The 72,089-nt window shown below is 40.8% G+C and overlaps 1 protein-coding gene and 1 pseudogene across 2 annotated transcripts in view; both read left to right on the top strand.

Moving 5' to 3' along the window:
* The first annotated feature begins 35,426 nt into the window (after positions 1–35,426).
* Positions 35,427–38,175, top strand: LOC147620964 (uncharacterized; annotated as a pseudogene).
* A 32,059-nt stretch (positions 38,176–70,234) lies between these two features.
* Positions 70,235–72,089, top strand: part of LOC147620963 (E3 ubiquitin-protein ligase DIS1-like) — a 3,150-nt gene continuing 1,295 nt past the window's right edge. The window contains exons 1-3 of one of the 2 annotated variants that reach the window (XM_086825254.1): positions 70,235–70,530; positions 71,541–71,934; positions 72,064–72,089. The exon at positions 72,064–72,089 is cut by the window's right edge and continues 361 nt beyond it. In XM_086825254.1, the coding sequence (XP_086681380.1) occupies positions 71,710–71,934; positions 72,064–72,089 (251 nt within the window). In that variant the 5' untranslated portion in view covers positions 70,235–70,530; positions 71,541–71,709. The other variant, XM_086825255.1, reaches the window with a different exon arrangement.

The raw sequence follows: 72,089 nt of genomic DNA, 5'->3' as shown, positions 1-72,089 counted from the left end.
ACGAATCCCTTCGGCCGACACTATATGACCTAAGTATTCAATCTCTTCTTGAAAGAAAGAACTCTTTTCAGGATTGACATACAATTCATTTTCTCTCAAAAGATTGAACACTTGTTCCAAGTGTTGTTCATGCTCTTGTCGATCCTTGCTAAAAACAAGAATGTCATCAAAGAACACTATAACAAAACTTTGAAACTTAAGGAATATACGATTCATCATACGGCTGAAAGTAGCTGGAGCATTGGTCAAACCAAATGGCATAACCAAAAACTCATAATGACCAGTTTGGGTTCTAAAAGCTGTCTTGAAAATGTCAGATTGAGTCATACGGATTTGATGATACCCAGACTTTAGGTCAATCTTGCTAAAGACCTTTGATCCTCTAAGCTTATCAAGAAGATCATCTACCCTAGGAATAGGATATCTGTTCTTGACAGTAATCTTATTCAATGCATGATAGTCTACACACATTCGGTAAGTTCCGTTCTTCTTCTTAACAAGAAGTACTGGAGCTCCAAAAGGTGAACTACTAGGTCGAATAAGGCCTCTCTTTAGCAAGTCTTCTATTTGGCTTTGGATTTCTCTTTGCTCTAAATTGTTGACTCTATAGGGAGCTTTACAAGGCGGGGAATTTCTAGGCAATAAGTCAATACTATGATCCTCTGGCCTAGACTTAGGTAATCCTGGAGGCAGATCTTCCATGAAACAGTCACTAAATTTGGAGATAAAAGAGTCAAACTTTGGTCTTTTGGATGTGTCCAACTCAGCATCAAGCTGGTTAACCCATACCATATAAGTCTTGTCTCTTTTTCTTAGAGCTCTCTTTGCTTGAGTGTGACTCAACAAAGGACTCATTTCTCCTTTGACTTGACACTGGAGGATAATATTTTCATTGTCCTTCCTTAGAGAAATGCTATGAGTGTCATAGTCCATAATAGGATTGTATTTGTGTCTCCAAGGCATACCCAAAATTATATCTACCCCTTGTAAAGGTGCAACTAAGAAATCCCTCTTTTCTGTTAAAGGTTTGATGCATAAATCCAAATCTTTCACTACTTGCATGCAATTATACTTTATTCCAGTAAATGCTACTTTGACTTTATAGTGCGTAGGTAAAAAAATGAAGATTTAATGCTCTAAGTACCTTTTCAGAAATGAAATCATGTGTACTACCATCATCATGAAAAATAAGAACTTCATGTCCATTTATCGTTCCTTTTATTTTAAGCAAAGAATGAACATGAGGTTTACCTTCCTGTTCTGAGTAATCTGGATCGGAATTACCCTCTTGCTTGAATGATTCTTCTTCATTGTCGTCTTCTTCAATCATGTTGACTCGAGCTGCTCTGCTGGTGTCGAATTCTTGGTACGCTCCGGACAATTCGGTGCTATGTGACCTTCTTTGTGGCACTTGAAACATTTGATAGGAGATGTCTTCGGTTTGCCACCATTAACTTTCTTATTGGTACTCATGTTGCCCTTAGCCTCGTTCTTGCCTTTGTCATAACCTGGTTTATACATCTTCTTTGAAGCATAAAAAGATTTAGTAAATGGTTTAGAAGAAGTACCCTCATGTGCTTTAATCTCTTTAGGAAAACCATTTTTACGTTCTGAATTAGTTGCCAAAGATATTGCAGAAGATAGTGAATGAGGTCGAAACATATTCACATCGGCCCTAATGGTAGATCTAAGGCCCGATATGAACTTCCTTTTTTGATCCTTCTCGCTAACTCTATCCACAACCTGCACCTGTAATAAAGTATTCCAGAACTTTTCTACATACTGTGACATAGTTTCCTTTTCCAATTGATGCAAAGTGTCCCATTGGTGCCTAACTTTGGACTTGAATTGTGAGGGTAAAAAGTGCTTTTTAACCAGCCGTTGAAATCTTTTCCAAGAATCTGGCTTGTTACGACCTTGCTTAACTACACTCCACCATAAAGCTGCACTGTCTACCATATGATTGACTACACATTTAATCTTATCTTTCTCTGAAAATTTTTCTCCAGAAAAATAGTCATCTAGTTGACTAAGCCAAGCTAAAATGACCCTAGCATCCTTCTTTCCATCATAATTTTGAAATGTGAAAGCTTTCCGACTAATCTTGGATTCTTTTTGCGACCTTTGTGCTTGCAATGTAGCATTTACAGCCCTTTGAATAGTGTCATCTTCGTCATCAAAAGATAGCGAAGAGTCACGCTTGCGTCTACGATTTGAGAGCTGTCTCTCCAATTCAATACGCTTCTCTCTTTCTTCTACAATTTGATGTTGTAAAGAAAGAAGTTGCTCTTGAATTGATGGCGAGATAGGCAAATCTGCCATAGTGCTTGTGCAAATGATGTAGATAAATAAAATTTTACTTTATTTGATGTAAATAAATAAAGCAAAAATTGAGTACTTATCTTATTTTTCTCCCGCAATTCGATCTTGGTTGAAGCTGAACAAGACGTTGTTCAATGGCTGAATTGAATTCTCGTCGCCTCAAACAAATCTCGAACGATTCCGCGTGATTCAAGAGTCTTGGGCTAGTCGAATTGCTGATGAAATAATTTTTTTGCACTTTGAAACCTACTGAAACAGTCCTGTAAACCTTGCCCAAACTCTGTAATATTTTTCTGAAATTTTCAGAAGTGATTTCGGAATTTTCTAGCCTTTTCTAGGCAATTTTGAAGCTTTTTAAAACCTGTAAATCACTTTTCTGCACCCAGAAATTTTCAGAATTGAAAAACCTTTGAATTTCTCCTCAAATTTGGAAATTGGAAAAAGTAGAGGTTGAAAAAAGTGATGTGACTTGCATGGGGATTGGGAAAAGTGAACTTGATTAGGATTAAGAAAAAATTAGATTATGGAGTAATTAGCTTTGAGCTAATCTTTTTTTTTCTTCTCCACTCCACGCTTTTGCGCCGGCAGGCTGCCGCCGTGCGCCCCTTGCTCCAAAAGTTTATTGAGAATTATAAGATGGCTTTTGCATGGATTTATCTGCTCCATCCATTATGGGTTTGCTCAACCTTGAAGCTTTCTGATTTCTGAGAGTTACCCGTGAGGTTTTTGGCTATGAGGATTTCATCCATACGGTCAGATTTTGATTTCACAGAGTATTTGGAAAAACCGCTTTTTGATAAAGAGGGATGGTTTTGCAGGGTGGTGAGTGGGTTTGAGAGTAGATCTAGTTTTGAATCTTTGACCTTTGGGTAAAGACCTGCAAAACACCCTTCTGTCCACTGGATAAATTCCTGCACTTTCTTGATTTTTGAGAAGTTGAAGCCCTTTCCTACCTTCTCCATAAATCTCCTAGCCCAAGCTCTGATACCACTGCAACCGGAATCTTATTCTAGGAATTGATTGTGGAAAGATAGAGAATTGATTTAATCATAAAAACCATTGCTTGTAAGCTTCAACTAAATCAAAGCAATTGAAAAATTAAACACTTAAACAAAAATACTTAGATCCAAAAAGACCATATTGGGTGCAATCTTCCCCCCTCTTGTGCGTGGCCTCTTCCCACACAAGAGTATTTCTTTATTAGCTTTCCTTTTCACCAAAATTAGGCCATAGCCCCCAAAATACAAGATGTGCTTTTTAGAGAGCACGGCACTCTTCTTTAACAAAAATAGAGTGTCAAATTGGGACTAGGGTAAAGCCATAGGCTTTAATAAATTCCACGAAAATAAATGTATCTTTCCTAAAGTTCAAAATGGAAAAATCATTTAATAAGGTTACAAGCTACTATGCTTGCCAAAAATGAAATTTGATGATCCAAGACATTTCTTCCAAAGTAAACTCTTCAATTCCCATAGTCTTCATCACCTGAAAATATAAGCCCAATTAATTATTAAATTAATCCCACAAATATTAAACAGGCACAAATCATCACCAACTCATGACTACCAGGCGTAAGTACCCCAGGAATCACCTTGCCATACAAACCTAACTGAAATAATCATAGGTGGCCTCAAACATACGTCATATACCGCACGTATTAATATTTATAGTGGTGTCACCCACGATATTAACCTAGCCGGCATGACGCAAGAGTAATCTAGGCGTCCCCAAATTACTCAAGAGGGGATGAATAATATTTTTCTAGAGGACTTAAAATATATTCTCATGACACTTACCACATGCATTACAATTCCCATTGAATTTGACTCTGAATTTGGGACATTCACTCGTGCTATGTGGTCCTAAGCACACCGAACACCATTGTTGCTCTCTCCTTGGGTACATATGGCTATTCTGGGGAGCTCGATTACCCCTAAAGTATTCTTGGAGAGCCTTAGTAAGGTCGGTCACAGACATTTCAGATATCTTGGGCTCCTTGGCAATAGGTTTCACCGTCACATTGGCTCATGCCCAGATACTTGCGAACTAACGGATTTTGTCTCCGAAGACACCTTTTTACCTGCAATCATCAAGTTGTCTTCTAATTGGATTGCATTGGCAGTGACTGCTTCCCACGTTGTAAGACCTCTAATGACTAGGCCATTGTATATATCCTCGTGGTGCAATCCTCGGATGAATCTATCGAGTAGTTGGTTATTATTGAAGCGCTCATCTCGGGAGTGCAGCGAGAATTTAGATGCTTCAATCGACTTATAAAGTCTCTCACTGACTCCCCTTCCTCGCGTTCAGCTTTTTGGAGTTGAGATGCTACTCCCCAAAGCACACCCTCACGTATGTATTCTTTCAAGAACAATCTCTTGAGAGTGGGGTAGTGAGTGCGCTCTTCAACCCTTAAGGTTCGATACCAATCTCCGGCCTTCCCACTCAATGTTAAGCCTAGGGCTTTACACTTATGTAGCTCATTGTGCTCTTCCAAGGAATCACACACGTGTTCAAAGACTTCAATGTGCTTCCTAATATCCTCGTTACCACTGAAGTTTTGAGTGAGCTTAGCCACTTGTACTGCCTTGCTTCTAGGTTCTCTCTCAGGCATGCCTCGCATGTTTTTCGCAATAGATCGTCCGATCGTCTGAGCAAACGCTGCGAGATCACCTAGGTGAGTAGGCATAGCTGGTGGAGGCACTTCTGGGATAGCTTGGCTGATAGGAGTTGGCGTTGGTCTGAGTATGTTGGCAAATAACGTAGGATATGATATGTGGCTAGGCCTAGCTCCTCTTGGATAAGGGTTGTGATAAGGCATTCATGGAGCATATGCCATTGGCATACTAAGAGGCGTAGGAGCTACATGAGCATGAGTAGCGATAGGTACATAGGGTCGATAGGCACTGGCACGCACTGTTGTAGGTACTGTTCCACTAGGTAGCGGTGTCGTACTAACTACAGTGGTAACAGGTGCGCTTTCTTTCATGCTTATCATTGGGGTAGGCATTGTGGATTCCTTAATGGAAAGTTGAGCCAAGGTTGGAAAACTAAAGTTATTGCTCGTGGGCTCAACTTGCATTGAGACTCCAGGCGAAACAACATATGAAGGGTCTATGGGACTCACCGAGGGAGTCTCCAATTGTGATAGGGTTGGTTGTTTGACCTTGCCCGTATCCAAAAATCTCATAGGGCCAGTGGAAACTGTTGAAATTTGAGCATAATGATGAGCTATGGTGGATCATACACTAGAATCAACATGATTAACAAAGTGATTAAGAAATGATTAAGACGTAATTAGTGAATAATTAGCAGATAGATTAATGTAGGCATGGATACTCAAAAACCAGCAAATTCTCATTAGGGCTATGCCTCAATTTATAGTGTTTACATCAAGCATCAAATCCCCTTGATTTCTCCATGATTCACTCCCTGAATATCTCCACCTCTTGCCTGATTCTCTCCACCTCTTCTCTTTTCCCTGAATATCTCCCAGAATATCTCCACACTCCTAAATTCTCTCATGCTACCCTTTATTCTCTCCAAGTAGATTCTTCTCACCTTTTCACAAGTTCTTTCACAATTACATCTCCTCTTTTACAGCCTCTATCCAAGAGCTTGTTCCCACACACACCCTATTCACTTGTATTTTCAACACCTCCCCTCAAGTGAATAATCCTAGAACACCTAGACCCTATACCAAGTTTGCCTCCCTTTACTTGGAAGTCCGCGACCAGTGTCTACTCCTCCCCTCAAGTTATCTCAGCACACCTGGACCCTATATCAAGTTTCTCTCTTACTTGACAGTCCGCAACCAGTGCCTCAAGTCCCTAAACTCCATAGTCCTTGACACTTTCTCTCTCTATGTGTCCAAGGCTACTATAAGTGCCCGCGACCTTGACTAAAGTGCTCACACATACATCTACCACGTGGCCTACATCATCGGTGGCTCAGAGGTGGTTTTACTTTATTGGGGCAGGTTACATTGGGTTGTGGGGTCTCTCTCTCTCTCTCTCTCTCTCAGAGATTTTCACATGGCTCCTCACTCTTTGGAGCCTCACATCTTCTCTTGTCTTCAGTCTTCTTCTCGTGGCAGCATCTCTCTACGCGTCCGTCTCTTCTTCCAGTCTTCTCGGGGCAGCTTCTCTTCTCGGGGCAGCTTCTCTTCTTGTGGCAGCTTCTCTTCTCGTGTCCATGTCTTCCTTCAGGTCTTCTTCTCGGTGTGGATCCTCTTCTTGGGAAGAGATATTCTTCTTCTTTCATGGCTGGAGCCATGAGCTCGTCCGTCAGGTCATTTTGCTCCATGTGAGCAACATGTTTCAATGTTTTGCTGACAGTTCCTTTGGGCTTTTTATGTTTATTTTGTATCATTATGCAATGCAAACCCAATTTTATGCGGGAGGTCTTACCTCTTGCCTTAATCTGGACAAGGGCAGTGTCTGTTCCCATTTTTACACTGATAAAATGTGCCCAATACATAATGCGTATAGCATTCATTCTCATGCACATTCCAAATGCAACTCTGGCTGTGAATAATCTTGTATTTGAGTGAGATTTACAGGCATTAACCAAGGGTTAAATGCAAAATGATGATTTTCACAATTTTTATCAGCACAATTTTACCAGAAATTACATTAAATTAAGGGTAACCAATTTGTACGGGATGGTTGGAGTATCAAACCAACTCCGATTTGAAATCTGAAGTTATAGGGATCTGTATCAGATACCTAATGGTTAATTTGAACCCTCAATTGCACCAAAGTACAGTGATTAGCACTGATTAATCACTGATTAGTAAATTAATGCTCTAGTTTGTGTGCAAAAAACAGAGTATGCGGGGAGCTCAGATCTGGTGCCTTCCACTTCAAATGAGCTCAAATGCTTTCAAAGGCATCAATAGCAATGAGTCTAGTAGAGGATTAAGCCAAGAAACACAAGATTTGACCAAATAATGAAAGCTTAATCTCTGTTTTACCAAAGTCACCTGCAGATTTGATGAAGAGCTTGGATCTCACTGTAGACTTGATGAAACTCAATTTTGACTTCACCAGCTTGTAGAGCATGCTTGATTACCCCTTGGGCTAAGAGGAATTAGAGAGCTTTGACCTGTGGAAGTTGCAATGTCACAAACATCTCAGAAAATAAGCACCGGCAAAAATCGCGATTTCTCCTAATTCCTTTGGCGGTTTGCTGCGCCGTTTCGATGGGCTGGTAGCCAGAGGTGTTGGCTAGCTTAAGCTAGAAGCTCATGACCTAATTTGAAGTGTGCTAAGTGCTAGAGACCCTCCACTGGCTGGGGGTGAAGGGGAAGATGAAAAACTCACTAAAAACTGATTTTTTTGCTAATTACCTACTAATCTTGATTAATTCACTAATGGGCTCATAAATCTGGTTGATTCTAGGCATGGCTCTGATACCATGTTGAAATTTGAGCATAATGATGAGCTATGGTGGATCATACACTAGAATCAACATGATTAACAAAGTGATTAAGAAATGATTAAGACGTAATTAGTGAATAATTAGCAGATAGATTAATGTAGGCATGGATACTCAAAAACCAGCAAATTCTCATTAGGGCTATGCCTCAATTTATAGTGTTTACATCAAGCATCAAATCCCCTTGATTTCTCCATGATTCACTCCCTGAATATCTCCACCTCTTGCCTGATTCTCTCCACCTCTTCTCTTTTCCCTGAATATCTCCCAGAATATCTCCACACTCCTAAATTCTCTCATGCTACCCTTTATTCTCTCCAAGTAGATTCTTCTCACCTTTTCACAGGTTCTTTCACAATTACATCTCCTCTTTTACAGCCTCTATCCAAGAGCTTGTTCCCACACACACCCTATTCACTTGTATTTTCAACAGAAACTAAGTTCACTCCCCTATTTTGCCTCTCAATTTGGATAATTCTATGAATAACCCCACATATCATTTGTTGTTGCTCCTCTAGATTAGTGGCGCTAGATGTAGATTGTAGGACTTCTAACCAACCTACATGGTATGTGTAACCCGTGTATAGGTCAGTTAGAGTCTCTGTGTGTAGATCATATTCCCAATTTTCATTGAGAAATATCCCATCCAAACTTGGTGTGCCAAACGGCTCTCTTGAAGTGGACGCAATGTCACTTCTTATGGATTGGCTTCTAGGGACCTCTACTTTAGGAAGAGCATCGGAAGGTGGTAGCTCAGTAGGGCCCTCATTAAACGACGTGGGTAGAATATCCACATGGACACTCTTTGGGAGGGTAGGGTCTATATAAGATGTGAATGGTGAATCCACTACCCCTCCTTCTTCATTTACTTCGCTTGTCGCATGTTCAGAGCATGTAGCTCTACTAAAGGTCTCTATTAGACGACTAAACATGCTAGATCCGGGTTGTGGGGCCCAAATTGGCATGTTTTGGCTTGTCTCCTTAGGGTTCTTGGTAGGGTGCCCTTCCATGGCTTCTGAGTTAGAGGGCGAGTCACTATCCACTATTCGTGGATCTTGGGTTGCACTCCCTTGGGTTCCAGCGGCCAAGATGCCAACGTGGAGGGATGGTGTGAGCCTGCGTAAACTAAAATGCTTTCTAGTGGTTCAGGCTCTAGCACCCGACCAGAACGTAGATGCATGTGACGTGGGTACCCTACGTGCGTTGGTAACTACCCTTGAAACTCACACAAGTGGTTTCTTAGGTGTTTCGCACCCCGTTTTTACTTGTTTTTAGATTGTTTTTAACTCGTTTTTGACCCCCTTACTTACGGTCAAACTTGGACTAGGACGTGTGATAGCTCGAAACGAGCGTATCGTTTAAAGGATCCTAGCATGATTTACAGCACCGTGTTCGCCTGTCCAGAGCTCCTGTGGCCCTCAAAACAGTCCGTTTCCCTATGGGGGAAGAGGCAAAAGCCTATTTGCTTGTGGAGGAAAGGGTGAGGGCTTTATCCCACATGCTCACTTTACTCCTTGGGGAGTGGTCTACATATAGGACACAACTTCCCATAAGCTCTCACTTGAAAGAAAGCTATGGAGGCTCACTCTCCTGTATATATATATCAAAGACCGAGACCGAGGCCGAGGCCGTGGGGTTTTTTCTTTTCAAAAATTTTTTCTCCAATTAAAAAATCTTTCCTCTCCACACGTTTGGTTTTTTTCTTTAAAAATAAAATAAATTTTTTTATTTTTTTATTTTTTTATTTTTTAAAATTTTTATTTTTTATTTTTTTTGAGAAGTTTTCTAGGGTTTCTTTCTATGTTTCAGCCTTGGCCGTGGCGCGGTTCGCACATAGCACAGGTCTGGGGATTCAGAAATCCTCCTCGCACGCAGAACACCCGATAACAAAACACACGCCCACACGCGGAGCGGAAAAATAACAAAAGAAACTGAAATGCAGAAGACAAATTGCAGAAACAGATTGCAAAAAACGGAAACACCTCAACAACAAACACACAGTCGCTTTCCTACAGTGTAAATTAAACTTCACGCAGCAGCCCGAGCTGCAAACTGGAGCTTGGTGCAGGGCAACTCCCCGATAGCGGCGCCAAAAATGTGCGCTTTTGTCGCACAGGTCGTAGCTGGGGACTTGCCGAACACTGTATGTGAGCCACGAATGGCTGCAAGCATACAACCACCAGGGAAGGAAGCTCAAACAGAATGCAAAGGGTGTGTCACTCACTGCTCAACCGCCGCCTTGAAGGATTCCCGCGTCGCAGTGAAGAAGGAGCCGCCGTCTCGCCGCCCTATCGCCTCTCCGCCGGCCGCCGTGCCGCTACACAGTGCTCGATCTCTCTCTCTCACTCTCTCTCTCTCTCTCACACACACACACGCAGGAGAAGGAAACCAAGGAGATAAGGCAAGAGCACTCTTGTATTCACAACACATGAGAATGAGGATTTTAGGGTTACATTTGACTCTTATAGGTGACTTGGCCGTTCACACTTGGGCGCCCATACATGGCCGACCGATCCTAACCCTTACCCTGCTGATATTCAAGGTGCGCCTCTCATCGGCGATCACCCAATCCCTTTATCCTTAACATATGGTGCCAACAAGCCCGGCCCATGACTCAGAATATTTAAATTAATGACGTAAAACATAGTACGTCTCAATGTCCGTCATGGGTTAACATGACTATAGGAGATAGAAAAGCAAGCTTGGTAGTTGGGTCCCTTTGGATTCTGAAGAGGATTGTCCATAGTTTGAATTTAACATCATAGTTCATCCATTCATAGATCCCAGGAAACTCATAGTAACATTAAACTGGAAACTACAACATGTAAGAGAGTCGCTTGAGTTTCTGGACGAAACATCACCTGAATATAGATTCAAAGTAGATGATATTGTTGTCAGCACAAGGATGGAACCTCATGCATCACATGTCTCCCCCCAAAAAAAGGTTATATTTGAGCCACTTGCAAGGGCAAGTTTGTATGGCTGAAAAGGATTTCTCCAATAATGTAATCAATATATTCTCTTGAGCTGGTGAAGAGCTCTTCTCTTTGGCAGGAGGGCTAGGGGTCTTCTCTTTGATAGGAGTCTTCTCTTGAGCTAGTGAAGAGCTCATCTCTTTGGCAGGAGGGCTAGGGGTCTTCTCTTTAGCAAGAGGGCTAGGGCTCTTCTCTTTGGCAGGAGGGCTAGGGCTCTTCTCTTTAGCAGGAGGGCTCTTTGGTAGGAGGGCTAGGGCTCTTTTCTTTAGCAGGAGGGGTAGGGCTCTTCTCTGTAGCCTGAGGGATCTTTCCTTTAGAATGTGTCTTCTCTTTAGAATGGCTCTTTTTCCCCTTGGAAGATCTGCTCTTAGAAGGGCTCTTCTTTCTTTTCTTCTTCTCTTTGGTAGAGGTCTTTTTCTTTTTGGATGAGCCATCCTTGACATTGCTTTCCTTCTCCTCCCTTTTCCTTTTCTTTGAAGTTGTATCCTTGGTCCCTTTATTAGGTGGAAAGGGAGAATCAGGATCAATTGGATTGATAGATTTGTTCAAAACCATAGACACTGCCTTCTCCCTTACCCAACTTACCCAAGAATCTGGATATTCATGCAACTTAGACAAAAGAAAATAAGAAAATAAGAAAATAAGAAAATAAGAAAATAAGAAAATAGGTCACTAAATGTATTCACTAAATCAATCAATGGTTTTCATTCATGAACTTACAGTAAGTGATGTCATTCTAAATCTTGACTCAATATATCTCCAAGCATTAGCAAGCACCATCCATCCACAAGATGTTGAGTCTTTCTGCAAAGGAACTTCCTGATTGTAGTACCTAAAATCTTCAAGTTTGTAGTCTACATAAGTAGAACCTAGAAAACTCAAGATAAGTTTGGCAGCACTGCAAGCATAAAATATTGAGGGTCAACCAAATAATTGAAGACATACAAAATATTGTTCTAGAACATAAACCATGGAAAAGTTGATTCTTACATTTTACTTCTCCCGTGAATGGATGCTAAAGAATTCATAAAGATTACATCTCTATCCAATAGATTGAAGATAATAAGACTCCAATGTCCTCTGTGATAAGATTAATACTGCAATTAGATGTGAAAAATTGTAATGTCTATTATAGATAAAAGATAATTGAGTGTGAGTCTTACACTTCAACATAAGGGTATAGAATGTAATTGCAGGTCAGCATATCAAAGTTTTTGAGAAAACTTGCAAGATCCCCTTGCCTATTGAAAAGGCACTATGTAACAAGGGGATCAAGAATGGTCACTTGCACAGCCATTGACTCATGAAGATCCCTCATAAGACATCTGGAGACATAAACAAAACATGTCAACAAAATATGGAATCTAAGAAATTCATCAAAAAAACAAATGCAAATCCACATAAACCTTAGACAGATGAAGAGGACTGTGTCAGATATCTCAATATTGTGATTCACAAGCATACTTGTGTCTTCAGGGACAATGTCACAATAAACCTCATCCTCTCCATGCATGGACACATCAACTATCATTTGACCTGTTACATTCTGATAAAGCTCTGAATTGGATGCATGGAGAATTTCAGCTTGCTGAGAAAGAATGGCATCCTCTGTAATCTTCTCCTGCTCTCTCTCTTTCTCCACTTCTTCTTTGAGATCCTGAGCTTTTCTTGCACCATAAGTATGAGAAATATCTTCAATAACAACTGATTGTTTGGGTTGTCTTGCTGGGCGGATATTAAGAATTTTAAAAGCCCTCATATCTTGACTTGGAATAGGCTCCAAAGCTTTGTCAAACTTATATCTAAGTCTGGACACAAGCACAAAATCTTTGCTCATAAGAGTGATCCTATGAGCAAATGGAGCAGCAATGTATCCATCATTCATAAAGTCGATTAAAAAATCTTCAGCAGCCTCTTGAAGACACATAAGGGCCTGTGACTCCCATCGGACTTTATCAAGATTTGTGTTTCTCATTCTGGCAACTAACCTTTCTGATATGTCCCTGACCACCCGAGTAAATGGCAGTCGAGGGATGAGAAGTAGATTTCTGTGCTGCTTTGATCTCCCTTAAGGACTTCACCTGATATTTTAATCTCTTTCTTGCTGTCGCCCTCGCACGAGACTTTGGAAGAGGTTTTTCTTGTTTTTCAAAGCTGACTGGTTTTTTTGAAGATCCTGGTTTGTCCTCAGCTTTTTCAGTCTCCAAAGGGGGGTAGACTTTCCTTGCAGTCTGTTTTGTCCTCGCCATTGAAGTTTAAAAAAAGAGACCCGATCGAGGTGAATTGTGTAATGAGATAAAAAAACTAAAGTGGCCAGAACGAAGCGATAAAGCGGATCCAAAGTGGTCGGATAGGCATAATCGCGTGATTCGGGAAATAACAAATGAAGGCCAAATGTTCAGGAAATTAGCAATTGCTTAGCCAAGTGATAAAGGAGGCCCGAATGAAGCGATGAGGTAATTCCAAAAATGTCGGATGAGCTTAATCGCATAATTCGGGCAATTAAGATAGAGACGGAACGAAGCGATTGATGGCTTCCAAATGTATTGAAAATGTGCAATCACTTGGTTTAGGCCTGATTCGGCATGGCCATGTGATAGGGGATGAGATCTACCGCTTGATATGGGTGAGAGATGTAAAAGCAGTTTTCGGGAAATAAGGTGGAGTGATCTCGCTTGATATCGTGTCGGTGAAAAATAGAAATATTTTCAACAAAATTAACTTTTTATACTTTGAATCTGTTGTACAAAGGACCATTGGATACACGTGTCATGTAATCATTTTTGTCACGTGTCATGAACGGTTACTATTTAAGGTGTTTTTGCCACGCTCCATGTGCTCTATCAAATATTCTTAAAATCTCTCCAATTTTTTTCTCCGTTTTTGGACCACTTATTTTTGTCTAGTCAAGCTATGCATTTTAGTGTCTTCCAAGCCCTATTTTGTAAAAATCTGAGTTTTTTTTTCGAACCTTGAAATTGCCAAAGCCCGCACCAAGCGATAGAGGCATTCCAAAACTTTTGGACCATTTATTTTCGCTTCGTTCGGGCTCTTCAGAATTATTCTAGCGTTTTTTTCAAATATCACAATGAGTAAAAGTGTTGAGGGTCGACATGAACTTATTGAAGAAAGCCCAAGTGAAAGACTCTTGAATGGTATTTTGCAAGATGGTCATGACATGAAGATATACATAGATGCAATGGAGATATTCAATCCAAGGTTTGCTCTATCAGATGTTTTGTTGAGGCTTAAGGACATTCTTGAAGAGGAGTACAAACAATTTGAAATGTCAATTAAAGATCATTGTTTTCATATCGGAGACAATGATTTTTGTCACCTTACTGATTTTACACAGCATTCAGTGGAGAAAGCCAAAGTTACAAAGAGGTTCAGTAGATTTTCAAATAGAATCTCTTTCACATGCCCTTCATCCATTTCTTGCCCAATCCATAAAAAGGTTTGCAACCTTGTCCCCAAGGATGTCTCCTTTCTTTTCTTCCTATTTTTGAAAGCAGAAATACAAGATAAAGAGCAACAATCAGAAGTTGATTCAGAGAATGAGGAAGAAAACTTAAATGTCACCACAGTCTCTAAGCTAGAGAAAAGTGAGATTTTAGAAGAGGAAGAAATTGATGTTCAAGCTGAGGAGAAAGAAAGTGCTAATCTTGATGTTGCAGAATTTAGGGCTTTCACTATTACTGAAGAGCCCTCAGAGGAAGCAAGCATATTTGAATCCTCTGTTACTGTTCCAAACCTTCCTTTCTTCTATATCAATGAGAAAGATTTTATTCCTCTGTCCTATCTTCAATATCAGGGAAGACTACTGTATTGCAGCAATTTCAGAAGCTTGTGAGGTGACCAAAGACTTTATTGATATAGAAGTAGAGTCAAAGGAAGAGTTTTTGGCACTTGATTTGCAAACATCTGACCACTCATTTATCCCTGCTCTACTGATGCACTTGCCTTGTGCCTTAAAAGAGTGGATGAGGAGAAACCTTCCCTTAGAGATGAGGATTTTGAGAACAGGCTTATTGAGTTAGGTATAGAGTCTTTTGGCAGAGATTTCAAGCTTCAGGCAGATTCTGATAAAGTGAAAAGGGTTGGCTCATGCAACTTGATGAAAGACAAAGTAGTAATTGAGGATGAGTTACAGAAGGTAGCTTCCATTTAATCTTTTGTAAAATGTTATTGTGATTGTAATTTTTTTAAAGTGAGGTTTTTGTCTTGCAGATTGAATTGCTTGATAAGGATGATTTTCTAGGAAGAGCTAAAGGCAGCAGAGTGAAAGCTACAGACACTAGGTCAAGAAGGCCTTTATCTACTCTCATGCACTACTTACCTACATTGGATAAGGCTGTGTTCTGTGCATTCCACATGAACTTCTCTGAAGATGCTAAGTTGCCAATATTTGCCTTGAAGGTGTTGTCAAGGTTCATGGGATACACTCCTCTTCAAATAAATGCTAACAAGGTTTTGCTTCTAGAGAGAGCTGCTGCTCTTAGAATCTTTGGATATGCTGCAGGTTTCAATGCCTCAAGAGCAGGATACTTTCTTTGCTACTCTAGCTATGCAGCTGCAACAGCTGAGGAGTCGGATATCAATCTTCTTGGAGGTTTAGAAGGAGAAAATTTTTGAGATACAGAGGTGACATGCCAAATAGTCCCAAGAGAATCAAAAACTAATGTACACACAATATTTTGCAAAGACTGATTATATTTCAGCAAATATTTTGTAAGAGATACAAATGTGTTAGTAAATCATTAGTCTCTATCTTGAGGTGTTTGTGTAGTTTCAGATTGCTGGTTCTTTGATCTCATCCTTTGTAATTGCCTCCTGTAGAACGAATTGAATAGTTCTTTAAGTGCATTGCTTCTTCTTTGACCACTTCCTCTTCTGGTACATCTAAAAAAGGAAGTCCTCACTTGATAGTGAGACTTTTCCATTCCTTGTGTGTTCCATGTTGCAAGGGGTCCTTCTGTAGCAAAATATGGTCCATGCAAGTAAAGAATATGCTACAAAGACAATTTTTTGTTAGTAAATTTAAGAAATTACACTTTAATTTTAACTATTTTGATAAGTTTGAACACTCACCAAGTAATAAGTTATGTCTTTTTCTCCCCAGGCATCTATGATAGCTTTGATTAAAAGCTTTATTGCTTTTTTGAAATCATCTGCATAAGTATTTGAACCAACTTGTTGTCTAAGGACTTTGAAAAAATTGTCGAGTTTTTTCCAAACTTCCATACGTTTGTTGGCTACATCTGGTCTACTTTTGACATTTGTGGTGATGACACATAGATGTTTCCAGCAGTTCCACATTGCATTGACTTGTTTGGTGTCATGGTTGCTCAAAAATCTTCTCGCTTTTGCTCCTCCCATTGAAACATCTTGCAGAACATCACCTGTACCTCCAAAAAGAACAGGATCTTTTTTAAGATGCACTTCCCCACCATGGAAACCCATTTGAGAGAGCAAGGCCTCGCATTTTTCTATGCACTCATCTGCAAGTTTAGTCGGCTTAATAGAATATGCATAATCCAGATGAAGTCTGAGCAATTTATCCAAGATTCTTATCTCTGCATGCAATGTACATATATGCACATTTTTTAAATGTATTGGTAGAATTGGATCCCATATTTTAATAGAAGTTGGATAATCGACAACATTCACATTATTTCTGGATGGTGGTTTTCCAATCTCATTTTCTGCAAGCCATTCTCTTGTCCCTGTGCTTGCCATGCAATAAAGACATGGATATTTGGTATTTGCTCCTCCACATACACCAAACATACACTTCAACGCCTTGAGGTCGGCACTCAAATGCCATTCCATAATGAAATCACCTTTGTCGTCTACATGAAGGTGTTCACCTGTATTTTGGCTCTGAATAACTGAAGGAATGTCTGTTTGTGAGAAGAGCCACTTTAATGTTTCATGACTCTCTACTGGTACATGAGCTGATTTCTGATTGAGTTTTGTGGTATGGAGAATCAAGCTTACCTTGACTATAGTCCAATGCTTTATTCATTAGGGATATAGATATTCTTTCCATTTTTTGATATTTTTGGATTTGAGCTTCATCTAATTTTAAACAAATACAAGTTTTCCTTCACAATCTATTTCTCTTATGTTGTAATATCTCACCATAAAAGATTGGACTTTTCTAATGTTCATCCAAATATTATTATAAACGTTGTATTCAAAAGACAATTTTTTTTTTTGTCTCTCATATGGCATTGTTCCCTCAATATGGAAATACTCTCCAAAATGTTTAGAAATTTCCTCATTTAACAGAGTTCTATATTTTCCAACATTGTGAGGTCTAGGCAACCCAAAAGCTTTGATTTTGTAATACTTAAGGACCCTGAACCAGGTTTTAGAGATGGCTCTGTATCCCTTTCTACTCACTCCCACTGTGTCACAAACTTCTTGCATTTGGGAAGGCTGGATTAATAAGTCCATATCTTTTAGTAGATGTTGAAAGACTAGTTTTTTTTAGTTTGATTTTCAGGAAGTTTCAAAAGTTTCAAGATATTCGACCTATTCATAAGCTCATTCAAAAATCTTACCCTTTCCTGAGCATTAGACATGTCAAATCCTAGAAGGGTAGTAACATGATCTCTTACAAGTTTTAACCTTTTTTTCCTTTGTCCAGATCTCTCTGTCAAGTTAACTACATCCCGCATTCGTTTTACTCGTGCTCTTAACCCTATTGGAGTTTCTTTTAAGGTTTTCAATTGATCATTTTCTTGTTTCAAAGACACTATTTTGTTTTCAAGTTCTATAATTTTTGTTGCATTCAAAGATAAAGTATTTTTAAGATATGTAATATATTCTGCATGTAATTGAGATAGTCTTGAACTATAACCAAGTAAGCCATCCACCCCATCACCAACAAATCTAATCAAATCATGTGGTGTGTGAAAAGAAGGATACCGTCCTGTTCTGGGATCCGGTGGATATAGACTTCCATCTGTCCATAGGTCAATATGCTTCTTTCCTTCCTTGCGAAGATGTTGAGCTTCATTCGCACATGAAAGTAGTCTTTGGTAGACACTCCGGGTAGTTGCATACTCTCGGTTGAGCTTGATATTCAAATGAAACTTACGATTAGATGTATCACTCATTACTAACAGAGCTAAAAATATTAGCAGAGCTATTAGAACATGAGACGCAGAAGAATGAGAATGAGATGTAGCTTGTGAAATTCTTAGAGAAGAAGAGTGAATTTTTTTTGGAGAATGGATGAGAGCGCGTTTGGAGGGAATAGTCATTTTGCCGCGAAGTCACTAAAAGAGGACAAATTTTGAGACGAGCCATTAAAGAGTAGCATGAAAACGATATATTTTTTTAGATTTTAAAATATGTACTTAGATACGTATTCAATCACATAGATACGCATTAAATATCCAAAACGGCTAAATTTGAAGCCATTTTGACCATCAACATTCTACTAATTAGCAAGTTAGCGAAATTCCTTACACAGCCTATTTTGAGACGTTTTTGGCCCTAATGCTCTAATTGCCCAAATTCTCTATCATAGCATGTAGGCCACAAAGAGGTTGCCCCCACCATTGCAGCCTCCATCAAGGCATAGAGAGCTTTCCCTTCACCCCATTGACAAAGGAGTATTCTAGTATAGCAACAAAGTAAGGACACGATAGAGGAATGTTGTAGTTTGAAGCTCTAAGAAAAAACCCAATAACACATTCTTTGGCAAGGCTAGGTAAGCCCTTGACTTGAACACCTGTTGTCACTTTTTAATGTTTTTTGATGGATTTGATATCTTCATCATCCTCCCCCGCGATACCTCAATACGTCAGCCTAATCTCTCCCTCTTCCTCTTTCTCTCATGTATCTCACCCCACCACGTACTCAAGTTTCTTACATGGCACCGCACTATGTCCCACATGGAAAGGGATTATACACCATGTGTAGGCTTAGACCACAATGACTTATTATTTATCACAGTGTTTCCACTTTAATGATGCATGCTGGTATATGTTGATGGTTGTGGCAACATGGACCATGCATGGTTTTTCCACTTTAATGTGGCACACTTTGCTATATGGTGTGGACGACCATGGCAACATGGACCGCTCATGGTAATGTGTACGTATTGCTATATGGTGGACAATTGTGGCAACATCGACTGACTAGGGTGTGTGATTTTTTGGTGAGCTTCCTTGGCAAACTTTCTTTGTGAGATTTTAAAAATGGTGAGCTTTTGGTCCTTCCTCTCTTTTAGTGCACTTAAAAGTTTACCGCACCCATTCCATTGTATGCTCATCAAGGAATCTATGATCAATGCATTTCAATAGATGATAAAAAAATATCAATGCATATCAACTTACACAGGGTTAATTGGCAACATTATATTTTTCTTTGTTGCCTTCTCTTCCTCTTGGGAGAGAAGGAACAAGTGGCTACATACTCATGTCTTTATGGCACTATACCTAGTTTAAAGGCTAGATGGCCAAGGATAAAATTTTATTTATTGCCCATTGTGTTGCACATAAAAATGCAAGATAAATTCTCAACACTCAAGTCAACAATAAATCATAAACATATCTTATATTTGCAATAATATAAAATATAACATGATAAACACATTTAAAATTAATCCATTTCAATAGACATTGACTGTCAACATAATGGTGGTCAAGTCAACCATAGCACCTATAAAGAATGCAACATAAACCAAAGAAACTATCCACATGCAAGATACATGAACATAAACTGAAAAATGGCTCTATTCCCATTAGGAATTTTTTGGACCCAAAGAGGGCCTCTTGGATTAACTTTTGATTAGGAATGTAGGAAGAGGGCTGGGTGCACATTTTTGACTTCTTTGACCCTAGGGGACCTAAGCTTTGGTTTGCTAATGGGGCCTAATTAATACTCTTGTCTCCCTACCTCTTGGGCCCAAACTTAGAGGTCCCCCCACCCAGAATCGCACAGATTAAAAACCCTAAAAATTAAAAAAAATTTAATTTTTTTCCCAAAAGTGTGTTTTCCCTCTCAAACTTCCCCCCAACATACTCTAGGTTTGGAAAGCTCATTTTGAACCTCTTTCTTCCTCTTCTAAGCTCTCCATTGCTGAAGAAACTCCATACCTCTCAAGCTCTCCCTCCTTGTCAAGCTCCCTCAGTCTCAAGCTCCCTCTCCCTCTTTCTTCCTTTACTAAGCTCTCCATTGTTGCAGAAACTCCTTCCCTCTCAAGCTCTCCCTCCTTCTCAAGCTCCCTCCCTCTCAATCTCTCTCTCTCTCTCTCTCAAGCTCCCTCCCTCTCCATTGCTGTAGAAACTCTATCCCTCTTTAGTCTACTCTTGGTTCAGGAAGCCTATTCTCAAACTATAACCCTCTTTTAAGCTTTCCATTGTTGCACTGAAAACCCTGAACTTTCTCTCCTCTCCACTCCTCTGATGTAAAACAAGCTTTTCTTTTCCCTTCTCTTTTCTTACCACCATGGCCTCTTCCAGTAATGTGAAAAGACCTAGGGAGAAGGTGGAAGAGCTTGTGCTGCATAACACAAGAGATGAGAATGGAGTTTGGGCTCCAACAAGATTCAGGGTTAGGGCTTGGGTCTACATGCAGCCAAGCTCTAAGGGACCACATCGAGTGCGTCAACTGGGGAATATGCTACATCATTGGAAGGGGCGGCTACAAGGCTTCAAGCATACTAAGAAGGAAGGATTGGTTGCCATAGTGCAACATGTGTATACCCTTGGAGACCTGTACATTCAAGGCCAACGACCAAGGTTTCCTTCAAATTGTCAGTGTAACATAAACACAACTTTAACAACATGCTAATATTGGAATTTTTGTTTCAAATTTTCTTATGATTCTCCATTTTCTTATATCTCTCTGTAGCTATTTTTCCCTCTAATTATGTTGAGAAACAACCACTCTAAAGCCTCACTGGAGTTTTCTATGCTATGCATGCACCCATTGGAGAGGCAATGTTTGTATCTCAAAGCCCAAGTGATCTTGTACAGAACAATATCTTTTTCTTTTCTCACTCATTTTGTAGATAAAAAACCAGGTTTATTTGGCAAGCTAGAAGAGATCCTTGGGCCAAACCTGATGCTTGGACCATCTTATGCTTAAAGTTTAAGATGGTAAGTGATATCAAGACATCACTCAAGTTTTCAAAGACATCTAGGTCAGTAGGGCTAAATTGGTTTTGTCCTTTACATGTGTTTGTGCACATGTTCAATTCCATGTCAATGCACCAAACAAAAACAATGTATATTTGTAAGGAGGTACGGTCTGACCTCATTCAAGGATTACTAGGAGAAGGTTGGGAGGTTAATGAGGGGTCACATCAAGGTGATGTGTATAAGTGCAATGTTAGTAGATTCTATAGTGTCTTTCAGATTCTTGAAGGCACGCTCTATTTTGTACATGCGTATGCACTACCAAAGATGGATGCAAAAGCACAGGACATGGATCCCACTTCAAGCCTCAGAAGAAGAAATTATGCCTATTGAGGTAGCTGTGATGATGCAAAATGGATGCATTGAGCGAGTGGCAGAGCAAGCAAGCATTGGAGCCTAGCAGACCTGTGTCAACACTTTAGCATCATGGGCTTTGACAATGTGGAAGAGTCAAGTTTCAAGTTGATGAGAAGAAAGGTATATCTGATTCCACTACATGTCTAGAATTAACCCTTACACTTTCTAGTTATTGTGCCACTTTCTATATTTTTACAGATTGGGAAGCGTAAGGACGGGACAACCATGGTCTCATAATCATGGCAAATGGGGGACCTTGAATTTTCAGCAGTAAGGTGCATAGCCCTACCAGCACATAGTAGGCATGTGGAAGAGCTTGAAGATGAACTGGGTATATGGGAAAATAGCCTCTGTTTTGATGCACGTGAGGGGCAAGAGTTTCAGGATCGAGGTGAAGGCAATGACAAGCTTTCAAGTCAACAAGGAGATGGAGATCAACATGAAGTAAATGTCACAAGAGGGACAAAAAATGACGACATTATAACAATTTTAGATTAGATGACATGCTTGTAATTTTGTAGCAGTCTTAATATTTTTGCAAACTGTAATTTTTTTGTCTAGCAGTCTAGTGTGAAAAGGCCAAACTATAAATTTTAACTATAAATAGCCAAAGGTGCCTTCTTTCTCATTTTCACGGGATAGAAACCAATTACGAACTCACACTATCTCTTTGCATTCACATGGCTACCCACTTTGACAACTTCTGTGAGTTCCTCTCCACCCACCACCCCGTGGGTGGGCAAGAGCGAGCTCTTTGTCGTGTTCTCTCGTGAAGTCGACTTTGAAAAGTCACTCGCTCTTGCGTCCCAACATTATGAGACGCAGATTACATACATGGAGAAATACTTGGCTCCCCACTCCATCTCCTTTCCCCATTGCCCCAATGATCGATGGGTGCCTGTTTGGGCTGCTTAAGTACATTCAACAATATGCCCGCCCCTACATCCAGCGCCTTGAACGCTTCATCGACATCTGCATCCCTCCAGGATCTTACTGTACCTTCAAAAAGTAGGAGGTGACGAGGTTGGGGAAGAGCAATTTAGGAACTAGGTTCCTCTCATGGCTCGCCACTTTTGCATTCCTCATTCAGTGAGTGATGAGGGTTCTGATGAGGAGGTAGAGATGCCTCCATTGTAGTTAGCAGGGTATTTAAGGGATGACAAGGAAGTGAAGGCAGTAGGAACGAGTGCTGGTGTGGAAGAGCAGCTTGCATCAGAGCACTTTCTAGAGGGTGCACAATCTGCAAACTGAATAGCCCACTATAGTAGATGCGGGGCCATCTTCCCCACACGAGGAGAGCAAGGTGCTGCCAGAGCTTGAGATCAATCTCTTGAGCACCATTGTGGTGGAAGGTGAAGAATACTTATTTTTTTATGACCTTGAAAAGGCAGCTGGCTTGAGAATGGATGAATGCTTGGGCATTATATGCATGTGATATGAGGTGGACCTTGATACATCGTCCAACCTCGGTCCTCACCTATATTACCCCTTGGAGAATCTATCACAAAGACAGTTGCTTTGGTCAAGGAAACTGTGGTTGAGACTGCGGAGCAAGCCCTAGTTTCCAGAGGAGGAATTCACAGCCTTACAAGACAAGCTAGAGGCTGAAAAGGATACCCTTGCTGTTGAAGTGTGATGGAGGAGACCAAAGCACCAAAAAAGGATGAGGCTAAGTCCTCGATTGACCTCTCTGCCCCCACTAGCACTTGGCAAAAGAAGACATTGAGCAAGAGGTAATAATCGACCTTTTACAACCTAGAAACATTTGTAATTATGTATAGGAAAATATTTTGATTTTTCCTTTGATTGTAGAGGGTGGTTGAAATTGACACATTTGCTGTGGGAGAGGCGGCGGCAGCAGAGACCAGGCCAAGGTCCATGGACATGATGCTGCGTTGGCACACTATGTTGGTCGACTTCCTGTGGATGTCATCGCCATTATCCATAGAGAATACACCCCTCAATCTGCCTTCACTCTTTTCTTTTTGAAAGCCCTCTCTAAGGTGCTCTGTGTAGCCTCTATGGCACAGAGCACCAAATGTATAGTTCTGATTAAAAAATCCCTTGCCTTCGATGTTTTTGGTTCTGGATTTAGGGGTAAGCTTCTTGCTCGTATAGGTATAGCCAAAAGCATAGGCATAGAGGATTCTCAAGAAATAGCCCAATCACTCCTTGAGCACACTATGCCCAATAACAAAAGAAGGAAGCTCAATATTGTAAGAAAGCTTTTGTAAAGATGATGTATCACTTCTGATTATGAATATAATACAATTTTTGCAAACTTATTTTCATCAAGTATATCATTGTTTTTTCCAGTTTGTACCATCAATGTTTTTGTGAATGCATCAGAAATGACCCTAGGAGTCTAGGGGAGCAGTGCTAGAATAGTGCGAATTTTGAGCCTCACCGCTACTGTAGAGCCCAAATTCACACTGTTTTGGCACAGCTTCCCCAGCCCTTCAGGAGCAATTCTGATGCATTGGATGACAAATAATGTATTTTTACACATGATTAAAGGTATTTTTATCTTGTAAATTACTGTTTCTCATAATCAATGTACTCAACTTGATTATAAATGCATCAGAAATGATTCTGAGTGGCTGGGGGAGCAGTGCCAGAATAGTGTAAGTTTTGAGCCTGTACCGCTATTGTAGAGTCCAAATTCGCACTATTCTGGCATAGCTTCCCCAACCCTCCAGGAGCAATTCTGATGCATTGGATGACAAATAATGTATTTTTACACATGATTAAAGGTATTTTTATCTTGTAAATTATTATTTTTTATAAAAATTAATGTACTCAACTTCATTATAAATGCATCAGAAATGCATTTATAATTAATGTACTCAACTTCATTATAAATGCATCAGAAATGCATTTATAATTAATGTACTCAACTTCATTATAAATGCATCATAAATGATATTGAGTGGCTAGGGGCGCAGTGCCATAACAGTGCGAATTTTGAGCCTGCACCGCCTGCTGTGCAGAGCCTAAATTCGCACTATTCTGACATAGCTTCCCCAGTCCTCCACACGAGCAATTCTGATGCATTGGATGACAAACAATGTAATTTTACACATGATTAAAGCTGTTTTTATCTTATAACCTATTGTTTCTCACAATTAGTGTACTCAACTTCATTATAAATGCATCAGAAATGATCGTGAGTGGCTAGGAGAGCAGTGCCAAAACAGTGCAAATTTTGAGCCTGCATCGTCGCTCTGCAGAGCCTAAATTCACACTGTTCTGGCATAGCTTCCCCAGTCCTCCAAGAGCAATTCTGATGCATTGGATGATAAACACTATATTTTTACACATGATTAAAGGCGTTTTTATCTTGTAAACTACTATTTCTCACAATTAGTGTGCTCGACTTCATTATAAATGCATCAGAAATGATCCTGAGTGGCTAGGGGAGAAGTGCCAGCACATTGTGAATTTTGAGCCTACATCGTCGTTGTTTGCAGAGGCCAAATTTGTACTGTTCTGGCATAGCTTGCTCAGTCCTCCAGGAGCATTTCTGATGCCTTGGTGGGTGACAAACTGGCAATGATAGACACTCCATGTTAAACAAACATCATGACACCGAGACATTGTAAGAAAAACTTAAAATTTTAATTATCAGAAGGTTACAAATGAAAGCTAGATAGGCTTGTTACAAAGGGGGGGTTTGAAACAAAAGAGTTGCTTCAAAAAAAAGGTTAACATCTAAGATCTCTAGATCGTGTCTCGCTCGCCTCGAATGCGCCGAGCTAGTTACATGTCCTTGGCAGATATGGTAATCCTCTTTGCATGTGTTGCAAGGAGGTTGGTGTCTTCAAAAAGCCCAACAAGGTAAGCCTCGAAGGCTTCTTGCAATGCTTCAAGGGTAATCCCCTGCACACGGAACTCTGTTGTATATCGTTGGAGAATCTCCTCCACTGTGTGAGCGAAAGGGGCTCTTCTTATCAGCAACTCACTGTTCCTCTGATAAAGCTTGATTTCTTATAGAGCCCTATACCCTTGGCGCATCCTTCTCCTTGGAGCTCTCTGTGTTGTGTTAGTGCGTTGGCAAGGTTGGGACTTCCTTGGCTTGAAGAGCTTGACCTTTCTACGCTTGCACGCACTTGCAGGAACCTCTTCTTAGTCTCTCTCATAGTCTGAATCCTCCTCCTCCTGTTGCTGTGATACTTGTGTATCAAGTTCCTCCCGGGTAGGTAGGGGACCCTGTCCTGGTAGTAGGGTCTTGCCACCTATGGTGCTTCAATGTAGGAATGTTTTCACCAACCCAGTCGAAGTGCTCATCATCTGCCTCTCTGTCTTGATCTCTGGGGTGGCTACATTGTGGGGTCTTCTTCACACGCTTGCTCCCACTAAAAGGGCCTACATGTGTGTGCATTGGTGTTGCTGTGGGAGGAGGGTTGGACTTTGGTGATCCCATTGGGCGTGTCCTAGAATCCAAGGGGTCACTCTCTTTCGTGGTGTCTCCAGTATGTGGTCGTTGGGTGCCTTGCACTGTGTTTTGTGAAGGCATGGTAACACATGCAGTGTTCTTGGTGCCTGCCATATCTATGTACGACTATGCTAATGTGGTGATGTGCTAGTGTCCTTACGTGGGTGTCTATGTAGATCTTGAGCACAAGCTCTCTAAAAAAGTGAAATGAAAATGAAGTGAGAGAAAGAACTATTAATGGTTTTTTTTAAGGGGGAAAAAAACCTAACTGAACTTATTTTCTTAGCCTTATTACATCTAGATTTATGCCGGTGCGTGCACAACCCAATGCCTACCCTGTCTCCTCATTTGTGCACGCTAAGCACCATGCCTATGGGGAGCATTGGTCTGCAACCATTCAAGCCGAGTATGACTTTTTGCAGCCTTGCGTGCCTCTTGCGTAAGCTTAGATTGTTGGGCCCGCTCCCTAACCAATACCCTTCCAAAGGTTGTGCGATAAAACCAATTGAACATCTCTTGTAGATAGTTTGTACGTGTTCCTCCTGCACAAGCTCCACCTCAATGTCTTGTATTTTTGAAATAAACCCCTCTTGCTTTATAATGTGATTTCTCCATCCCTTGGGTACTCCACATGTCGACCGATCCATACTTGTTCATGAAATACGCACCATGTGCATAAATTATGTGCTATACACATGACAATAGAATTTAATTAGAAAAATTCAAGGTTAAAACGCCAGTTTATTTTTTTACTGTATAACTTACCATGTAGCGTGTTACTTTACTCTCTCCCCAAGCACCTAACACACTTTTGGTGAATTCTATGATATGTTGTTGGAATGATGCTCGTTCTTGGGCAGTTGTGCTACTTTGATTCATAATGCGAACCATGTTATTAAAATTTATACAAAGCTGTTTGCGCATATTTACAAGAGCTGGCATTGGACAATCTACATTTGTGGTGATTGCACACAGGTCTCTCCAGAGTCCCCAAGTCTTCTTTGAATTCTCTATGTTTGCTGGCTTCTCCAAAAATCTCCTTGCCTTTGATCCAGTCATGGTGGAGACCTTTTGAGCAACCTTGTATGACATACCAGAGACTTGCTTATTCACTTCAATTTTCACGTTTCTGCCCATGGCAGCCCAGAGAATTCAAAAGATGCTCTAATTTACCAAGGGCTGCAACTTTCCTCTCTTGTGTAGGCATTGTGAAGACATAATCGATATGGCACTTAAGCAATCGATCAAAGATTCTCATGAATGCATGAAGTGTGCAAAAGTGAATATTCTTTAGTGGAAAATTAATTATGGGGCTCCAATTTGAAGTCCTGTTTGGTTCTCCTAGCATATCAGGAGACATGACACCTTCCACCCATCTTGCATTTGGTTGTTCCTCATCTTCATCTCATCAGTTGACTCGGTTGGATCTACTGCATCTTCTTGTTGCTTCTTCCCTTTCGAGGCATCCTTCCCAACAGAACCAACCTTCTGTATACCTTTTCCATTTCTTTTTTTGCCTAGGAATATCAATCTGAGCATTGCAGTATGGACAAGGCCATCTTGATGTCGCGCCTTGAGCACAACCCATCATGCATTTAATTGTCTTCAAATCTCCCCCAAGATGCCAATCCACCTTGAACTTTCCTATGTTTTCTATATCTAAAAGTTGACCATCAATTTACTTTTTGATTACATCTATTATCCAGGGATTCCTTTCAAACATCCATGTCAATACCTCATGTGTCTCCTTCGGTACCTCGAATGCACCAAGCCACTAGACCTCTTTCTTAGATTGCACACTAAAACTTGGTTTGGTAGTCTTTTCCCATGCACAGATCATGGCCTCATTCATGAGCGTAATGCTCATACGTTCCAGCTTCGACCTTTCACAATTTGGCACTCATCTAGCTTGAGCACAAATGAAAGTGTGCTCCCCAAAACTACAAATAAACGGTAATTTACAATATTCAAAACAAAATAATCGTCTTCATTTTCTACTGAAAAACATGAATAGTAGCAATTGCAAGTTCTCACCTTCTGGTGAAAGACCATAGAACTTCACCATAGCTTGTTGGAGTCTCTCAATATGAACAAAGATATTATTGTAAACATCATAGTGAAATTATGTACTTGTTGTCTTGATTTTCTTTCTGCTCGACCTTGTGTCTAATGTTAGTGTACCCTCAACGTGGTAAAACTATCCTATAGCTCATTGCACATCATCATTATTGATACGCTTGACATTGCGAATCACCTTGAGTGTAGGAAATAAAGTGCCAGTGATTCCTTGTCTTAGAAATGCATCTTTTACAACTTGACAAATTGCTTGGTACCCTTTCATGTTGATTCCAACCGCATCACAAGCATGTTGAATTAATGAAGAATCGATGGAGGTGGTAATCTCGCTCACCACATTGCTGACAATAGCTTGGCGTATTTTAGGATGATGAGGGTCAATAATAATTGAGAGAATATCCTTGGTATTCAGAATGGCTTTAACCAAATCCTTCCATCCCTCTTCATTAGAACCACACACCTATTGCAGAAAATTCTTGGCAAAACACAAATCATAACTATTTTGTTTAAATCACTGAGTGCATAATGAAAGTTTATGTTACTTACTTTGTTGTATGAATCCTTTTCTTTCGTGCTCCACCTTTAAACGCAAGAGATTCTATACCAGCCAATGTCTTTTTACGTTCACGAGCACCATTTGGCGTTGCTTTGAGTCGTTGATAAGTTCCTCTAGCCTTTGAATCTTTGCATCCTTCTCCACATTCTCTATGAGGATCTCTTTCATTTTATCTGATGATGTTTTAAGTACTTCTTGACATTGTAAAAGGCTGAATTGTGATGCTTGCAATTGAGATTGGAGAATATGGGTTTGCCAAGCTCCACTTGTAGTCAATCTTCTGCAGTATCCTAACAAGCCAAGCTCTCCTTCACCAATAAATTGCATAAAAGATGATAAATTACAGAAAGGAGGGTTTGCTCTTAATGGACGATCAACTGGATAGAGATGCTCATCAACCCAAAGATCTACATTTTTCTCCTTAGTTATCCTAGGAGAGCTTGGACAGATTGTGCATCAGTAGGATGGGTTTTTTTAGAGCTGCCATACTCTTCAGGAATACGAATGTGTAAATCAACCTTCCATTTTCTAGCTTCACAAGGGGCTACACACACAGCTTGAAAGGCTCAATAGCAGAGTAGAGGAAGAAGCTAAAGCAGAGAGATCCTCAGAGGGGGAGAGAGAGAGAGAGAGAGAGAGAGAGAGAGAGAGAGAGAGAGAGAGAGAGAGAGAGAGAGAGAGAGAGAGGGAGGGAGGGAGGGAGTGAGAGAGACTGTTAAAACTTTGCTGTGCAGGTTTAACACAAATCCGTTTTTCTAAGTAGAAAATGATATTTTTGATATACAAATATACTAACATGGAGTTTTTCATCAATAAATTACATTTATGAGAAAAATTAAATAATAATAATTTTTAGGGTCCCCACAATTTTGGGATCTCATGGATGTAGTGGTTCCTGACAGTTAGTTATGTTAATGGGGTTGTGGGGGACCTGACAGTTAGTTATGGATGTACTGGCTCCTGACAGGCTTCTGACGTGACCCTTGAATTATAAGCTTTTTGGAGGAAAAAAATTGTTTTCATCATACATATTGGTTGGGTGGTGTTTTTTCCACCTCAAAATGTAAAAAAATAAAAATAAAAAATAAAAAATTTTCACTTTTTGGGGCCCACCTAAATACGAGAATGTTTTGCTGATGTGGAAGGGAGATATGGTGGGAGTTAATGAGAAACGAGATTTGAAACTGACAAGAAAGATTCAATTTGTAGAGAGTGAAGATAAAAAATTTCAAAAAGTAAGAGAGAAAGTATGAGAAAAGTCAAAAAGTAAGAGAGAGAGTATGAGAATATTCCCTTTAAAAAAGTGAAACTAGTAGGGTATGGCTGATGTGGCAAGGCAAAAAATAGGGGTCATCATAGCCTTTGTCTCCCTTAAGCCCAGCTTTTTAAGCTCTAATCCCTTAAAATTAGGAATCCTTAGGAGTCCCTTTTTGGGTCCAAAAAATTCCTAATGCCATAAGCTTATATACAATAGCATGATTTCAGTTCACATATACTTACCCATAGTGATATGAGATTACCAGGCTTTGAGGCGATGATTACCATCCCATGCTAAAACCTTTCTACCTCTCAAATCCAAACACTCATTGGTGAGCTAATACAATGCTCATTCTTGTCCAGTGAGCTAATACAATGCTCATTCTTGTCCACATTGGCCCCCATTCTTGAATGTCATCATCATTAAGGATGAGCACTCCTATGTCCTACATCCCTTATTGGTGAGGGGGGGCTGAACATCCACACCAATAATAGTATCCCAAAGCTCACAAGGACATCAACACAATAATAGGTCATAGGAGGATATCACATCCCAGAGCTCATAGGAGGACAAAACAACCTTAATCTTGAACTTCTAAAGAGGATAATTGGTGCTGTTAAGCTTTCTAATTGTGAAAGATGCCATTACTCCTACATTGTTAAACAATAAAGAAGTTTTGTACTAGGCCATAGCTCTGATATATTGTTGATTTATATGTAAGCAAGTTCACAAAAAGTAAGATTTTTCATAGCACAAAACATAAAACTCAAATTGCAACTCTTTGCTACTTTGTATGTTGCTTGATGCTTCATTGTTTCTTCATTGAGTGCCTTTGATGCATTATGTGTGGGTGTCATGCTATGTGCTATTCTCATCTCATGCAGTGCTCTAGGCATGCATAGGCTAGATATGTATGCATCCTTGCTTTGCTTATGCCCATTTCCACTTGTAACACATGTGGCATATTTTTGCATGCTCATAATGGTTGCTTTTACAATTATGTTTAGTGCTTTGTCAATGTTGATGAAGCTCATTTGATTAGGCTTGCCTTTTATGCCATCAAAGCGTACAATATAAGTGCATAGGAACCAGTCCTTGTTAAAGAAAATTTTTTTCTTTTACACCAAGTTTTTACAACCTTATCCTTTAGGTTTTTCAAACCACAAAAAAAAAATGCTATCCACTTGGATATGATCTCACCATCATTTGATCTTGCCATTGTGAAGCTATGGAGATGCCCTTGGCTAGTTGCTCTTGCTACGTGTAGAATTTCTACGTGTAGAGTGTTGAAACAATTGATTTTCACACTAGAAGGGTTTGTGTGCTGCTTTTCTTCAACCTGACTAGGCTTGTACCTCTTGACTATTGGCTGAAAAAACTCCCACTTGACATTGTCAGCACTCTTGTCCAGTGTGACCTTCGCCTTCTTCACATTTCTGTTCGCTTTGTCCTTCTTCGCTCGAGCTTTGTCCTTCTTCCAAAAATCACTTCCCCATCACACACGACCTTCACACACAAGACCAAGAACACTTTTAGACCAGTGTTCACGAAAAATATTTTTTACAACCAATACGAAAACCTTTGGTTTTAACTATGCAAAGGTTTTTTAATTAGATGAATAATTCAAAACCTTTTTTTCAAAATTTTACACTTAAAATTTTTTTAACTTGAGTATCAACCATTTTTTAAAGTTATTTTCCAATATCGACCATTCGCTTTGCATTTCAAAACATAAACATTCAAAAAGTTTGCATTTCAAAAAGTAAACATTCAAAAAGTTTATATGACAAATATAAACAACCAAAGAGTCGTTTATTTATATCAAAACTTCACTCATACAAAAGTAAACTTCTCGAACTTCTCGTTCATACAAAGGCACTTCACATCCTTTAAAGGTAAGGCTTCATAGAGTGGTTAAACTACTATGGATAAGCAAAAAGATAACATTCTTCCATGATAGCTTTCGATAGGCAAAGTAAAGTAGCAATGTCTATAGGATATGCTAAAAAGCATATATACCATGGATACAAAATTTTGGGAAAGATTAAAATACTATGTGGAACATATTGTGATATTCCATCAATTGACTCTTCAATATCTGCACAAAGATTAAAAAAATAATGCATTATATTATAGGTTAGTGTAAGATTATAAGATCATTTTACATTACCGTGTTCAACAATCAATGGTCAAAAAGGATTTGATTTTCTTCCAACTTCATGGTCAAAAAATTGATATCCTGCATAAAGAAAAAAGTAAGAATATATAAATATTGTCAAAAAAACCCAATGTTAATCTTGCTCCAATAATACTCACTACTAGTATTGTGTAGTTCCATAGATATGCCTTGATGTTCTACAAGCATTCCTCCATGCCTCCATAGCCTCAACAATATCAAAATCTTCCACATCTGGACCCTCAATTAATATATGCAACAATGACAATATATGAACTCAAATCTGCATACTCTCTGAAAAAGAGCAAAGTTCTCAACCTTGAGAAATTCTAGCAAAGGCTCCAAAACCTCAATTGTAGTACACATCACCCTATGCCGACTTAGCCAGCAAACTTTATGAATACTCTTCATATGCAATGTAGGGCAATCAAACTCTTCTTCCAATTTAACTAATTTGGCAATACGAGTGGGACTTTTTTTAAGAATGAGCCAACATCATTCAAAGTTACATCAATTTTACGAGCATAATCACTATGCTTTGTTGCATCTCCTGCACATAATGGGTTCTATATGCTACACAATGGATAGACGTGAGATATGGACTTGATTTCTTTAAAAGTATTGTAAGGCCATTATCTTTACCAACCATGACAGACGCCCCGTTTGACCCAAAGCTAACAAATTTGGACACATCTATTTCATGTAGTTTGAAGAAAGCATCCAACAAAGCATACAATCCTTTGGCTGTTTTATCTTCAACCTCCAATAAACACAGAAAAGATGCATGTGGTTCATGACAATACATATAACTACCATAAACTATCAAGTGCTCTGCATCTGAAATATCTATAAACTCGTCCACATAGATGCCAAACACAGGGCTTTGCTTTAGCCTGTAAATTGTTTCCTTTTTTATAGAATCTACCATAAAACCAACAAAAACTGCAGCAGCCTTATCATTGTTATAAAGTTGCTCTGGCGGCACACTAGGATCCCCACAACATAGAAGCAATTCTAACAAGTACGGGTGCTTCAAAAAGGCAATGTCATGCTTTGCCAAGAAATATGCAACTCAAAAAACACATGCAACACTGTCTTCAACATTCCTCATTTGTTTTTTCATACCTTCTTCCAAGGCTTTTTGAGCATGTCCTTGAGCATATGCAGCAAACTTATGTGTTCTAGAATCAGCATGTTGTTTAATTGCACTCAATTGTACATTGATTGAACCAGTAGTCCCATATTCACTCTTGCTATTTTTTTGCTTTTGACAAATAGTGCAAAACACTCTTCCACTTTGTCTATCAAAATAAGCCCACTCAAAAACAACCCTCCATGCTTCTATCCAACTTCTCCTTGGATTCTAGTTCCCTCTTCTACACTCACATTTTCATTAATCTCTTCTTCCACTTCATCAGTATTATCAACACTACTCACACTTTTTTTACATTTGAATGAAAGCTTAGGGGGTTTTGTGAACCCAGCATTAAGGAGTGTGTTCTGTTTACCATGCATGATTCCTCACCAATATTCAAGTTCCAAAAATATTCCAATATTCAACTGCTAAGTATCATCAAACCTTCCCTCAGCCCCGTAAGTATCATCAAAAATTCCATTCAAACCATAACAACATCAAAGTCTTGCACATCACATACATCTATCAGAATCCACAATCTGCAAAAGGCATGTACACAATGCACACATTACCAACATTACCAACATTATCAACAATCATGCATCAAGATACCATGTGGATCATCATGCATCAAGATACCAACATTATCAACAATCATGCATCAAGATACCATGTGGATCATCAAGACAAAAAGAAAAATGCTTGCCATCCATAACCATTGCGGCGCTAGCCCCGATCCACCACAAATACCATTTCATTTGGAATGCTGCAAAAGAAACTAATGATTTAGCAAACCCAAGGTAAATCTCTGTAGTTAAGGAAACCCATGAGTTAAATCTCACTAATTAAACACATTTATCAATTAAAGATAAATAACCTATCATCCATGGGCCCTGACTCAAATGAACTAGCACATGCCTCAGAGATGGGTGCAAGCGCAACTCACTGCCATACCCACAGCCATAGCAGATTGTATGTTTTTTCTCCCCTTTAGAGGACACATAGGTGACGGACACAACGGCGGCGGACACAATGCTGGCGGAGAGGGCTGGCCGCTGCGCTGGCAGCCTTGCAGGCAGGCCGTGGGTGGCGGACATCGCGTGTTTTTTCTCCCCTTTAGAAGACACCTACGATGGGGGGCCGGGGCGGACAATATACATGTAAGTAGTAATATTATATATATTGTATATATAATATTATATATATTATATATATAATATTGTATATAATATATATAATATTATATACAATATATATAATATTATATACAATATATACATACAACGTAGTGGCGCCCGGCGTATTATAGAATGAGTTTTGGGGGAATTACATTGAAATTGTGCATATTGATTGCAGAAGTAAACGAAAAGTATTTCTTGGTAGCATCAACATTATGTCAAAAAATTAAAAGAGCTCTTGCTCATTACTCTAATGAATTTGCTGCGTTGCAGGCGCAGCTAGTAAAAGTGAGGAGTAAGCGTCCGCCCACGGGTTAGATGCGTGGTTCAAAATATATAATATATATTATATTATATACAATATGGTGGTGCCCGTGGCCTGGTTGTAGCCTGTGAGGAGAGACGTGGTGGCGCCCGACTGAAGCAATGTAGCCTGTGAGGAGAGCGTGTAACCCAGGCCTGAAATTTGATACCCATTTTGGGCGTCATCCACAAATTTGGGCGTCAAATACACCTTGCACAATGCTCTAAGGTGTCAACACAAAATCTTACTAATGGGACTAAGGCGTCAAAAGAAACCCTATAAAAACCCCTAAGGAGTCATGGGTATATATATATATATATATATATATATATATATATATATATATATATATATATATATATATATGGGCCTAAATATATGGAAGGCTGAAGCGCCCTCAGCCCCACGGGCCACCGCCCGGCGCCCACGACGCATGTACACGCTTCCAGGCTACCCAGTGCCCGGGGGCCGGCGCCCACGACGCACGTCGAATGTCCCAGGGGCCAGGGGCCAGAGTCCAGACTCCCGAGTCCCAGCCCTATCTAATAATCTATCCCATCCTCTCTCTCCAGCAGGAGTGGCCGGCCGCCGGGCCCTATCTATCACATCCTCTCTCTCCAGCAGGCGGGAGTTGTATTTGCCGGGCGCCTTCTCCACCGCCATGCGATTAGGCACGCCACCGCAGCCCTCTTCATCATCAGTACTGCTGTGAGTGACGGGCAGTTGAGATCCCATGCGCAGTGGGTGCAGCGTCGTGACAGTGGGCCATGGTGGGGTAGAATCAATGGGAGAGGACTCAGGAGTGCTGTGAACTGAGACTGCGAGAGGAAAAGAAGGTAAAATGAGAAGGCAGGTTAAGGCAGACAGTTATATAGCTTAATAATTAGATTAAAGCTGAGGCGCATGCATCATTGCATCTTGTAAGTTGTCGCTCAATGTCCAGTTTTCGGTGCAGCTACAGTGTGTGTTGAAGGACTCACTTAAAGATGTTCGTCTCGGCAACTTCCGGTGCACCTTCATCATCAAGAGGCATGAATATACAAACAAAAGATGTAGTGATGGAGGAGATATTTGGCGTAAGTGATGACAACAACAACGAATTTGCTGATTCTGAAATTGAGACATGCGAGGATGAGCTTGACTTTGACATGGAGGTACTCGGAGAGGAGACAGTAAGGGCTCCTTCTACCGCCACTGGAGATAGTGAAGAGAAGAAGAAAGGTCCAGTACGTAAGTTTCGTTCAGAATGGGTACGTAAATATGCTTTTCTCAAACATGTAGTTTGTGGTAAAGAAGAATTCATGAAGTGCATTTGGTGTGAAAAATACAAGTTGAAAGGGCCATGGGGTAGAGGAAATGGATGCAAAAGTATCATGCTAAGTGCCATTAGAAAGCATCGAAAGTCTAGAGAACATGCATGGGCTGCTGGAAGGTATCGAAGTGAGTGTGGGGTACAAATGCCAGTACATATTGAGGTAATGACATGTAGAAACACATCCAGGGTGATAACAGTGATGAAGCTAGCCTATTTTAATGCACAACAAGACTTAGCATTGAGAAAGTATGAGAAATTATGTGATCTTGCTTATGCAATGGGTGTGGAGAATATGCCTATACAGCATGACTATTCTTCATACACAAATAGAATAGCATGTAGAGATTTTGTCATTTCCATTTCTGAGTATATAAAAAGATCTCAACTTAAACAATTATTGCAAAGCCCTTTTTATGGAGTGACTGTGGATGAGACAACTCATAGGGGATTAGAAAAGCATTTGATTATTTATCTTTGCTTTTTGCCTATGAATGGCAAAGCTTTATGTAATATTGAGTTTGCAAGATTGGTTTTGGTAAGTGATGGTTGTGCTCAGACAAAATATGATGCAATTTAGAATGTTTTTAATGAGTGTGGTCTTGAAAAGCATCGCATGGTGGGAATTGCAACGGATGGAGATAGTTCCATGCTGGGTTGTAATGATGGTCTTGTAGCAAAGTTAAAACGAGATGTGCCTCACCTTGTAAACATACATTGTATAGCTCATAGGGAAGCTCTTGCCGTAGTTGATGCAGCAAAATGCTTCAGTTGTCTCTCGTATATTGATAAAATGGCTAACAAGGTGTATACTTGGATATCTGCATCTAGCATACGACATACAGAATTCCAAAATTTGTTACAAGAGATGAATTTGCAGGTTTTTGAAGTGCTACGTATTCATGATGTCAGATGGCTCGCCAGAGGTAATGTTATGGTGCGGTTGACAAAGCTAATGCCTGCTGTTTTGAGCTTTTGGCAAGAATCTGCACCTGCATGGTACAATAAACTGAGAGTGTATAAGGTCTTGTTTTGCATTCACATGCTGGCTGATGTCTTGAATGACTTGAATATGCTAAGCAAACAGTTTCAGGCAGACATCATTGATATATCTTCAATAACTACTTGCATAGATGTAACTATTTCTTCGTTGAAAAGAAAGTTCTTGCGGGAGGAGTTTGGAAAAGGCACACTCTATCTAAAGAAGTTTATGGCTGATTCAAAAAGTGGGTTTCTACAGCATGTAAATGATGATGGAAAGGTCTATGCGCATAAACTCTTATACACATGTATTCTGGGTAAGGATAAAGATGGTCTTCCATTGGATGTATTGCCAGGTGATGTAATGAGTTGCACTATGCTTGCTAAGGCTTTTGTACAAAAGGTTGTGGATTGCATTAATGATAGATTTCCAGATGTGTTTCTATTCAATGCTGTCAAGCTTTTCAATCCACAGCATTAACCACGTGATAAAAAACGACCACGAGACTCTACGGAAAGAGAGAAGAAAGTCTCCATGTGGCTTGATCAATTGTTGGAGAGGTTTGGGGGATACCTTGTGGATGAACAAGGTTGCAAAAATGAGGTATTATCATTCACAGATACTTTGTATTATGGTTGTGAAGGCATGAACATGATAGATGCATGGCGTGTTTTTGCTTCTAATACTGAATGGCAGAACACATACCCCAACATGATGAAGCTTTGGCAAGCTATTTTGGTGATTCCTGCCTCATCAGTATCATGCGAAAGAGGCTTTTCAAAGCAAAATATGATCAAAAGTGATCTACGTCAATGCTTGGAAGTGAGCACACTTGATGCCTTTTTCATGCATTTCAATGTACTTGGTTTGGAGCAACGTTTGACTCATTTTTCAATGGAGTAGCATGCTGCCAATCGTGGGTTTGTGATGGCTTATGAGTCATGTTGCTATTGTCAGCTTTCAGCTTGATTTGGTTTGGAGTTATGTTGAATAAGTTTTAATTATTGGCAAAATTCTGGGTTTCTCATCCATAGCGCTCGTATCTATCAGGAAGTAAATTTCAGCTTTCAGCTTGATTTGGTTCGGAGCAGCTTTAAGCTTGATTTGGTCTGGAGTAAATTTTTTCCCCATCTTTTGCAGGTTTGACATAAAATTATTAAGGTAAATTTAATGTTGTTATGGTCTGGTGCCAGGTGATTTGAATTGTTGCCTCATAGGGATGATTGCAGTTTGTTTGTAGCAAAGGCTAAGAAAGTTGTAGCTGTAGAAGGGAGAAAAGAACGTCTCTTATAGCCTAGCAAGTATGTGTTTTACTCATCCATGTTTGTGAGTTTATCTTGCTTGGAGCAGATATTGTAGGAGTGATAATATACTTCAGTGGAGTCCATGCTCAACTCTGCTCTCTTCGTACGGGACGATGGTTGGAACTTGGAGGTGCCATTCTTCTTGATGTAGCTGAGATGGTATGTGATGATTATTGGCATTTTTTGAGTATTTTGTATATCAAAGAGCTGGTCAAGTTCTATTTCTGTTGATAGTATGCTGCAGGGTTTGGAGTAGTCGCTGGTGGAAAAGAAGTGCTAGGCTCTAGCCGATGCAGCTTCATCCCTCATAGTGGATGTGGTAGAAAGCGAGGACATGGTGATCTCTATTATGTGCATCGCATAGATGCCAGAGTCCCCATTGAGGTCACGGTAAGTGCAGAGTTCTCTCTTGTGGATTTTGATATGCTCAATTATTTTTTAGCAGGAATCATTCATTCTTCAAAACCATACAGTGCCAATCCATGCGAAGGATAATATTGATGGATATGTATGCAACAAAAATACACACAATACAAGAGCTTAAAAACATTTTCTCATCAAGAGAATGATGTCCTCTTGCAAGCGCATGGAAGAGGACGAGTTAAGATGACTGAAAATGCCATCTTCAGTTGTTTATTTACAAGTTGATGTGTATGTGTGTGCAATCACACTGTTAATGAGTGATTTGATAGTTTGTAAACTAAGTGATTTACATTACTGGACAATGGCGTGTGGGCCGTAGGTGTTTGGGGCTAGAGATAGAGATCGATACATAAGGCTTGAAACCTTGAAAATTACATCAGAGTATCATTTGATGCCTTGAAAATAAGGGGAAGACGTCATTGGATTTTTTATGAAGCCCAATACTAGGCATCAAATTTCAGGCCTGGTGTAACCTGTGCCCAACGTGGTGGCGCCCGACGGAGAGGAGAATGACTGGCTCTCGAGTCGTCTCAGAGACAAACTCGGGTGGCGGACACGCTAGACACACTAGACTGCACACTGCAAAATAGTGTTCACGCTTGCAGAACACTGTACGCACTCAGAGAGCTCTAGAGCACACTGCAGGCAGTAGAACATTTTGTTCTTGCGCTCGAGTGAGATTCTGGCCCATGTGAACGCAGCGTCACAAACTCGCAGAGCGGCAGAGGGTAAGTAGCAATTTACTACTAGTAAACTGTAAATCACGATATATTAACAATATTATACTTATCTGGCCCAACGTTGTGGCGCCGGGCGGAGCCGCTAGCCACAGGGCCACGCTAAAGCCTACAGCACGCAGCGTAGAGAGTGGCAACGTCTCAGTCTTCATCAGCAAAGAGAGTCTCTCCACGCTGCGTGAATGGAGAAGACTCCAGCGAGGACGCAGGCGGCAGACTCCACAGAGAAAGACTAAATAATAAAGCAGCAAGCTTGAAGTCGTCAAAGGCCCAGGCATTGGGTTCCTTTAAAAAGAGTAATTTTTTGTTTTCAAAGCAAAAATTTTGCTAATTTCCGTTGTCCTAACAATTAAACTCAATAAAACTGATGTAAGTGAAATTACAGAGGACTGGTGACTGTACACTGGCAGTGGGTGAGTGACGGTTGGTGGGCTGCTGTGCAGTGCACCATGAAAACCATTTGAAAATTGGCATTATTAATTAACAAGTTACAAAGGCTTTAAAAATTAAGGCATTATAATTTAAGCATACTATCTATTGAAAGTGTAAGTGAACACATTTGTCATTAACTAATTGACTATTAACAAAGGCTTTATTAATTTACTATTAACTAATTAGGAAGTTAATAATTACTAATTATTAATAACTATTTATAATTTATTATTATTAATTAATATAAAAATATATTTAGTATCGATTCAAAAATTGTAAGAAATATATTAACAATTTAAAACTCTTTGAAGCTTGAATATTTAACTTTTTTTAAATGTTCAAAATTTTAAATAAAGGTAAAATAATTATATACCTCTAAAAATTACAATTCATCAAAACCTTCTAATTATATTTTTTCAGGTTAAATCTCAATTTTAAAAATTCACATTACACTAAACCCAAGTTTTTCGTGAACACTGTTTTAGACCCCTCAATGCTTCTCCTGAGCAGTGAATGGAAGAAGATATCACCACTGAATATCGTTGCCAAAATAGTAAAGCTTGGGGATTTGCTTTATGTGTTCGGTGCTTTTTCTACTTTTGCTTGATGCTCTTTGCCAAAGAAGTGTGGCTTGGTTTTTTTCCTTGTTGAGCGAAGCTCACTACATCAGCATGCAAGATGAGGCAGCAAGGTTGAGGTAGCCCGATACTTGAATTTAATGTTGGCGGTTGGACAACCATAACCGGTCAGCGCCGCCAGCCAGCGCACTTTATTATGGGGCCGGACGTGCCAAGGTTGGGTGGTGTTCAACTACTATTATGTGCCTGGTGTATAGGCATTCACGATTATTGATTGGATTTTTGTGTGAGCAAGGCTAGATTGAAAGGTTCTGTTTTTGGTCTTCAGTTCTTCTTTCTCTGTGTTTCCCCTTTTCTTCTTTTGTATTCTCTGTTCGGGCAAGAGGCCACTATTGGGAACTGCCGGATGTGGAAGCCAACGCAGATGCTCTGTGGGGGGGTTGCCTTTCTACTGCTACTACCTCCTACCTTGTTGACCTCTGAAATCCTCCCCATCACTGTCATCTGTGTGGCGCTTGAACTCGCTGGGCTCATCGCGACCCCCAACCCCTTCAATGATGAGCGAGAAAGGAGAGGCTTTCAACTACTGCCGCCACCCCAACAGCCGCCAAGAGCTCGTTTTAGGTTTCAACAGTGCTTCCCTGTGCAAATATTGAGGTGCTCCAGGCGGCGACAGAGGTCACAGCAGCCATGGTTCTCAGCTTGAATGGCTGCCGTGTGTGCGAAGACCTCGACTCCCTGCTCCCCGTCATCATTCAGGTAGCCAGACCACCCGAACCGTGCAGCAAGCAAGCAAGCAAGCAAGCAAGAGATGGCCTGGTGATTAACATAATGGCACCCAACCCACTAAGCAGCAAACAACAACAACAACAACTGGACTAGGGTTTGCAAGTCAAAGAGAGGTGCATATTTGATGCTGCTATGGCCCCGCGACATCTGAGCCACTGGAGTTCTAAGAATTGCCGGCAAGAAGGGCATCACCGGAACTGTTCCCTTGCTACCCCGACACCTACTTGGCCCTGAGAGCACTCTGTACAGTGTGCCAGTCCAGTGACCGAATTCTGGGATCTGCTATCCGCATCACTCAGCTCAGCCGCCAACATGAGCCACTGGAATGTGGGTTGCCATCCCCTTGCGGATTGGAGCAATCTAGATTGGCTAACTAGAAGTCAAGGAGGGCAACCCGATTCGACCAAATCCGAATGCAAGGGCGATGCCAAGTTCCGGCCAAGTAGGCAGAGGGGCTGATTTGTTCAGAATCTAATCTCCGACATCCGCCTGACATTCTGTGAATTCAGTATGTGCTGCAAACAGTCTGCTACAGCTGGATAGACTTGGTTGATGGGCCGAAAAGCATGTAAGCACTACCGCATTCAGAAGCATCAGTCTAGTGAATGTGTCACCTGCAGGCAGTGTGGCCAACATGCCCATCGAACCAACGACTGCTTATGCCATGTGGCCAATGCGGATTCTAGGGTCACAGCTCCCGGGTGTGCCCCAATACATTGTTAGAGCAATTTGAGATTGTGCAACGCCGATGGCTCAAGCGGAAGAATGCCCGCGAAGTTGACCGTGCTTTCTTCAAAGAAAAAGGAGCTCAAGCAGTTTCTTAAGGATATTGTCTCAGCCATGGAATGGCATTCCTAACACCCTCGAACAGGAGACTCCTTGTTGCAGAAGGATATGACGTGGATGGTAATTGCAACCGAAAACTTCTTGTCTGATGTCAAGCATGCAATTGCAAACCTTGAGGATGAGGACAGCAGTTCAGACAATAGCTTGGAGAGTGACTTTGAAGCTTCTGATATGCTGATCCGGAAGCTAACTATGGTTGCCATAATAAAGTAGCAGATATGGCTGTAATTGACCATCCCAAAATGAGGAGCTTTTGGCTGCTCAAAATGTCCTTGAAGAGCATGGTGATGATTAACAGCAACACGTTGATTACATCCCCCATGTTAGTGATGGTGCCTGGCATAAGTTGAATGAGCAGCTTGCCCCTCTTCCCGATGAGGATGATGCCGTATTAGTTCCGGAAGAACCAGATGTATGGCACATGTTCTTGCCAAGTGGGGCAATAGAGGTCATTAACACTTGGGTTGAAATGTTTCCAAATTCTGGTTTTGTACCTCCTACATACCGACATCCGTATGATCAATCGGGATTGGGTTTTGGCCAAGTTTGGTCGGATGGAAAATGTTCCAATGTGTCAAAGGACAATCATGTATATGTGGATGCCCATCCTATGCCCAACCATCTGGAGAAGCAAGATTTTGATGAGTCTCCATCTATGTACAGTTGATGGCGGAATTCCTAGATGATCCGTAAGAGGAGGCTTTTGCATGCAGATGATGTATGTGGGAAAGACTTGAGCTGGGACGTTTTCAGTTTCATTGATGATAACCCGAAGGCACTGGTAGCCCACACGGAAATGCCTCGGTTGCGAGTAGAAGTGGTAAATGCTCATGATGCAATTCATGGTGACCTGGTGGTTCATTCAGAAGATGTGGTGCCCAGACACAATGAAGCAGAATCAGTAGAGGTTGCCCACAAGAGTAGAAAAAAAATTAAATATGCAGTAAAAGTTGCTCAAAATCCTAGTAGATATGGTAGGGATGACTCCTATATGCTCATGTTCAGGATGTTGTGAATCAAGATGATCTAGTTTCTAGTAATGAGAAGGTTCTCATCAAATATGGGTTTCTTGTAAAAGCACAAGCAGTGTTCGATACACTGTTAGTTTAAGAGTGTTATGTGCACATTATATGTGCATATACTAGGAGGCTAACCCACATTAGGCTTGTGAGTATGGGAGCATGGGAACAAGCTCTAGTGGAGTATGGGTTAGGGCTAACCTTAAGAGTTGAGGTTAGGGTTAGGCATCCAAGGGTCACACATGGGAAATGGAGAGTCAAGAGTCACTTGAGGGCCCTTCTATATAATAGGGACATGGAGCACACTCAAGGGATGTTCTCTTGTGTAGAGCATAGTATCTACTCTCTTACTATTTCACACTAGAGCTATGTGTTGTCGGAAGAATGATGTCATATCTCTTGGTGGTATGGGACACTAAGGTAAGGTATGTGATACTTCATTGTATTAATGTGTGCATCCTTGGACTCGGGGGTAGTCGGCGGGTGGATGAGTATATGTCTAGTTTATGCATGTTTATGCATGGTTATTAACTAGGTAATTCTTTGATGTCGTCTCAAGTATATAGAGACAGATTTTAGTATGTGAAAGTCTAGGATAAGATCATCTTGTTCCTTTTATGTAAGATTTTATTCATATTTCTTAGATGGCATACTAGGGAGTTTCAAATTGGTAAGGTACGTATGGGCGGTGTGGGACGCTAGTAGGCGATCTCTAACATATATTATCTTATCTGATAATTTAGGCTCAGGATTGTTACCTTGCTTACATCACTTGACATGTTGACCTCAACATTCAAAGACAATCTCATTTTTTGACTTCACTTGAAGTTGTAGTGGAGGCATTCTCTAGATGAACTGAAATCTCTTTCTTTAGAGTTCAAGGAGCTTATCTTGTTGTGTTCGGATTAAGAAATTTTGGATTCTTCCTTTGTTGGCATTTCTTTCTCTAGTTTCGTCCTTTAGGTGATTTATACAGTCTACCTGATGATTTACGGATGTACATATGTGACTCATCGAGACATTGATGACTTCCTATGTTGATATGGGTAACTCAGGATGCCGATAATTTCCTGTGCAGATGTGGGTACATTGGGCCGTCGATGGATCCCTAGTTCCTACCGTTAATGCCATGTCTTCCTACTTTATTCTGAATGGTTTACAACGAGAAAACTACCTTGAGTATGAGTTCCTCTGATCATGCGCAGTCTGATGGGCAAACAGAGCGCATGTGAATCAGATTGTAGAGAATATGCTTCGTACATGTCTCTAAAAAACCATCAAATTGAAAAAAGCATCTTTCAATGATGGAATTTGTCTATAACAGTTCTAAATATATGGCTACTGGTTTTAGTCCGTTCATGCTTATCTATGTGTATCAATCTAGGGCACCAACCGATGTTGATCTTAAGGACATTGAGCTTGATGCGTCGAGGGATTTCTTGCGTGATATGTAGGAAATGTTGATCGAAGCTCGGGATTCTATTGGGAGTGCTCAGGAGGGCACGGTTTAATGTGCTGGTAGAGGACGCTCACCTTGGTCTTTTGAACCAGGAGCGTTGGTTTATTTTAAAGTTGCTAAAGACTCAGACTTTATCAACAAGAAAATGCTCGAAATTATCTCTTAGATATTGTGGTCTATTTCGAGTTATACGTCGGATTGGCATGGTTGCATATGAACTAAAACTACCTTCACATGTTAGAGTTCATCCAGTATTTCATGTCAGTATATTGAAAGAGAAACTGAGAGGTGAGGATAACATAGTTACTCCTCAAGAACTCGTTGAAGTCGAAGATTTATCTTATGTTCCACATGAACCTGAAAAGGTACTTGAATTCAGGGAAAGGAAACTTCGTAGTCAACTAATCCCTGAGGTTAAAATTATGTGGAAAGATAGGAAAATAGAGGATTCGACTTGGGAGTCGGTTAAGAATGTTCGCGCAGATTTTCTTCTTTTCATTGCAAGAGTACAATGTTTTAAGAGGGGAAGTATGTTACGTGCACATTATATGTGCATATACTACGAGGCTAATCCACATTAGGTTTGTGAGCATGGGAGCATGGGAACAAGCTCTAGTGGAGTATAGGTTAGGGCTAACCTTAAGGGTTGAGATTAGGGTCAGGCATCCAAGGATCACACATGGGAAATGGAGAGTCAAGAGTCACTTAAGGACCCTCCTATATAATAGGAGCATGGGGAACACTCAAGGGATGTTATCTTGTGTAGAGGATGATATCTACTCTCTTGCCATTTCACACTAGAGCTATGTGCTGCTGGAATGATGTCATATCTCTTGGTGATATGGGACACCAAGGTAAGGTATGTGATATTTCATTGTATTAATGTGTGCACCCTTGGACTCGGGGGTGGTCGAGTGGATGAGTATATGCCTAGTTCATCCATGTTTATGCATGGTTTTATGATCAACTATGGTTTTCATGGATTCAAGGCGCTCCTATGTTTCTATCCATGGTTTTATGAGGATCTTTTGGATAATATCATGTACTTTGAAGGTAGCGTTTACCTTCATTTTTGCACATAATTTTGGAGTATGTTCCTTATACTCTTGTACATATTCCAGCTTAGATACCTAGTTGCTTATGTATCTAGGTGAATTGTTATTTTTCTACCCCAGCTTTATTGTGTTTATTGGGTAGTTATTATTAGAAAGGCGTCAATAATTCAAATTGTTTTCTAATGAGGTACTAAAAAAGATTTATTCCTTGATGTGGTCTCATGTATATAGAGACAAGTTTTAGTATGTAAAAGTCTAGGATAAGGCCATCTCATTTCTTTTATGTAAGATTTTATTTATATTTTCTAGACGGCATACTAGGGAGTTCCAAATTGGTAAGGTACGTATGGGTGGTATGGGACGCTAGCGATCCCTCACATATATTATCTTATCTGATAATTTAGGCTCAGGATTGTTACCTTGCTTACATCACTTGGTATGTTGACTCCAATATTCAAAGACAATCTCATTTTTTGACTTCACTTGAAGTTGTAGTGTAGGCATTCTCTAGATAAACTTCTTTTATCTATAGTCTACATGTTTTGATCGTCGACATTCACTTGTTGAAATCTCTTTCTTTAGAGTTCAACGAGTTTATCTTGTTGTGTTCGGATTAAGGAATTTTGGATTCTTCCTTTGTTGGCATTTCTTTCGTTAGTTTCGTCCTTTAGGTGATTTATACAGTCTACCTGATGGTTTACGGATGTATATATGTGACTCATCGAGACATTGATGATCCCCTATGTTGATATGTGTAACTCGGGATGCCGATAATTTCATGTGCAGATGTGGGTACGTCAAGCCACCGATAGATCCCTGGTGCTTGCCGTTAATGCCATGTCTTCTTACTTGTTAGAGTTCATCCAGTATTTCATGTCAGTAGATTGAAAGAGAAATTGGGAGGTGAAGATAACACAGTTACTCCTCAAGAACTCGTTGAAGTCGAAGATTTATCCTATATTCCACACATGAACTTGAAAAGGTACTTGAATTCAGGAAAAGGAAACTTCGTAGTCAACTAATCCTTGAGGTTAAAATTATGTGGAAAGATAGGGAAATAGAGGATTCGACTTGGGAGTCAGTTAAGAATGTTCGCGTAGATTTCTTTCTTTTCATTGCAAGAGTGCAATGTTTTGAGAGAGGGGAAGTATGTTATGTGCACATTATATGTGCATATACTAGGAGGCTAACCCACATTAGGCTTGTGAGCATAGGAGCATGGGAACAAGCTCTAGTGGAGCATGGGTTAGGGCTAACCTTAAGAGTTGAGGTTAGGGTCAGGTATCCAAGGGTCACATGGGAAATGGAGAGTCAAGAGTCACTTAAGGGCCCTCCTATATAATAGGGACATGGGGCACACTCAAGGGATGTCCTCTTGTGTAGAGGATGGTATCTACTCTCTTGCCATTTCACACTAGAGCTATGTACTGTTGGAATGATGTCATATCTCTTGGTGGTATGGGACACCAAGGTAAGGTATGTGGCACTTCATTGTATTTATATGTGCACCCTTGGGCTCGGGGGTGGTCGGGTGGATGAGTATATGTCTAGTTCATGCATGTTTATGCATGGTTATTAACTAGAGAGATCTATGGGATTTTAACAGAGAGGCAGTCTCACAAAATGCTCCGATCTCTAGATATGCTGATGAAGGGATAAGTAAGCAAGCATTGGATTGTTTGGAACAAGTGCAATGTGCCATGATGGCGGAAGGAAGAGAAAAAGACAAAGACAATCGGCAAGGAGATTTCTCGGATGCTATGGCAGCCTTGGAGAGCAGCATGTTAGGGCATAATTACTTGTATGGAATCTTGAGCCGATTGAGGAACATCAAGCTCTTTTTGAGATCAAAGATGATGCTGATCTAGATGAGCAAAGGTGGCTGAATAGCCCTATGGCACCAAACATGACACTCGAGGAGCAGCTTGGTTACTGGATGCATGCTCAAATGAAGAAGCAGGATGGAGGCTTTGTGGATGCTCGGATGGATGAGCAGAATGGGTTGTAACATGCACCCATGGATGAGGAAGAGGGTGAGGCAATGGAGGGGAGCTGTGGGGCCGAGAGAGCCCGGGAATGCCCTCTCATGATGACGAGACCCCTCAAACGGATGTTCCAGAGAGCATGGAAAATGATCTCCAGGATGCTTCGATGCATCAGAACAAGGGTGAGGTTGGGGAGGAGCAGAGTGGCTGCAAAAGCCCGGAGAAGCCCTCACACGCCAAGATCCCTTGGATGGATAAGTAGGTGGACTACAAGTATGCAGTTTATGCTCGGATGAGGACCAAAAAAGATTCGGATGATCCAGATGGTAGTTCTAGCCATGATGATGGGATGGTTATGGTGAAGGTTGAGAGAGCATGGAAGGAGCATGAAGGCCGGAAGAGCCAGGTGATTCCCTTGGATGTCTCTAACCTTGCATCAGGTTTCCCGCATGGTTTAGATAGTCCGAAAAATCTAGTTTCCAGTTTTGGTGAAGATGATGACATAGATTGGTTTGACATGTTGCTTGCCGATGACGGTGTGCCTGTCCATGATGATAGCCTTGGAGAGGTCGATGCAGCTTCGTTTGTTGACACCTTGCTGGAAGAGGATGTGGTTCATGCAAATTTTGCTTGTATGCCGAATGCATTGGAGCATGGATTGAGTGCTCTTTTTGAGCCTACACAACATCATGAAGATGTGGATAGAGTGCTTAATTGGCTGCTTATGCACATTCTTGTGCTATTTAGCAGATTTCTTCGGAGATGATGTGCCATGTTCATCGGGTCGAGCTCGCGATATTGTGCCAATTGGGGTACGTCAGCATATAGTAGATGATGGAGCTTCATCGACATATCTTTTTGATGGGCATGGTTATGCCTACCCCATGTCTACTCCGTGCCAGTGGATTATGGACATACTTGTGATGACCTGGTTTTATGCTTTCATTTTGTATGATCATGGCTGGTTGGCCTTGTATTTGATGGGCTCCCAACACTGACATGTTGCCATGAAATGGTTGCACTGTAGATTCATATTATGTGCACGACATTGGCATGACCTTGATTGTGGGTTTGGGTCGTCTCGGATTAGGAATCCGACCCACCGCGGGTGTGCCAAGTGTTGGCGGCCGAACAGCCACCACAGCCAATCAATGTTGCCGGCGGCACATTTTATTATAGGGACCGAGCATGCCAAGTTTAGGTGGTGTTTTCCTACTATGTGCCTGGTGTAGGGGAATTCATTATTATTAATTCATAATTATGGATTTTTGTGCGAGCAGTTCGAAAAGAAGACTCTGTTTTTGGTCTTCAGACCTTCTTTCTCTGTGTTTTCCCTTCTCTTCTTTTGTTTTCATTGTTGTTAGGGCAAGAGCCCACTAACATTTATAAAAGAACTAAGCACAGATTTGCTACTAATGACTATTGGTTGAGCCTAACTCAATGCTGGCTAGGCTCTGTCGTGTTAGGTTTAAGGTTTTACTGCTAATGCTAATTTGCATAGTGTTTGCTAGGATGTGCCATCGAGTTCCCAAAATCGATGCGCTGAATGCTCTTACACAGTAAGGTGGGTTGTTGGTGTTGTTGATTTTAGCCTAAATAACACACAAAAAAGAGGTTTTGTGCCCTCCACAAGCCACAAAGCCTCTCTTTTTGTGTGTTATTTAGGCTAAAATCAAGTTTTTTCCATCCCTTCAGGCCTCATCTTTGAGAAAACACATACGTAAAATCAGGTCTTTTCCATTCCTTCAAGCCTCAGGTCTTTTAGTTTAGGGATGGAAAAGACCTGATTTTATGTATGTGTTTTCTCAAAGATGAGGCTTGAAGGGATGGAAAAGACTTGATTTTATATATGTGCACATGCTGGGTGGAGAGGCTTGAGCACATGGTGTCTACGTACTCTACACATGCTAAGTAACACAAAATAAAAGGGCTCTGTGCCCCTGGCTTATGGAGGGCACATAGCCCTTTTGTAATTAGCATGTGCAAAGTACATAGACACCATGTGCTCAAAACTTGTTGATGGGCTAGTTGTTGTTGAATGGGCTAGCTATTTTTGTGTTAGTTGGGCGGTTACTATTGGGTCACCGTTGGATTAGAGAGGCTACAGTGTCAAAAATGGATGTGATATACTCGATGGCTATGGCACATGATGGCTATACATTAGGACTTGTTTGGGGTCTTCTTGGGCCCTTTAATTTGCCCCAAGCCTAATGACAGTCATTAAGGAATGGTGCAATGGGAGAAGGCCATGTGGAGAAAAATGTTGGGTTTCCCTGCCCCTAATATGTAGGGGTCAAACTTGAATCATACGTTTTTTTTTAAAGAAATTGGGCTGAAAATGCAAAATCTTTCAATAAAATCAGATTTCCCACCTTTTTTTAATAAAGACAGCTCAAACTGGCATAAATGACCCCACCTCAAAAAGTGGGCTAGGGCCAGAAACGCCCCCCCATCATTATCCCTCATTTAAAGCTACTTTTCCCCCTCCCCACTCCCTCTTCCTCTCTCTAAAACTAGCAATTCGGTTTTGAGTCTCTCTCTAACTAAAAGAATCTTTTTTGGCCTCCTCCCTCCCCATTCTGCCTTCCCCTTCCCTCCTAAAGTTAGATCTATCTTTCTGTGCCTTCTTGGCTATGGAAAGCTTGGAAAACAGTCCACTTTTTCCCCCATCAAGTCCATCCTCTCTTGCTTGCACACATTCTTCACTCTCCTCTTGCTAGCTTATACACATTCTTGACTCCTCTTGCCAGCTTATATGCTCTGCTAGCATTAGGTTGCAGAGATCTTCTTGGCTATGGAAAGCTTGGAAAACAGTCCTTTTTTTCCCATCAAGTCCATCCTCTCTTGCTTGCACACATTCTTCACTCTCCTCTTGCTAGCTTATACACATTCTTGACTCCTCTTGCCAGCTTATATGCTCTGCTAGCATTAGGTTGCAGAGATCTTCTCACACACCTACAACTTCATAGCATTTAGCTTAGTCGGTTAGCCAAGCACAATGAGTCGCCGACCTCGTTCAAGGGTGGAGTCCTTTAGCAGCAGCAACAAACAAGACGACACTGGCTTGTGGGTTACAAGCACCTTTGCAAAAGGAATGTGGGTGACGATGCGTCCAAGCACAAGGGGAGCCCACAAAGTCTCTCGCAGATACATAGGGTTAAAGTCACACCATTGGAAGGATCGCATAGTGGATCTCAAGCAGGGGGCTGACGGAAGCAAGCAGGTGATGATCCAACACGTCTACAAGGCATCGCAACTCCGTGTTGACAATGCCAATCACAAACGCTTTCCTGCAAATTGTAAGTTTTATTTGTGCTTCTTGTTTTATGGGCTGCACTGAGACATGCTAATATCATTTCATGTTACGGAAGCTTGATTTTTTCAAGTGTGTTCTTGTAATGTTCTGTGCAGACATCTTTCCGTCGACATTTGTGAAATGGGAGCCTTTAGAGGCCCTTTCTGGAACCTTTGAGGCGCACCACTTTGAAATCGGCAAGCTACTATATACTGGTTGTTCAACATCAGAGCTTTTAGAGCGCTCAGTTTTCTTCTTTCATGCAGAGTATATTGTACCCACGTCAAGAGATGGTTCTGGGACTCTACGGAGGCTCCCTACACCAAGTCTCACGGACCATGATTGGCCAAAGCCCGACAATACTTTGGTTGCACTAACCAGACGTCGGATTGAGATTGATGTGTGCAATGCAATGAAGTGCACCTATGGGTCACATCGTGCGACTCTCACGTTCTTCATGCCTTTACATTTGTTTGTGTTTTTGTTCAAGGAGGCTGATGTTCACCGGACTCCTACAATGTGGATTGCAAAGGGAGGCACAGTAATGAGTGCCTTTTTGCCACCTTCGTGGGATTTGAAGGTTATTCAACATCAGGGTGACAAGATAAAGTGCATGGTGGTGTCGGAGAAGATGGTCATTCGGTACCAGCTTGGAAAGCAACAACTCTCTATTATCTTTCCTTACAGACGTTGGAAGCTGACTGGAGGCGAATGGCAAGCACTCGATTCGGACATCAACGATGCAGAACAGCTTGATGTACATGTTAGCACGCAAGCTGATGTGTGGGATATCGTAGTAAATGCTGATTGGAATATGGCGAACCTAAGGGAGTACTTAGGCCTTAGGTTTGCACTGAAAGGTGACTTTTCATTTGTGATTGATAACACACCTCTACGTAAGAGGAAAGAGGCAGCTTACTTTTGTAAAAGCATTCCCTTCCCCAGATGTATCCATATCAAGCAAGCTATGTAACAGATTTTGAGAGATTAATTCAAAACAATTTTGGCTACTCGCAATTTGCGTTCAATTTTGTGCACTTTTAAGTTTTGTCGCGTGTTTTTATTTTTTTGGAGGTTTTAAGTGAGTTTTTAAACATAAAAAAAGTTTTAAAGACCTCTTTATAAGTCACTTTTGGCCACTTTGAGTTCATCTCCTCACTCTCGGCATCTTTGCGGTCCCCTCGCCTTCTTCGCTACTCAATCATGGCCACCCCCGCCCAAGCTCTCCTATCTCAATTGCACAAGCTTGACCTCGGTCACTTGATCGAGACGCTTGCACCCATCTTTCAGACATCTATTGACATGGAAGGCACCGCCGAACTCCATAATGACGTGTTTGGGTCGTTCACTAGCTACATGGACACATACATGGCTGAATATTGTGTCAACTTTGAAGACGAGGAGGGAACTTGGGTGCCTGTGGATCTTATCAAGCATACCTAAAGAGCGGACAAAAATTTCAGGTTCAGGCTTGCAAGATTCCTCAAAGGCCTTAGTAGCGCATATCTAAGGGAGGAGGAAGAAGATAACCTGGTAGGTCTTGGAATGGGCAACATTGGCACAAGTTTTTTGAGGTGGGACATGACTCTTGCCCTCCTGATCTTAGAGGGAACAGAGAAAAGCAAGGGAAAGAGGAAGGCCACTCCTCCAAAGAAAGCCACACCTTATCTCTTGATCAAGGAAGCTGACCCAAAGGAGGATATTGTCACCCCAGTGCAAGAAGCATCTCTTGCACTTGTGACTCTGGCGGAAGAGCCGCAAGCTGAGGCTGTGAAACGGGACATCGAAGGGGACGATGTCATGGATGAAGTTCCAGAGCTCGAAGTGCGAACTCTACACCCCATCATAGTAGAAGGTGTAGAGTTCTTATTTTTGGATGACATCGCCCATGTCCTTGGGCTGCACCAGGATGAAACTCTCTCAGTCATTGCTATGTACGCGGGCATGCGAGACACACAACAGCCGTCCAAAGATGATGACATCCACATTGACTTCAGTTCCGCAGATGTCACAAAGGTGCTTGCGCTCCCGGAAAATCATGCCTCAATAGAGTCCCTTGTGGCAGAGACTCTTGTACAAATATCCCAGTGCAAGGATTTCTACGAGAGTGTGCCAGAAACTAGCTTTGCCCCTCACAAGCCGCTTGCCATTTCGGATTCCGTCAGTTTCGGGAGCATCAATATTAGTGATGCAGACCTTGCGGATCATGATGATGCCACTGAGGTAGTACACCCAATTTCTTCCCTTCTTAATTTGTAATTTTTTGAAGTCAACTCATTCTTCTATCTACTTTGTAGACCGCAAGAGAAATGGACTGGTTCGCAAGCCGAAAGGGTGGAGCACGAAAGGAGGTGGAGGGGAAAGATGCTGCGCTATGGCACTACATCCCGAGCTTCAATGCCGAGATGCTTCGCGTAATTCACAACGACTTTTCAAATGATGCGCAAGCTGAATTTTTGAAGTGCAGAGCCCTAAGCGCCATCCTGTCTGAAGCCCCTATAGCTCAAAATGCCCATAAATGTATTCTTGTAAATAGGGAAGCAGCTATCTATAGCTTTGGTGATAAAGGTTCAGGGTCTTTCCTAGGATTTTGTGGCCTTAGCCTTGGACAAGGCATCACTGATGCCAAAGAGATAGCCGAACGCATTGGTGACAAACCATCAGTAAAGACTCTCACCCACGAGGCTTTCACCAAGCTCATCAAGCGAGTTGGCTAGATCCAATGTACTCATTTGCCTTCTGTGAAAATCAAACAATTAATGACATCAAGATGTTTTTCGAGCTGATTTTAAGTTTTATCTTCTTGATGTGTTTATATGTTGTTGTCGTGTCCTGTCATGATGTTTCAATCAATTTTTGTGAACGCTCGTCTGTGAATCAAACAATTAATGACATCAAGATGTTTTTCGAGCTGATTTTAAGTTTTATCTTCTTGATGTGTTTATATGTTCTGGTCGTGTCCTGTCATGATGTTTCAATCAATTTTTGTGAACGCTCGTCTGCCACCGCCCGTCCGACTTTGGCTCGACTGCCACCGCCCTAAGCGCCATCCTGTCTGAAGCCCCTATAGCTCAAAATGCCCATAAATGTATTCTTGTAAATAGGGAAGCAGCTATCTATAGCTTTGGTGATAAAGGTTCAGGGTCTTTCCTAGGATTTTGTGGCCTTAGCCTTGGACAAGGCATCACTGATGCCAAAGAGATAGCCGAACGCATTGGTGACAAACCATCAGTAAAGACTCTCACCCACGAGGCTTTCACCAAGCTCATCAAGCGAGTTGGCTAGATCCAATGTACTCATTTGCCTTCTGTGAAAATCAAACAATTAATGACATCAAGATGTTTTTCGAGCTGATTTTAAGTTTTATCTTCTTGATGTGTTTATATGTTGTTGTCGTGTCCTGTCATGATGTTTCAATCAATTTTTGTGAACGCTCGTCTGTGAATCAAACAATTAATGACATCAAGATGTTTTTCGAGCTGATTTTAAGTTTTATCTTCTTGATGTGTTTATATGTTCTGGTCGTGTCCTGTCATGATGTTTCAATCAATTTTTGTGAACGCTCGTCTGCCACCGCCCGTCCGACTTTGGCTCGACTCGACGGGCCGATTTCTCCCGCGTATGGCCCCAGAAGGGTATATCAGCTGTGCGGGGTGCGCCGGGGCCGAGGGGGGGGGCCGGTGGTCGCTCCGTGGAGCCTGTGTGCCACGGAGCGACTTTTGGCTGTTTGACCAGGGTGCGCCGGGGCCGGGGGGGCCGGTGGTCGCTCCGTGGCACACAGGCTCCACGGAGCGACCACCGGCCCCCCCCCCCTCGGCCCCGGCGCACCCAGGGTCAAACAGCCAAAAGTCGCTCCGTGGCACACAGGCTCCACGGAGCGACCACCGGCCCCCCCCCTCGGCCCCGGCGCACCCCGCACAGCTGATATACCCTTCTGGGGCCATACGCGGGAGAAATCGGCCCGTCGAGTCGAGCCAAAGTCGGACGGGCGGTGGCAGACGAGCGTTCACATGAGGTCGAATGTACATAGCGACAACAATTACATGCAAAAGACTACAATTACCTTGACAAGACAACAATCACTTGCAATAGAAAAAAACTTTTCTGAAAATAGACATGGTTTTTCATTAATCAAATTGAGATTACAAAACACGGTTTGTTGCATTACAAGGCTTCCCCTATCTAGTGAAAGAGAGCTTCCTCTCCACGGATACGCCTAGCTAGATGAAGATCAGATGGCTTCAAAGTGACGCGTTTTGCATGCACCATGCACAAAACCGCGTCTTGGAAAAGCGAAACCAAAATATCCTCGGCACCTTGTTGCAGAGCACCTAGTGCCGCCGCTTGCACACGATTGACATCCCGGCGCTGGTCGTGGATAATCTCTTTGACGAGACGCCCAAAAGGTGCCTTTGGAATAATTGGTGTGCAGGTCTTTTGATATTTGCGAATTTCTCTAAGGGCAACTGTCCCTGGTCTCCACCTTTGCTTCTTCTGCGTTGTTGGGGGCGGTGGTGCTTGCGCGTGGCGAGTCCAAGCTGGCGTGTCATTTTTAAACTTCTGTCGCTGCTCTTGGAAGTTATCGGATGGGGGTTGTGTGCGTTTAGGAATGGTTTTCCCCTTCTTAGCCTTTGCAGGTGTTGGAGTTTTCTTTGCCTTTGCAGATGGAGTCTTCGGAGCTGCTCGCTGCTCTGCCTCCTTCCTTACTCGCTCCTCTTCATCTTTCCTGTCTTTTTCCTCACGAAGCCTCCGTGTGTTTGCTGCCCTGGCTTCTCGTTCAAGCTTCTGTCTCTTATTTTCTACTTCCTCAGCTGAGAGTTTTCTCTTTCCTTTACCAAGTGCACGAGCCAAGACTCTGTCTAGCATTGCATTGACAATCCTATTGCTCGGCAGGTGCTCCCTTTCTATTGTGTCTTCATTTCTCCTCTTTGTATATTCTGCTCGAAGACTTTGTATAGCCGCTTCCAAAATTGTGTCATCTTCGTATCCGGCCATTCGCAGGTCAGCTCAACAAACCCGTGAGCTTTTCTGTTAAGCCAATCCTCCTCCGCAGCAAAGAATGCTAATCTTCTCTTGTTGCTTGCGGCGGCCTGAGCTTCTTCTACAGCCTTCTTATCTGCCTCCGCCTTCCTAACTGCCTCGTCTTCTTCCTCCTTCTTGGCAGCCTCATCCTCCTGTGCTTTCTTTGCTGCCTCGTCCTCTTGAGTTCTGACGGTCTCTTCGGCTTCTTTTCTTGCTCTCTCAGCTGCCTCCATGTCCTCTGCTTCTTTGTGTAATCTCTTTGCTTCTTGGCATTCTTGGGCTTCTTGGGCCTCTCGCTCAAGCCTCACACGCTCAGCTTCCAGATCCACTTGGGCTTGCGGGTAAATGTTTGGGATTGCAGTTCTATGTGCCACCGGTAAGGGCCCGAGGTCTTTGAAAATGTCATCCTGCGTATTGGAGGGAGGATCATTTGGGGGCTCCATGTGCGTGAGATATTAGTGCACGAGCGAGAGAGAGAGAGAGAGAGAGCGCGCGCGAGAGAGTCAAGGGGAGAGGAAGAGAGAGAGCTCACAAGTCAAGACTTTTAAAAATGACTATAAAACTCATTGATATTTATAGGGGGCCAAAATTACAAAAAAAGTCAATTTACAAAATGAACGCGCCAAAAAGTGGCAAACAAGAATTATTGGGTGGGTAACCACACACGGCCATTTCTTAGTCGACCACTGTGCCATTGCCTCGCTCTTTCACGTGCCATTGACGCATTGCACCCTTCTCTTTCGCCTTGCACCTAACACCTTCATGATTTTGCGCCTCAAAGACAAATTTCCGGCTCGCTTTTGGGCCTTTCTCCCAGTAAGTGCACGGTAAAACCAATTGAACATTTCCTGAAACGCATTGCTGCGAACCTTGCCACCACCATGACCCGTGTTCTTAAAATAGGCCGCCTTGGCTTGGTAATGTGATCGTTCCATGCCTTGGTTGCTCCAGAGTGCAAGAGACCCATATTTATCTAGAAAGAAGGAACTGTGCGCATAGAGAATATGCATGTAGTGTGTTATATGAGTTTCCCCCCAAGCATCGATCATTTCTTCTGTGAATCTGTCAATCGAAGTCTTGAATGTAGCTATCTCTGCTTCATCAAGATACGAGCGCTCAAGAAGCCTCATCATCTCATCACAAGCTTCCCACACATGTGCACGCTTCAATCCTAGTGTCGCCTCATTGCCTCGATAGGTTGTTACATCACAAATCTGCTTCCATAATTCAAAATGTGTATGGCTTTGAGCCTCACCATAGTTTGAGAGCAAGTGTCTTGCTTTTGCACCACCCATACATATCTTATTAGGGTTATCTTGGGTACTTGATGGGTTTTTGCGATCCTTAGAGAGAGTGACAGCACCTGCGTGAAGCCCCACGGATGATAAAACAACTTCAAGCTCTTGGATGCCCTGTTCTCGCCGTGACTCTGGCTCCATGTTCCAAGCATAATTGATGTGGAGCATCAACAATTTGTCCAGAATTCTAAGTCTTGCGTGCAAGGTACACACATGTACTCGCGACAGTGGAATTGAAAGAATAGGGTTCCAAGTAGCATCCTCCTCTGCGCGAGATGGTGCCTTGCTTTGATTGCAGCTCATAATTCCATTGAGCCAGACGTGCATACCCTTCCCTTTTTGTAATTGATTTGAGCCCTTTGCACTTGCCTGCTTACGACCTTTCACCTTGGTTGCTTATTTGGCCTTCCCCACTGCGACACTTGGCATCCTTGGATGACAACAAAAGATGCATGGAAACAAAGTGTTAGCACCGCTTTTAGTTCCCAACATGCATTTGAGGGTCTTGAGATCACCACCAAGGTGCCACTCTATTTCAAAGTGACCAGTGCCAGGCACATGCAAGACTTCACCATTTGATTGCCTGTGTATCACTCCTTGAATACCTGTACGGGTGAAGTACCACCTCAGACTGTCATGGTCCTCGTGCGGAAGGGTCCATGCCGCCTGCCACCATATGTTCTTCTCAGACTGCACTCCAAGTAATCTTGCTTGCGTCGCTTTGTGTGCAAGTTATTCTCCGCATCACCTGTTTCATCTTCGCCGTCTAAGCTCTTTCGCTTCAATGCCCTGCTCATGAGTGTCAGACTTGTACGTTCCACCCTTTGGCCCTTTACAACCTGACATTCATCCAATTTGAGGACAAATATAGCCTTTCCATCCGTCTCCTCTAATGTCATATCATAAAACTGAATCATAGCTCGTTGAAGCGCCTCCACCTCGACGTAAACATTGTTAAACTTGTTGTAAGCAAAATCTTTTGAATTTGACATTGGCATGCTACCATCCACCCATCTGTAGCCGCCTAGCAAGTCGGCAATATTGTTGTTTGCTGACTTCCTTGCCATAACTATACTGTATGGTGTTGGAAGTATAGATCGTGTCATTCCTTTGCCTCGTAGACGTGCTGTGATGCAAGTATACAAAGCCCTGTATCCCTTATCACTGATACCTGCTGTGTCGCACACAGTGAGCATGTCAATGGGACTGACAATCTGCTCGAATTCCTTGAGAAAATACTTTTGAATCCTGTCACGCAACGCACCATTTACTGGATTGGTTATCATATTGATTACTTTCTGCTCTGGAATAATGTGCTCAAGGATAGACTCCTCAGTATTGGAACAACCTAATATTGCTTTAGCACATTCCCTGGACATCACATAGTTCAGAGTCAATGACATAACTATATGAAAAAGGAATGTAATGCTAGTTTTGAAGCTGTGATTACCTTGTTTGACGCACACGTCGCTTGCGAGCCCCCCCATCTTTGGAAAGAAGACTCAGAGGCTTGCGCTTTCGCTGCCTTGCATTATATCCCACGGGGAGGTGAGTGAAATGATCGACACGTCGGCGAAGGTTCCGAGTTGAGTTTCGAAGACGGAGATAGTTCTCTATAGCTCGATCCCTCCTTTCCACACCTTTATCAAGCTTCATCTTCTGCTCTGCATCCTCCTTCTCTAGATCCTTGACTCGAGCCAGCATATGTTCCTTTGTGGCCATGAAAGTTGACGCACATTCTTCCTTTTCTGCCTTGCATAATTTTAGAAGCTTCCTGAGGTGATTTTGATTTGAGAGTTCCTGCAAGTACAAAGAATAGAGCCTCTGACAGTACCCTAAGAAACCATTATAACCATCACCCAAGAAGCGTACGACCTGCGTGATATTACGAAAAGGGGGAGGTGCACCAGTCTGTGGATCAAGGGGATAAATGCTTCCATCAGTCCAAAGATCAATGGCTTTTGCACCTTGAAGTCGTAGCACCTCAGCAGGAATACATCCCTTCGTTCGATTACTTCGCATTGTGGCATACTCCTCATCTAAGTCCACGTGTAAGCGAAACTTTGATTGCTTGTTGGTGATGTCCCGTAGAGCCATTGTACCTAGCAAATGGAGATGGAGATGTAGATGGATACAGAGATGGAAATGTGGATGGTGATGGAGATGGAGATGTAGATGGATACAGAGATGGAAATGTGGATGGTGATGGAGATGATGGAGATGGAGGATGGAGGTGGAGGATGGAAATGTGGATGGTGATGGAGGAGATGAAGATGGAGATGGTGATGGAGATGGAGGTGGAGGAGATGCAGATGGATATAGAGAAATGGAGGCCTTGAGGAGATAGATATGGAGAGCTTGCTAGTGATGGAGATGGAGAGCTTCAGCTTGCAAGGATGTGTAGATCTGTACCTTCACAGGAGGGGATGGTGAGCTCTTCCATGAGAGCTGGTGGAGAGGATGATAGATATGGAGAGCTTGCTAGTGATGGAGATGGAGAGCTTCAGCTTGCAAGGATGTGTAGATCTGTACCTTCACAAGAGGGGATGGTGAGCTCTTCCATGAGAGCTGGTGGAGAGGATGATGGAGTAGGAGGTCCAGATCTGCAGGCCATGGCTCCTAGAGAGAGAAAAAGAAGCCCTTACCCAAGTAAAACACCCTAAACGCGTTTTAGAGAGAGAGTGTAGAGAGAGAGTGGGATCTGCAGCACCTCCAAAAAGGGAGGGAACAAAGTGACGAAAATTTTCAAACATTCTTTGTGAAAGGTACTTCACTACAAGACAAAAAGGCATTTAGGTCCATATTCCTTCCCAAGGACAGAAGATCTAATGATTAGATTACCTTTAGGCCTATTTTCTTTTTTGTAGAAAAGGAAAAATGCATTTTCAGGCCTAGGCCACTAGCTTGGTCAAAGCTTGATTAGCATTTTAAGCATTTCACTAAGTGTCCAAATAAAAGGGCCCAAGAAGACCCCAAACAAGTCCTAATGAGTGGGTGGAAATTCAAGAGCTAGGGGGTAGAGAAATGGTCTATTGTTAAATGGCACAAGAGACCCTTAAAAAGATCGATACACAAAAATGCTTTTAAAGGCTTTTAAAGGACCGGCCTTCCCTATAGCCTTTAAAAAAACGTCACCATAGACCCTCACTCTTCAATCAAATTAATTCATTAAGAGACGCGGCTCATAGAGAAAGAAAGTAATAGCACCATCCATCTCATCCCTTTTCCCGCACTATGAGTAGTGTTGATAGTTTGTCCAAAAACATGCAGCTGTATTTGTGCAATTTCATGAACTCATGCAAAATATGATGACAATCATATGATTGGCTTACTAGATGAATTGTATAATAAGTATTGCTAACTTGTTGAATTGTTGGCCCACGTGTGCATTGTTCAATTTTAGGTATATATCACATGATACAATCTAGGATCACAAATAAGGAGATTGTTAATTGAGATGGAGACAAGAAATATAGTGGAATATGAATCATTGCATGTTCCCTCCCTTGAAGGCATCCCTCCTAATTCTCAAGTGCAAGATAAAGTGGTGGAACCAAGCAATGCACTAGGGTTAACACTAAATTCTATGAGCTTGGAAAACAATGAAAGATAAGACGACCAAGACCAAGCAACTCTCATTCCTCATGGGCTTAGTACACAGATGTAGCTTGGACTTCTCCAAGACTCCTTATCAAATTTTTTTTGTTGAAATGGGGAGAGAGACACCCCTTGTTCCATTGTGTCGCTTAATTATGAATGAGGTTATGAGGATGGCACAAGTGAATGTGACTAATCTTGTGGATAGATTTGATAGAGCAAGTTACATCAAGGTAAATGCACCATTTCTTGTTTGTTTGAAAGGCCTAGAGAGGGCTTTATGCCATTATGGTAATGGGAAATCAATGCTTCTGCTAGCTCTCTCAAGAGGCTTTAGGAGCCTCTGGTGTGGCAGACTCCGTCTTCTTCGATAGAGAGACGTAACAAATCTCAATGTTATCTCCTTACGTTATAGAGTAGGCATGCTCTTTCAATTATCGACCCTTAATCACATGCTTAACCTTGTTTTGCATATTGATTATTTGATACTTCTTGGGTTTTGATAAGTCTCTCCATTTTACATATTGATTCTTTGATACTTCTTGGGTTTTGATAATAACTCCAATGTATTAAGACACTCAAGAAGTAGAAGGTGATAGGAAAATTGTGCATTACTAAAGACCCATCTCATGTGGTTAATGTGGAGGGTAACAATTCCCATCATCCTGAGTATAGAGTAGAAAGTAAAAATAAATAACCAAGGGGCCAACCAAGGATAATCTTTTTCATAGAGCAAGATATAACACTTCAACATGACACAGCTACAACATATCTCCCATGTATGCTATATGGAAGGCATAGAGCAGGCAATTCATCAAACATATTGGACAATTAGGAGGACAAATTTAAATAGTAAGGTGAAATGCCCAGATTGGAACATTGAATACACAAGGAGAAAAAAGTGCAATAATATCATCCAAAATTTTTCTACATGTGTGCCAGCTCCATGTTTCTTTCTAGATAGAAATCACCCAAGACCAAGAGGCAAGAGGCCACAATAAAATTAGTTCTTTTAGAGGGAGCTTTAATTCTTGTCAACACACAATTCAACAAGGTAAACCAATAAAAAAATTATAGCTTTCCATCTTAGTTTAACCAAGGGGTTAAATCTTCAAGCTATAAACTATCAGGGACACAACCAAACCTAAACCTTAGCATCATCACCTCCAAATCATTCTAATCACAACTCAAACATCCAAGGGATGTTAGTAAGGAAGGGGGAGACCCTTTTAATACCTTGACCAAGTTAATGGGAGTCAACACAAGTCAAATTAGGAAGCTAATGTCAAATGAGGCCATGGGTGTAGAACCACCCAAGAGAATAATGTGTGCAATATCTGAGCACATCATGGTGGTGGATGGGCACTCAATATGGATCCACATGGTAAAAGATGCCAATCATAAGGCCAAATATGGTGATTGAAGGTGGATTTAAGCTCTACATCAACCAAAGATAGGTTCCCAATTCCTTCAAGGTTGGAACCCAATGGAATGACAAAAAGCCATTTCTTCTAAGTGAGTCTTGGGTAGACAAGTGTGAACGCTCAAAAATTAAGTTGTATAAAATTCAAAATCTCAAAGCTTAATAGAAATTTACATGCTATTTTCAACTTTCACAGCTCCTGTTCTCAACTTCCCTAGTTTGTTGATGCTCTTTGTTTCCATGCTCGTACTTTGTGAGGGTACTTGTGAGCAACTATGTGGTCTTTGTAGCTTATATGTGTGTTGGTTTTTCTTAAAAGGAAAGCATTACCAAGCTCAATATTGAAGCTTGTCGGAGTGTGGGAAACTCTCATGTGTCACACTAGGGCTAAAGTAAACTTGGTGTGGGAAGTAAATCAAAAATAGAATATGAGAGGAAGTGAAACATAAGAGAAAAGGAGGAGCTAACTAATAAAGGTGGAGAAGGAGAGTGGAGGACTTGAAGAAGGTTGGTAAGAGTTGCTTAGAGAGTAGAGATTGCATCAGGAAGCATAGTCTTGAGGGTAAATAAGAGAGGAAAGGGGAAAAAGCTTGGTTGCTTAGAGAAAAGTTTTCATAAGGAAGCATAGTAGTCTTGAGGGTAAAGCAAATACTATAAAGCATAACCTTTATAGTATGGTGTAACCACCACACTATAATTTGCCATATATCACACACACACACACACCACATCAAAAAGTGTGCCATATTATCACACAGAAAGTGCCCCATCATTACACATCCACCACACAAAAGAGTGTGCCATGTCACTACACATCCACCATACAAAATAGTGTGCCATGTCGTCATCACACACTCACCAAACAAAATAGTGTGCCATGTCATCGCACACCCACCACACAAAATAGTGTGCCACATCTTCACACACACCTACCACAAAAAATAGTGTGCTACTTATTTACACACGCCCACCATAGAAAATAGTGTCACATCATCACACACCTCTCTCCATACACTTCACATTCACACACCTCTCTCCATACACTTCACATTCACATACCTCTCTCCATACACTTCACATACACTATTATTCACATTCACACACCTCATACACCGCATATATTTTACATTCACACCCCTCTCCTCATACACTTTTCATACACTATTTTCATGTTGAGCCTCCATAGTATGGGATAGACAAGTGATAAGAGTGGGAAGAGTTTTACCATAAACAATCTCAAAAGGTGGTTTCTTTGTTGCAGAGCGAGTTGTTGTCTGCAAACTTAATATGTAAAGGTACTTATCCCATTGCTTTAGATGAGAAGAAACATAGGCTCTAAGTAATTCTAGAATGGTGCAATTTGTGACTTCTATTTGACCATTAGACTTAGGATGAAATGCCGTTGTGAAACTTAGTGCCTAGGCTACTAAAAACTATAGTCCAAAAATCACTACAAAATTTTAAATCTCGATCAGAGAATGACTTTTGGTAAACCATGATGTACAAAAATATTTCTCAAAAACAAACGAGCAACTTAGTGCCTAGGTTACTAAAGAGTGTACTCTAAAAATCACTACAACTTTTTGAATCTCGATCAAAGATAACGACTTTTGGTAAACCATTTTTTAATCTTAATCAGAGACAATGAATGTTGGTAAAGCATGACGTACAAAAATATTTGTCAAAAACAAATGAGTAGCTTAATGAGACGTCAAAGTCTTTTTACAAGGGATGAAGTATGTTTGCTTGTTAAAGCAATCAACTATGGTCCAAATCATGTCATTTTAACTAGCTATGTTGGGAAAACCAGTGATGAAATCCATAGAAATTGGTTCCCATGGTTCAGGAGGGATAGGCAAAGGCATAAGTAAGCCTTGGATTTTACCTTTGTAGTTTTTTATTTCTTGGCATGTCATGCATTTAGACACAAATTTAACTATATCTCTTTTCATTGTAGGCTAATAAAAATCTTGGGCAATAGTCTGAAATGTAGAGGATACTCCCCTCGATGTCTTGCATAAGGGGGTTGGTGTAATTCTTCCATCACAAATTGCTGGTAAGGCTTTGTGATGCATAACATCTTCTAAAAGAAAAGGTAACTTTCATGATGTGAATAATTTTCATGAGGATTCTAACCACCACCATCTCTCATTCAACTCCATGTAGAAGAGAAATTTGGATTCTAACCACCACCATCTCTCATTCAACTCCATGTAGAAGAGAAATTTGGATCTTGGTCATAGGTATTTCTCATGGTCTTAAAAGACAGACTTTCCACAGTTGAGATATTATTTATGCACTCAGCCTTTTGCTAAGAGCATCCGCTACCACATTTTCTTTACCAAGTATTCAATTGTGGGTTGGAAACTCTGAATAAGGGCTTCTCATTAAGTATACTTGTCGAAGATCAAAGGTTGCGTAAGCAAATGCTTTATGCTTTGTTAATCAGTATTAATGTTAAAATTTGACCCCATAAGATAGTGTTTCCATATCTTAAGAGCATGTATGACACATCCATCAATTCTTATTATAAGTGCTATACTTATTCTTAGCAAGTTTGAGTTTTCTACTTTCATAAGCTATCGGATGACCATCATGAGTAAGTATTACCTATTCTTAGCATCAGACAGCTACAAAGAATTATCAAGGAAAATTTGGTAGTTGTAGATCTCGTGTATGTGTAAGAGCTTCTTTCAAAAAACTTTTTCTTGTTTTTCAGTTCATTGAAAGTTTTTAGCTTTCTTTAGGAGTTCTATGAGGTAATATTCTTTAAAAGAAAAATTCCTTATAAATCTCTTGTAGTAACTACATAATCCTAGATAATCGTAATTTATGAATGTCTTTAGGTCTAGGCCACGTGACTATGCTTTCGATCTTCTTTGGGTTAACACGGATTCCTTCAAACTATGTGCCTAGGGTACTCAATCTCTGATTGGAAAAAGCTACTCCTCTCAAGATTGAGATAGAGTCCATTCTTCTTTAAAAGATTCAATACTATCTCAAGGTGTTTCTTTTGTTCTTCTACATCTTTGCTAAAAACTAAAATGTCATCAAGGAACACAACCACAAAAGTGTTTCTTATGTTCTTCTATGTCTATGCTAAAAACTAAAATGTCATCAAAGAAAAAAACCATAAAGTTTTAATGTTTGAGGAAGATATGGTTCATCATATAAATAAATGTTGCTAGAGCATTAGTGAGTCCGAAGGGCATCACTAAAAACTTGATGACCTATCTGTGTATAGAAAGCAGTTTTGTATACATCCTCTTCTACCATTTTCACTTGGTGGTAGCTAGATTTCAAGTAAATCTTACTAAAAACCTTAGCACCTCTTCTTAGTCTATCTAACAAGCCATCAACTCTAGGGATTGGATATCTATTCTTCACAATGATCTTGTTAAGGGCATGGTAGTCTACACACATATGATCTTGTTAAGGGCTCGATAGTCTACGCACATATGATAGGTGCCGTTCTTCTTCTTTTACTAAAAGTAGATGTCTCCATATGGTGAGCTACTAGGTCTAATGGGTTTTCTAACTAAAAGATCCTCAATTTTTGCTTGAATCTCTCTTTTCTCAATTTGATTTACCCTATAAGAAGCTCTACAAGGGTCATACTACAAGGAATAAGTATTAACCCATTTTAGGATTAACAAGGTTTACCACACCAATTATATGCCAAAGCATGAGTAATTTACGTTAAATGTCAAGGATGGACACACCAAACTCATGTACAAACAAACAAGCCATGAAGTAATGGTGTCCAAATCTCAAACTTGGACAGGTGCCCGAATAATTAATAGTGTTTCTATCACTTTAAGAGCATGTGGTAGTAGTGAGATAGGATGTGTTCCCTATTGTTGTAATGCATCAATGTATTAATTATGTGATAAAGCTGCAACAAAAGGCTAAATAGAAGCTATGGGCGCCTGCCTAGCCACAGTTTAAGTGTGTGTGAACACTCATGACTATGTATCTAAGGTAATTTCTCTCATAATACAAGGACACTCCCCCATTGTGCAATTGAGCTTTCCCTCTTGCTAAACCTCTCTCTAATATTATCTCTAATGCATGCCAATGAGTGTGTGTGACTGATTTGAGGTGAGAGGAGGGAGTAGTGCCCATAGTGCCACATGATAGTGTGATAATGCTCGTGGGAGAAGGCAAATGGTAAGCTACCCATGGTGGTGTTGAGCTTGGGACAAGCTTGGCCATCGAAAGGATCCCCACATGACACGTTGAGGTGAGTGGTTTTTCCCTCGAAGCTATCTCTTATCCTTAACATTTTTGGCACCGTTATCAAGGAGCAATCCCTTGGCTTTATCACTTATTTTTCTCTAATCTAAGATTTACCCATTTCTTACACTCTTGAATAATGGAGTGCCATGAACGAGAGTGGGATTTGATGGAGATTTATGTGAAAATGGTGTGATTTTTTGTTTCTTTTTGCTCTATTTTATGTGGTAACATAGAGCCTAAATTCTTAATTTTTTCATATTAATTAGGTTTTTTGTTGTAGTTGATTACATTAGCATGTTAGCATTTATACTAGGTAGCTTAATCAATACAAAATTTCATAAAAATAATTATATATATATATATATATATATATATATATATATATATATATATATATATATATATATATATATATATATATACACATACATACATACATACATATACATATACATACGTAATTCTTTATTTTTTTCATATTAATTAGGTTTTTTGTTGTAGTTGATTACATTAGCATGTTAGCATTTATACTAGCTAGCTTAATCAATACAAAATTTCATATATATATATATATATATATATATATATATATATATATATATACATACGTAATTCTTTATTTTTCATTATATTAAATCTGTATATACATCCCAATCAATCTCTCTCTCTCTTTCTCTCTCTCTCTCTCAATATATGTATATATATATATATATATATATATATATATATATATATATATATATATATATGTCATTAATCCTTCTCTAATGTGCACACACACACATGCATATCCTCTCTCTGTCTCTGTCTCTCCTTCTCCCCCCCTCCCCGCGAAGCACATGGTTTTGAAAGCCCTAAAAAAAAGTCCAAAATGCCTCACCAAGAGGTCATGATACCATGGCCTCTTAGTGATGTGCTTTGGCATTTTTTTGGCATGTGCTTGAAAAGATTTAAATCCCTTTAAAAAAGGCCAAAGTGCCTCATCAAAACAAGATGCAATATCATGGCCTATGGTGGGTGTGGCAATTTGGCCTCTATTTGCCCTTTTTTAGTTTGGTTTTGAAAAACTTGAAAGACATTATATGGGGCTTCTTGATATGAGGTCATGAATTACACAATCTCAAGATCATGCCAAATGGTGGAGATTAGGATGAGGGTATGTTATAACCACATTTGGTTTAACATTACTTCTGACTCACAGTCACCACTTTTATACCATTGTTCTCTATCCCCCTGACAAACAAAGCCGCTTTTATACCATTGTTCTTTATCCTTAACAAACGAAGGCAAAGGTGTTCACCAAATGGAGAACTCTTAAGCCTTGCATGATGGGAAGAAGCGAAGAATGCAAGGGTTTGGTGGTAGTCAGCAAGTACCAACAACCCCTTGATATGAGGAAGCTAGGGACTTCAACCTTATTGCAACTAGTTGTGTCACTCCACTAGTGACGCGACTAGTTGCAACCTTACAATAGCCATCACTCCACTTGACAAGGTGAGGAGCAGAGAAGGTGAAATGGAGAGCTCAACCTCTACCTCAATGCTTATGTCTATGCAAAGAGAATGAGAGAGAGATGGAGATGGAGATGAAGAGAAGTAAGTAAGCATATATCTCAATACATACACCACAACAAGAGGAGGGAAGCAAGCATGCTAGCCATTACCCCAAGAGCTCAAGAGACTCAAACTAGAAGTGTGATAATGGGATTGTGTGCTTTCTCATTAGTGAAAATGCCTTATATACGTGCAAAGAGACTGAGAGAGAGATGGAGATGGAGATGAAGAGAAGTAAGTAAGCATATATCTCAATACATACACCACAACAAGAGGAGGGAAGCAAGCATGCAAGCCATTACCACAAGAGCTCAAGAGACTCAAACTAGAAGTGTGATAATGGGATTGTGTGCTTTCTCATTAGTGAAAATGCCTTATATACGTGGCCTCATATATTACAACTGACTGTCATGTATGGGGCCCCGAAAGCTAGTTATGCTAATATCTAGGCTTGTATATATAGAAATTCCATCTTTGTTGTGGCAATACATATGTCGTGTAGGCTTAGCTAGATCCCATAATGTTGACTAGGCTCAACTAGATCCCATAATATCATGAAGCATATGGCGTGCAACTGTGCACACCGAAAGTAATAACCAAATGTGGTTAACGAATAGAGTGCCATAAATAACCAAAAAGTAATCTTTTGGGGTAACAAGCTGGCGAAAAGTGCCTCTTTTTTTTGGGAAGTAATAAAAACAATCCTATTTGAGAGGCCATATATCTTGTGAATTGTGCATTTGAATGATTACGATCTACAAATATTTGAAAGCGCTTTTTGGGTCCTTGGAGCCATGTTCTCATGATCGGAGTCTAAATTTCATTATTTCAGCTGGAAAATGTAAAACATAAATCTAGGCACATAAATAAACACAAAACATTTCATGTAGAAACTTTAGGCCTTCATTTGGGGGCCGCTGCACGCGGGGGGGATCAATTAGACACATAAAGAAGAAGTTGTTCTACTTGAGAAACAATACAACTCTCTCATGTAACTCGTCTCTAGTCTCATTGTCTAACATGCTCAAAGATAGCTCACAAAATGGGGGAAAAAACCATTTTTTAACATTGACCAAAAATTCAAGTTACCAAGTAATGAAGGGAATTTAATCTATGGATTTTAAAATTAGCTCACAAAAACGATTTTCAACACTGACCAAAACTTCAAGTTACCAACCAATGAAGGAATTAATTTCTAGATTTAAACAATCCTTCTAGGCAAAAATATCGTTGACAACAATTTGGAAAAAAAATGAGGCATTGCAAAGAGTTCGTATGAACGTTTGTGGATCTCCCACTACAAAGGCATTAGCCAACGATAGTAGATCTATTTGAAAAAATACACGTTGCACGATCTAGCTTCCAAGCTTCTCTGTATCTCTATATATTATATAAAGGAAGAGTTTCACAAAGCTGCCATGTGGCAAGAATTTGGAGGTTCGAGAAGGGAAAGAGCAGGTTCGGGTAGAATTTGAATTTGGAGGTCTCAAAAGACGTGCGAAGCACGGGTTTGCCCACTAGTTTAAGGTATGATATAGTTCCTAGGGGGTGATTTGACTTGTCCATGTCATTTTATGCCCACCCATGAGTTTTTAGTCTGTAAAGACCCTAGGTAGCTTTTGTAAAGACAAGGCTAGCCAACAAAAAAGTAATAAGGAGCACGTGGAGATGGACAACTGTTTGAAAATTTGAATTCTATGGGACAATGGAAGCTATCATTTCTCGCATGAAAATGTGGAGGGAGCGCACTTGCATATTCTCATGGCATAAAGCCTTGTTTCTTGCACTTTGCATTTTAAATGTTTGGAGTTCAAAACCTTCCAATGGCAAACTTTTTGTTGCAAAAGTATTCCTTTTGGTGGGTGGAAAGAATTTCATCCTCAAAATCATACTATATAGGCTAGTTGTAATTATCAATATAGTGCATAATAGCAAATTAAATCCACATCATTATGTGTCTACGGACATGTATTGAAGTATTCAAATAATTAGAATTAATCACATGTATACAAATAAACATGATCATCATATAGTAAATAAAAAGATCAAATAAATAGATATATTAAACAATTGGATACATACCAAATAATTTTTATGGCTTAATCATATAAATATAAACATGAATAATTAATCATGTGTAAACGATCATAGTAAATAAAAAAGATCAAATAAATAGATATATTAAACAATTGAATACATATAAACATGATATGTATACAAATAATTAGTCATAGTAAATAAATAAAAAGATGAAATAAATAGATAGATTATATATACATATCAAATATTTTTTGTGGTTTAATCATTTTGTGCATATAGATATATTATATATAGGTAACTTAAAGCACATCAATAAATACAACATGATTTATTTCAATTAGAAGGAAAATAATTAAATTCAAGGCCACATGTTGGGGGCAGAAGGGGGACGGTCATGCAAAACAAACCGTGTGCCGCAATTCTTGTTTTATTGAAAAGCTCCGCATTCAATTCAATTCCATTCAGTTCAATTTTTCTCGCAGTGGCGTCCTTTTCTTCTCTCGTTCCCTCGAGAATCGCAAACCCAATTGAATTTTTTTAGGCGCGGAAACGTGGGCGATACAAGAAAAAGGCAGCCTCTGCACCTGCTCAGCGGGGTCGCACGGAGGCACAGAAGAGCCCATTCCAAGAAGAAAGAAGAGATCTCCTCTGAAAGCTTATCAGTCTTTATTTGCTTTTGCTTTCGGTAGCTATGGAGCTCTCTGTCTAGCTATGGAGGCGCTTCTCCAGCGCACTGTTTGGGCACCGCCCACCGTCTGAACGAACATTCAGGTCTGTTTGCTGCTCACCATGGCATCTTGAAAGTGGGTTCCGCACTTTTGGGCGCCTAAACTTGACAAATCAGGAAATGGTTTCTATGACTAGGCTCTCTATAGCTATGGCGACTCCTCCTATGCCCACAGCCCGCAGTTTGGTTTAAAAGGTCTCTAGGATGTGGGATTAAGAAGTGGGTTCCATGCTGTGGGTTGGGTTTAGCTACGAGGCTTTGGGTAGCTTCTTGATTGTACCAATTGGACGCCGCCCACAATCTGAAACGATGCTCTACCGGTGGTCTGTAAGTCGCTTGCCCTGGCAAAGCAGGAATTGGGTTCTAAGCTTCGAGAAAGAAGGAAGCTTTTAGCTTTCTGCAAGTGCTGTGCACGTTTACTGAGATATAGTATATGGTATTTAAGGATAACTATGGAGTTTTGTGTAACAAAGGAGACTTCTCTTCAATGCACCGATTGGGCGCTGCCCACCCTGTGAAAAGATCCTCAGCTTGGTCTATAGTGCGAATCATGGCAGATCGTGAAGTGGCTTGTATCCTCATGAAGTTTAGCTATGGCTGATAACCACTAGTTTGCCTGCATGTCTGTGTAATGTGAACATGGCAATCAGGTAATGGGTTTCAATGCTAGGTAGCTATACCTAAAAAGTCCTAGCTTGGATTAGCCTCTGCGAAACGGTCGCCATAGCAGAGTTATTTCTGCCGCTAATAATGTCCATTGCAATTTGGTTTACTCCTGCTGCTAATGATGTCCTAGCTTGGATTAACATCTGCGAAATTGTCACCATAGCATTTGTGCTGCTAATGAAGTTCTTTGTTATATTGTAGATGGTTTTTAGCCACAAATGATGTTCATATCAATATAGACAGCTGCTTTCATGCTTTAAATAATCTTCATAGCATACTAGGAGATGGTTTTTATGCTTTAAGTTGGAAAGGGAACTTCTTGCTATGACAAGAACCAATATGTGTGTGCGAAATGATCACTGATCATATAAACTGTTGTATGCAATAGGCTTCAGAAACCATCGCACATCAGAGCTGGAAGGAGTGGCAGCACTCACCCACAGGCTGTTACTTACATGAGCAGAGGGTTTGGTTGTATTCCACCTAAGCTTGCTTAACAGCTAGCCTTAATGAAGGCCCTTGTTTGAAGCTCATTGGCTCAGGTAGAGCATGCTCTAATGGATGTTGGTGGTGGTGGACGGACTACCCTTGCTACTCTGGATAAATGGGCTCCCAGCCAAGGCACATCTAATGTACAAAAATCTGATGTGAATGATGCAAGTGAAGTGACGACGCTGTTCCAAGTTTTGAAGTTGGGAAATGGGTACAGAAAGTCAAATGATGTCCATGAGCTGCTGGAGTGTCCTGTTTGTACAAAGCCAATGTACCCTCCCATTCATCAGGTTTGCTTCTAAAGCTTTATAAGCTTAGCTCAGCTGATTTTTGTTTTCCCACACCCACACATGAGTGCACACATCACATGTTTGTGCTGGTACACACATAGCATTTTGATGGTAGTTCTGGTTTTGCAGTGTCCAAATGGTCACACTTTATGCTC

This window comes from Cibotium barometz, chromosome 31 (genome assembly GCF_041138505.1).
Source record: "Cibotium barometz isolate CiBa-2024 chromosome 31, ASM4113850v1, whole genome shotgun sequence".
Classification (NCBI taxonomy): domain Eukaryota; kingdom Viridiplantae; phylum Streptophyta; class Polypodiopsida; order Cyatheales; family Cibotiaceae; genus Cibotium; species Cibotium barometz.
The sequence above is the reverse complement of the archived record's forward strand: the minus strand, read 5'-3'. Positions and strand labels throughout refer to the sequence as shown.